At 40.8% G+C, this 72,089-nt stretch overlaps 2 protein-coding genes across 3 annotated transcripts; one reads left to right on the top strand and one right to left on the bottom strand.

Moving 5' to 3' along the window:
- Nucleotides 1-39,328: 39,328 nt before the first annotated feature.
- TYW3 (tRNA-yW synthesizing protein 3 homolog) lies at nt 39,329-50,032 on the bottom strand. Its single transcript, XM_065409654.1, has 6 exons — nt 49,794-50,032; nt 47,818-47,898; nt 42,333-42,431; nt 41,411-41,482; nt 41,031-41,164; nt 39,329-39,910 (listed from the first exon to the last, which is right to left on the bottom strand). The coding sequence occupies exons 1-6, from the start codon at nt 49,965-49,967 to the stop codon at nt 39,703-39,705; spliced, it is 768 nt and encodes a 255-aa protein (XP_065265726.1). The 5' UTR covers nt 49,968-50,032; the 3' UTR covers nt 39,329-39,702.
- A 121-nt stretch (nt 50,033-50,153) lies between these two features.
- On the top strand, nt 50,154-66,083 carry CRYZ (crystallin zeta). Of its 2 annotated transcripts, XM_065409189.1 has the most exons (10): nt 50,154-50,191; nt 52,408-52,646; nt 56,595-56,711; nt 57,046-57,198; nt 58,966-59,129; nt 60,247-60,298; nt 62,593-62,742; nt 65,279-65,380; nt 65,489-65,584; nt 65,894-66,083. In XM_065409189.1, exons 3-10 carry the CDS (start codon nt 56,601-56,603, stop codon nt 66,053-66,055), a joined length of 990 nt encoding a protein of 329 aa, XP_065265261.1. In that variant the 5' UTR covers nt 50,154-50,191; nt 52,408-52,646; nt 56,595-56,600; the 3' UTR covers nt 66,056-66,083. The 2 variants fall into 2 exon arrangements, with proteins under 2 accessions (XP_065265261.1, XP_065265260.1); XM_065409188.1 differs by lacking the exon at nt 52,408-52,646 and having other exon boundaries at nt 50,155-50,191.
- The last annotated feature ends 6,006 nt before the right edge of the window (nt 66,084-72,089 follow it).

Raw genomic sequence — 72,089 nt, 5'->3', positions numbered from 1 at the left:
GAAGCATATGCCATCTTGTTCCCCTTGCCCCAGCAATGGCTGAGAAATGTATATAACTTGGCTTGGAAGGATTAAATATTTATTGATAAATGTTGGTAAATGTCAATTTCACCCCCCCACACAAATGAAGAAAAAATGTTTCCATTGGTTAATAATTGAAATTTACAGAGAGGCAAAGTTCGAAATATGCTGCTTGAGAGCTTATTTGAGTTTGATTTAAGTATATTTCCATAGTGTATTTTGACATGTGCTATTGACAATTTGTATTTTATGGTTCCAAAGCTTTAACTTTTTGAATCTAAATGTCTACTCTCATGAAATAATTATTGTCTGGTCACCCCAACAGTTTTGTGCAACACTGAAAAATTAATTCAATAAAATGGAAAAAGTGCTTAAAAATAAACATTGATATTATCCATCAAAATTATAAAAAATAAAAATCAAATTCTGCGAAGCCTATATATATAACTAGGCTTTAAAGAAATACATCAAGAAAGCAGCCAGGAAAGCTCATACAGTGCACCATGTATTGGACCTGTTATGTTCAAGTAGCTGACTTCATTTATTCAGTGTGGCTCCTTATAGTAGTAAATTACCGATTCTTATGAGTGCAGAGGAACTGCACTGCTAGAATTACAGTTCTTGCTGCTTTCCCTGGCTGGCTATTTTACCTGGGGCTCTCATAGTAGAAATAACATGGCTGAAATAAATCGTGCTGTGGAGCTGCACAGGTTGTGAACCTGTTAACATGCCACTGCTACTCTCCTGATCTGCTCTTCAACCTGGCCTCTTGTAGCAGTGGTTCTCAACCAGGGGTACATATACCCCTGAGGGTACTCAGAGGTCTTCCAGGGGTTACATCAACTCATCTAGATATTTGCCTCGTTTTACAACGGGCTACATAAAAAGCATCAGCAAAGTCAGTACAAACTAAAATTTCATACAGACAAAATGAGAAAGTAAGCAATGTTTCAATGTGCTCTGACACTTCTGTATTTTTATGTCTGATTTTGTAAGCAAATAGTTTTTAAGTGAGGTGAAACTTGGGGTACACAAGACAAATCAGACTCCTGAAAGGGATACTGTAGTCTGGAAAGGTTGAGAACCACTGTCTTATAGAGACAGCTGCCCACGGAACACAACTCTGCATCACTCAGAAAACTGCACATTCCTTTCCAAACCCCTCCCTACCCCCACCACAATGGAACTGTGACATATCTGCTGTAATTTGGACCTACTCCATCTGCTGAGGGGCCAGGAAGATTTAACACTAAATGACTGATGGACCACAGAGAGATCTTGAGCTTTTCCAAGGAGAGGTTTCAATGGATCCATTCCAGTAAAGCAAATAATAAATCTGTAATGTTGACAGAACAAGTTACCTGACATTCCAGATCCTTACGAAACATTCATGTCATTTTGTAGTGCTGGGTCAGATCCAAGAGCTACATTCACTTTAAAGTCTTCAAAGTCACTTAGAGATGGGAACCCTAGAACAAACATAACTGATGCAGCTCTATCCAGTGTCTGGCACACACACACCATAGTGAAAAACACATACATCTTTTCTACAGAAAGGTAAAGTTATTCTGTGTCTCTTATCACAGAGTTGTGTGACTTTAGATCTTGATCATCTTATTTTCCTGTTGAATGTGTGTTATTGGTACTATGAACATGTATGTTCATAACTAATTCATAATACCTGTGGTTATTATCAAACGTAGGAAGAGTCTAAGAGGTATATCTAGTGCAAATATTGGTAATAGTACTTCCTGATTCAAAATAATGGAAAAAATCATAAATAAAATCCATTGATTTGTGTTGTTTATTGTGGGAGATGGGAACCCATAATCTATTACAAGACTGCTTTATTTTTATTTGGCTCTTTCATCCAACCTGCTTTCCACTGCATGTTCTTCTAGGTCCTATCGTATGCCAAAGAGGGGAGAGTAGTTTTGTGGCTTTAAGCTCATGCCTTCATGGACTGTAGATTTCCCCCCCCTAAATTCTCATCCAGCTTCCAGACACTGTTTTTGCCTGACAAGAAGCAGCACTATCAGCAAGAGCAGCCCGGCCCTCCTTGTGTGAGTCTTACATTATAGTGACTTTCTCTAGTCGAGCGAAAGTTATAATGGGCCTTGGGAAAACTGCCTTCTACTTGATAGCCTCACTTGGTTTGTACAATACAGAGGTCATGTACTAAATAAGGGACTTTGGCTGCTCCTATCTTACATTTTGATACTTTCACTGGGAGACCTGCCTCTGAGTTTTGTCAGCACAGGTCCCAAGTGGTTTTTATGATCTGAGCAAGCACAGGCACTGGCTTCCTCCGGGCTCCGGGGTGCTCAACCCCCCACTCTGTCGCTGGCCCTGCCCTCACTGACCCCTTCCCCCAAGTCCCCACCCTCTCCCCGCCCCCACTCCGCCCCAGGACCCACCCCACCCTGCCCTGCCCCCGCTCCAGCTCTTCCCTGCCTCTTCCTGCCCATTCCCACCCCCCCCCCCCAAGCGCGCCCCATCCCCACTCCTCCCCCTCTCTCCTAGTGCCTCCTGCATGCCACGGAACAGCTGATCGCGGTGGGCAGGAGGTGCTGGGAGGGAGGGGGAGGAGTTGATCAGTGGGGCTGCCGGTGGGGAGGCTTTTGTTCCGTGGGTGCTTCAGCCCTGGAGCACCCATGGAGTCAGCGCCTATGTGACCAAGAATGGCTAAATATTGCAATGTTGTCGATATAAGCCCATGCAAAGTCTTGCAAGCTAACACTTGATTAACAAACCTTTGAAAGGTGACTCTTGTATTAACCCAAAAGGTGACATTCTGAACTCAAAAAGTCCCAAATCAGTAATGAAGGTGGATTTTTTTCTGTGCTTCACAGTCTTAACAGGATTTGCCAATATGCCTTTATTATGTCCAGGGTAGTTAGGTATTTTACCTTGCCAAGAGTGTCCAACATATCGTCAATTCTGGGCGTAGGGTATGCATCAGGAACTATGACAGCATTAAGCTTTCTGCAATCAACATAAAGCCTTACGTTCCTATCCTTGGGAACCACAATAACTGGAAAGGCCCATGGACTGTTTGACCCTTTATTAATCTTAATTCCCAATATGCTTTTTATCTCCTTATGAATTTTTTCCTTCATTTTTCCGGTGGTCTGATATGCTCTGCTGGGGGTTGGTTGAGGCCCCACAGTGTTAATCTTATAGACTATTTTATGAGTCAAACCTGGCCTGCTGGAAAACATCTGCTGGTGATTCTGCAACACACTCCTAACCTCTGCCTTTTCAGCTGGGGTTAACTCTTCACCTACCTCAGTGCTCTCTAGTGAGGTCTCCCTTTGGCATTCAGACATCAGATCAATGAGAGCCGAAGTCTGAGACGCCTTCTCTGCACAGCGTACCATGTTTACAAGGGCTGCTTGATTGTGATGTGCTTTTAACCTGTCTACAGGCAGAGTTTGTGGAGCAACCTGGCTGCAGGGCCTTTGTACTGCGTAGGTAACCTCGTTTACCCTTTCCCCCACTTCAGAAGGCCTTTCCCATTAGTTCTGCATTGTGAACACTTTCACACAGAGTAACACCAGCACCAAATCCCCTACATCAAATGATCACTCACAGGCACTGTGGTCATACCACACTTTCCGTGCAGCGTCGCTTTCGGAGCGGTTTTGCTGAACTCTTTCCATAATCTTTACATTTTTCCTAAACCTTTGTACCTATTCAGCCATTGGTCGCCCCTACCCCGCCACCTCCCAGGAGTCCCTGAGGAGATCCAGGGGACCGCTGACCTTTCTCCATTATATGAGGTCAAATAGGGTGAATCCCGTGGATTTTTGGGGTACCTCCCAGTAAGAGAAAAAACAGCCAGGGTAACATTACATCGCAGTCGCATGCCCTCATGGTACGTACAGTCCCAGCATAGATTTGAGAGTCCCATTGAACCTTTCAGTTAAACCGTTTGTCTCTGGGTGATCTGGAGCAGATCACAACTGTTTTACCCCACACATCGTCCATAATTCACTAAATAACCGGGACATGAAATTTGACCCATGAGCTGATAAGATCTTCTTTGGAAAACCTACTCAGGTGAATCTAGTGAACTGTGCCATTGTTTCAGCCTCTGTATTAGAGCAACTGCTTTAGGGTATCTGGTGGCAAAGTTAGCTACTATCAATATAAATTTCTGTCCCTTTTGGGTTGGTCAGGGCATTGGCCCAACAATATCTATGGCCACCCTGAACAATGCTCCCATGATTACTAGTAATGGGCTCAAGGGAGACTTGCGGGGTCCTGCAGGCTTTTTTTGCTTCTGACATACATCACCAGTCTGCAGTAATCCTTTATCTCATTCTGAATGGTTGGCCAATACGACTTCTGCTTTAACCTTTCAGGTGCCCTATCTGTTCCCAAGTTCCCTGCAAAAGGGCAGTTGTGTGCTCATAACATTAACTCCACATGATGTTTAGTGGCACAATCACTTGTTTGTAAGTCTCCCCGGGACTTCTATTTTTTCCCCACTGGGGCTTCTCCGTACATCCTTCCCTCATCTGTAAAGAACCTCTCTCTGTTCTCTTTATCTGAGCCACTACTGAGGATGGCTGCTTTTATCGTTTCTAAAGTGGAGTCTGCCTCCTGCTCTGAAACAAAATCTGTTTGGCTTTTGCTTGCAAGAGAGTGGTCACAGGGAAGCAGACACCCTCCTCCTGCCTTAGAGATGCACTGTCTTTCTTTGCTGACAAGCCTGGCCTGTACATGTTACCTATTTTGGCAGCTGCTTTTGCTATTTGAATTTTCTCCAATACAGAGGTTCCCACATCCTCAGTGCAAACCTCAAAGAGCTGCTTCTGAACAATCAGATTTACCAACTTGTCATGGGGGTCTGCCCCTTTACTCTTTATCCATTTTCTCAAATAATGCACCATCTTATGCATGTAGTTTCTGTGACTTAAATTATCAACCTTTCGGAGGTTCCTGAATTTCAGGCAATATGCCTTTGGGGTAATTTGAAACCTTTTTTACAGAGATATTTTAAAACCATCTTATTTCATAGCCTCATTTACATCCATGTCATTAAACACCTGCAAAGCTTTACCCGTTAATTTGGAGAGCAAAACAGTCGTTCTCCAGTCCTCTGGGATGTTTTGTACACTGCAGATCCTTTTGAAGGTGCTTAAATATTCTTCAGTGCAATCAGTCTCTCTGTAACTAGGATGTAGTTTGTCCTAGGATCCTTGGAGAGGAGAAGTACCGGAACCTATCCTTGTTTTTCCAAGGATGCTTATGGCAGGCAGCCTCTCTTTCTCTTTTTCTTGGGCTCCTGCTTCTAGGGGCTTGTGCTTTTTATCTTCTAGATCCAGTGCTTACTGGTGGGCTGATACCTTGGCTTCCATTTCCAGCCTTTTGGTCCACTCAGCTATTTCTGGCCCTCCAGCTCAGCCAGTTTGACTTTGTAGCCACAGAAATGATGCTTGCTTATGTTACATAGAAATTTGCTGAAATGTAAGAGAATAGATTTTTGGGCCTAAATTTGGGTTTAATAATAATAAGGCCTAGTAAAATATGAGTGAAGTGAGACAATTTAGAGGCAAGTTAGAACGTAACCCCAGACCTTGTTGTAAACAGGGCCGGCTCCAGGCACCAGCGTAGGAAGCAGGTGCTTGGGGCGGCCAATGGAAAGGGGCGGCACGTCCGGGTCTTTGGCGGCAATTTGGCGGCGGTCCCTCACACCCTATCGGAGGGAAGGACCAGCCGCCGAATTGCTGCTGAAGAAAGAAGCGGCGCGGTAGAGCTGTCGCCAACATGCTGCCGATCGCGGTTTTATCTTTTCTTTCTCCCCCCCCCCCCCCCTTCGCCTCTTGGGGTGGCAAAAAAGCTGGAGCCAGTCCTGGTTGTAAACATGGTTTGATTTTAAGAAGTGTTTTAGATAACGTGGATGTTTTGGAAGAATGCTATCGATATTGATAGTTATTGGAATGATATTTACATAGATGTTAATTAAGATGATGTTTAATGTTAAATAGCCAATGAAAAAGTAGAAGATATTGAATTATGGTGGCAAAAACATAGGTATGGTAAAAGTTAGGCTTCATGCTAATTAAGATGTGTTGTTATAATTAATTATAAAAAGGGTAGTATGCTAATTTTACATTAGCACGCTCATCCACCATCAAGGCACCATTAGAGAAAGGCTTACGTACCCATTCTTCTCCTCCAGGGACAGATCACCCTTGGTGTACCATTTCATCTTGGAGTATCTGTGCAGTGTATGGTTATATTGTGATACCTGTTTGCGTTAACTACTTATTTTATTTTAAATAAAATCTTTGATTCCATCACTCGTGTCATTCACAGCCCTACACTACAATAAGTTATCTGTAACTGCCCCAGAGGCTCGAATCTTAAAGAGCTATTTGCTTCTGTTCTTATTTTTAAACTCTTATTTAGGAACACACAAATCAAGGTTAGAACTTGTGTGGCTGCGTCACTGAGAATTGTGTCATGTTGGTCTTCTAAGCCTGTGCCACCTTTGCCTTCAGTCCCTTTCGGTGGATCAGCCTGAACTCTTTGCTGTCTATCCTGTTTACTCATCTTATACTTTCCTTTGTTCTATTTCTCTCATCCCAAATTAACCTCCCCTCCCGCCCCCAAAAATAACAAACTGTAACTTTTTCTTTGTCTGCTCCCAACCTACTCATGTGTGAATCTCTTGGAATCTAGGTTATGAATGTTTGGAGCATGATCCTTAGCTAATCAGCAAACTGGGTGTAAGATCCTATTGACTCTGATGCTCCCCAGGGGTATCCCAGAGTTGTGACTCACCTCACCACCACCTCCCCTTAGCGTGAAGCAATCTTATCTGTGCCTGCTGCGGGTCAGCTCCCTGAAACCCCCAGCCTCTGGCAGCACAAGCACTGCCTTCCAGACTTCTGCAGGCCTCGCTTTCTCTGTACGTGTAGCAATAGGCACACACCAACACCTGAGTCCTTGGAGCATTCCCTGCAGCAGGGCCGGCTCTAGGATTTTTGCCGCCCAAGGCAAAAACAATTTTGGCCGCCCCCCCCCCTTTTTTAATTACCCCTACCCCTGGCCCGCCTCAACTCCGCCCCTTCCCCAAATCCCAGCCCTGCCTCCTCCCCCCAGGCTCTCAATAGCCGTTTCGCGCGCCGCGGCTGCTCGGGATCTCCCCCTCCCTCCCAGCTTTGAGAGCCTGGGAGGGAGGGGGAGACTCCGAGTGGCCGCGGCGCGGGCGCCTCTCAAGCCTGGGAGGGAGGGCGAGTAGCGGCGCGCGAGCGGCAGCAGCAGCAGCAGCGGAGGTGAGCTAGGGCGGCCAGGGCACATTTTTAGGGGCGGCATTCTGGCGCTGGCCATGCCACCCCTAAAAATGTGCTGCCCCAAGCACCAGCTTGTTTAGCTGGTGCCTAGAGCCGGCCCTGCCCTGCAGTGTCCAGCCCCTTATCCACAAAACACTCACAGAATTACCAGGCTTGCGGTCCCCAAAGGAACTCAACTCAGGACCAGCACTTTGCTTAATCCCACACAGCACTTAGATATATTGATAGTGAAAACAAGAATAAGTTTATTATAAAAACAAACAAATACAGATTCAAATGATAGTGAGTAAGAATATTGGAAACAAATGGATACATGTAAGATAAAATCAGAACATGCTTTCTAGAAACTAAACTCAACTAACTGGTTAACCTTCTGGTTATCTTTTACCCAAAGTTTTCTCCAGTGTTTTCATCTAAGCCTGGTTGAAGTTCCTTTTTCATAAAGCAAACTCACTGTCCATTTACTTCCTCACTGAAGGGTGATAGGGTGTCTTGTTTGCCCCCCAAATATTGTAGAGCAAACCTTTGATGTGCACCTCCAGATAACATTCTCTCCTCTCTGGTTGTTTTTCTTGTCCTATTAGTTTCTCCCTGAAGTTCTTACAAGCCTTCATTAGCATTACTTCAGACTGGTGAGACAAGACCCACTGTGAACTATACAATGCTTAATTTACATGTAAACAGCAAGCTAGATAAATATTTCTTGTCTGACAGAAAACCTGTTTTACATCTTTGCTGGTGACCAGTACCTAGACACAGACTTTAAGAACATACTTTTCAGTGCATATATGTAACTCCTTATACAAAATCTATACATGTGTTTTACAATGATATTGATGACCAGCGTGATGCTGGCTTTTATTTGAGACCTCACATGACACTTTCTGGAGAATTAGAATGTACATACCAGACTCTGGGGATTCCTGTATCCTTATGCTCCCTTTAGGCCCTCTGCAAGTTGGCATCAAGGGTGAACTGCCTGTCACTCACCCTGGGCAAGATTCAAAGGAGGAGCAAGCATTCAAAGGAGCGGATGGAGCTTTAGCTGCTCCAGGAACTGAGGTGCACACCTGATTTTCATCTAAGTGTCTTATAGCCACTGGGTCCTCTTGAATTCACAAGACGTTTCAATGGTCTGTATTTCTCCATCTATCGCTAGCCAGGACTCTGGAGATGGTGGCCATTCCTCTTGAATGAGACCCTTCCAATGGGCATCCATTCCCATCCCAGGCTTGACTATAGGAACGTGATCTACTTCCAGCTACACCTCGAATCCACGTGGAAGCTCCTGTCTGTAGTGAACACAGCTGCCCTCTTCTTGAGTGGCTTGAGCCAGTGGGAACTAATAACCCCTTTGCCCTGTTTGTTTGGGTTTAGAAGCAATTCAAGGTATTGGTCATGATCTATAAAGACCTGAATGGTCTGGGACCCTGGTTATCTAAGAGATCAACTCTCACCCTAAAATTCCTCCTGGTAGTTAAGACTGGCTGGGAAGTGCCTTCTTTTGGTACTGTACCAGGGCATGCCCAATGAATGCATTGGCTCTTTAAAGGAGACTGTGGGACAAGCATAGTTCAGTCCTGGTTCAGCATGGAACAAAGGAATTCTAGGGATGTAGTTCAGAGGGACTGATGAATGGTGTACTCCAGGATCATGTAACTAAGGAGATCATGTGATGGCAGGATTATATAATGCAAGCTGTGTGCTCAGTCTGAGAGAGATAAACCGTACTTAATTGAGATCCTGGACCTTGTGGATCCTCCCCTTAGGCTGGGGGAGGTCCTTTAGTAGTGGGTGGGCTCTGCCCACCCATCTCCAGGATCGCAACAGACTGAGAGAGATTAAGGTGGGGGCAAGATTTAGGGTCTTTGGTTTGTTTCCGTAATGGCCCAGAGAAGAGCAGCAGTTTTGTGGAAGAATGCTGAGAAGAGCTTGGGGATAAGGCCCAAAGACAGGGAATGAGAGCAGGAGGGCTTAGTAGAGGCCACCTGGGAAGGGGATGGGGATAAAGACAGATTTGTTTACTTTGGATTTTTTTGGTTGCCCTGGAAGAGGAAGACTTTATAGTTTGGCTGGAAGGGAAACTGAGTCATGGCCACACCCGATGCTGGTAAGGTACAAATCTGTTATAAGGATACATAATTTTGGTACCTGATGATGGGTCTTTCTCTCTCTGCAGTTTCTTGCGCTTGCCAGGTCATTGGAATTGGTGCATCTTGACCTTCATAGCATGATACAAGTGTTAATTTGTTTTGTCTAAAATTTGAACTACGTTTGTTCTTGGTTAGTATTTTAATTGCTGTTGCTGAACTTCCCTGTTGCCATGATGATAGTTTAGTTCAGTTGTGCTTTGTACTAGTTTTCATAGGGTACAGCCAAGTTAACAGCATGAAGGATGAGAGTCATAGACTCAAGGGAAAATGGGAGAACTCCAGTCTCTGCCTCTGTTTATTTTTTCAGTATGGAAGGCCCATACATCTCACTGTCACAATACTGCACTGCTGCCAGGTCCACTGATTTCCTTAACATCATTCTCATCCAAGATTGAGAATATCATGCTGCTTTGTTTAAAACTGTTTGCAGCAATCTTAATGTGCACTGGGACTTGGATCTCTGAATTACAATGTCAACAACTCCATTGTTTTAGTTTTGTTTAGCAAGCAGAGTTATCAGAACCCAGATGACTCTATCTGCTTCTGCCTTTGTTCTGTTTTCTCCAGTGAAGCCTTTCTTGCCTGTTTGTTCATGTTCTTTTGCTTCTTCCCATATTTATCTTGAGTCCATTTCTGAAGCTACCACAGATATGGTTCTGTAATGTCTTCTGCAGCTGCACTGACAGTGGCTTTGGTGGTGATGTCATTATGATTCTGTGATGTTGGTGGTTCAATCATAATACTTTATTTATTTATTTATTGTAAAGATCAGCTCAAATGACAGCTGTTGCTTGTTTCCACTACTTGCACTGATTCATCTGCTTCTCTTTGGTTTCTTTTTCACTTTTGACCATGGTATTTTGTTCTGTCACAGTTATGAATCTGCAGGTTGGAGCAGATTCCTCATTATTTTTCAGTGATAATACTAGTAGTTTGATGTCACTCCTGGGACATCGCTATGGCATTTGCTTTCTTGCTTTGATTTGCAGGTAGCATTCATCCTTCCTTGTGTGCCTTTAGATTGAATTATCTTAATTTGTTTGTAGATTTTATAAATGTGCTCCTCAGGCTACTTTCTAAGCATATGGAAAACAAGCATACTAAGCATCTGCATGAAAGACCCATTCCAGCCCACCCCCACGTTTAATTGCAATATCTTCCCTGCAATTGTTGCACTTTGGGAAAAGCCTCAGATAGTAGATGGGCCTTACTCGGTGCCCTTAAAGTCAACAGACTTGGGTTCCCATGGATCAATGGCAGGAGTTAATTTCAGAGTCGGGGGTCAGGAACTTCTTGCCACCATCCCAGGATGTTCAAATCTTTGGACAATAAACAATCGGATGGCACAGAAGTTCTTAGTCACAGTTGTGTCTGCACTGCATAAGAACCTAGAAAGATCCAGAGCTCTAGCCCCTTCCGTCTCTCTTCCCCATTAACTCTATCTATTTTTTCCCTTCCGCCATTTACCCCCTTCCTTGTGGTTTCTCCTCCACCCTCCAGGAAACTAGCAAACCCTAGAGTACAGCTCTTTATTGTGTGTGACAGATTTGGACCTGCTCTGTAATAACTGATGAATACAGTATGTTGTCCCGGTTATTGGGATGTTTGCTGAATGAGTATTTTGGATTAGCTCACTAAGGGGCTATCTGGAAAAACAGACAAGAAAAGAATATCTCAAGATAGCCCTTTCTCAGCAAACACCTGAGAGCTGTTGGGGACAATGCCAGAACCAGTGGCGCTGAGGATCCTGGCTCAGTTCCTGCTGAGCCTACAGGGCTGGCTTTGACCAGGATGGCCAAAGCTTGGGAACACAGATAAAACAAAAGGGCTATGGTAGGGTTTACAAAAGGCTGTCTCCCTTGAGAGGGGGGTAGTTGTTTGGGGGAACCAGAGTGGGTCAGAGGGACCCCACTGGGAACGTCTGAAGAAATTAGGGCTGGCCTATGTTACCATCAGGGAAGCTTTTAGGTAAGATAGACATGCATGTTTGTTGTATTAAAATCCTCCCCCTTTCCCCCCCAATGTTTTGTTCCTACTGTTAAATAGTACTTTTGTTATAAGAAGGCTTTTTTGTCACTGTTTACCACTGATGGCTGACTCCCGAAGGCAGGAACTACAGGGATCCAAATGCTGTCAGACTGCTCCTTAAGAATGGTGGAGATACAGGGTGGTATAGCCCAGGGCCCAGTCTGAGTGAGACAATGGTGTGATTTCAGGTAAAGGCACAAAGTCTGAGACTTGAGAGGATGCATTCAGATCCCAGAGAAGAGACAGCGGTGCAGCTAACTCTGTAACCATGACAGTGCCCCTTGCACTTCATCTCTCCCACTGACATCGCTGTTGCCAACGATGCTGGTTTTGCCCTGGCTCTTCAGGGCCTGCTTGTTCAGCTGCATTTAGGCCCTTCTACACCAGCAAATGAGAAGGGGGAGAAGGGGAGGGAATATAACTTTGCTTTCAGTCTTTACACTGAAGGGAGGGATAGCTCAGTGGTTTGAGCATTGGCTTGCTAAACCCAGGGTTGTGAGTTCAATCCTTGAGGGGGCCATTTAGGGAACTGGGGTAAAAATATGTCTGGGGATTGGTCCTGCTTTGAGCAGGGGGTTGGACTAGATGACCTCCTGAGGTCCCTTCCAATCCTGATATTCTATGATTCTATGGTAGTGGAAGTTCTGCTGGCTAGATTTGGCCCTAGCTGTTAGTGCATTCTGAAGCTATGGCAGGAAGAGTTGGGTTCTTCTGGTTGTTAATGTAGTACCTGTTGCACTGCCTATATAGAAGCTTCCTTGTTTGCCAAGGAGAGATCTTATTTTGCAGAGTTTGTATTTCCTGGCTTCCGCCATTTACAGCTGGAAGAATATTAACGACCAAATGGACAGTTTTACTTTTTCCTCTTTCACTCTATATGTATAACTTGGACAGGTGCATCAAATGTGTGGGTAGTTCTTTGGCAATTTGTGCTTGTTTGTGCAGTCGTGATTGTGCTGTGTCACACCCAGATCACTGCTCTGTAATCTCCCTTTTATTCAAGGGAAAACACCTTTTCCTTAAAAAGGAGTCAAAGAAAAATAAGAATTATATAAGTTTACATTAAATCATTCATTACTTATGATTAAGCTACTCAATGGGAGGTAGGCAGCTAGGCACTCTTGCAAAACCCAGTAGGGGCCTATTTCACCCTTAGGCACCCAAATGCCTTTAAAAACCGGCCCCTAGACACTCTTGAAAAATTGACTCTTGATGTTTTATTGATGCAGGATTCCTTAAGATATATAGAGATGGCTCATGAGGAAGGATGATCTCCAGTATTAGATGTTCTGATACTCATTCTTGGAAGGTGTCCCCAAAAATTACCATAGCTTCACATTCCCAGTTCACGTGCATAAACATCAGTGTACCTTTGACATCAAATGAGAGCGTGTTCATCCCACCAGAGCTTGGGATTCAAACCTGCAACAAGAGAGAGGGAAAATTGCAGCCATGAAGACGAAAGCATTCCTAAAAGGGTGAAGACTCTGTGGTAATTTATTGCAGACACTTTACAATTAGTCTAAAAGAGCCTGGATAAAGAGAGCCAATGCAATACGGATTCCTAACATCACAAGATAATAAGCTATAACAAGAAGTTAAAATGAAATTAAGTTTATTAAGCACAAATTAGAGAATGAAGCCTTGCTCTGTGTCAGCTGCCATCCATGCTTTGAGTGCAGGCTGATTACAAGATTGGGCCAAATTCTCTGCTGAGTTACTCTGGGGCAATCCCACTGGCTCCACTGGAGTGCACCAGTGTTACACAGGAAAATGTTTGCTCAGGTTTTCAGTCAAATCATGTAGTCGCCAGTGAGACAAAGCTCCCATTGAACCCAGCTATTGAAAATGGTGTGTCACAGAAATCACTGGCTGGAGGGGATTTGAATTCTTAGAGTTCTGCCTGAATGAGGACTTGCAGGCTTTGGTCCGTCACTTGCAAAGGAGGATCACACACCAAGGGAATCATCCAGAGCAGCTCTTCAGCATGTTAGAAGAGTATGTGTGACATTCATTAGTTAATGAATTAATTGGGCAGCATTAGCAAATCTAGTTTTCTGTCAGGTTTTAGTCCATACATTTGTTTTAAGTTTGCAAGATAAGATACCGGTAACTAGGATTTGTATTTATTTAAATTACATACACCATAGCAACTGCTGACTGATCAATTGTGACCCACCACCAAACAACTGTCGTGTGCTTTTGCAACTTAATTTGAAATACAATAGGATTAGGGTGAAACATGAGAAAAAGCTATTGGGAAGCTTTTGCATGTCAGCCTGCTTTAGGGAGCATATTACCTTGTCACAAAGCAGTGAAACTTCAGCAATTGATTTCTATGATACACCAGTGATTTCCCTTGATACCTTCAAGAAGTCTATTGAACACACTCGGGAGGGCTTACTTCCTATAACTTGTTCAATCTCCACCCTCTCATCACATAAGGCCTGTTGATTTTCAGTGAGGCTGTGTGCAGCTAAGGCTTGTAGGTTCAGCCCTTACATTATTTCTCAGGTCCACATATACAATTGTATCAACATGTCCAGGCAGGATGTGTGATATAAACATTCCAGCTGATGCTGTAAAGGTAGAATCTTCAGAATGACGCTAGATTGCCAAAACTGTATCAAAGAACGCTAAGCCCTACAATTGCTTACTCTACTCTTTATCTGGCCTTCGGAAGAACAGAAGCTAGCACAGATCTGCAGATTCATCCAGCATAAGCTGTAGAAGTCAACAACTGAGGTTAGAGAATGACTATCTAGAAGCAAGCCTCAAAGGTTAACGCAAATATTCAGTTCCATTTTTCCTCCATAGTATCCTGCTTGGTTGTTATACTTGGTATACCTTTCATATATCTGATATTCTGAACCTTCTCATTGAATCACTCTTTCCCTTTAACTTAGACTTGCAAGTTCTTGGGTTATTTTTCAAGCTAGCATTGTCCCCATCCGGTATTACCAAACCTTACTACATAGTGCTCCAGAAGTTTGCATGGCTCTGTAAGATATATAGGGTACCAGGTCCCTCCTCCAAGAGTATATTGAAGTCATCTCTTATCCAGAGTCACATTTTGTTAGATATGTTGCAAACCTTTGTATCAGCAGAGGTTGTGTATCTTGTTTGACAAGGACAGAGGATGCCAAAAAGAGAGACCCTTTGCACTGACTTGCTGGTCTACATTTGACCAGCTCTGTGCATTGCCAGAATAAACCCCATATTGGTACAACATTTAAAAAAAATAAACACAGAGAAGAAAGATACTTTAATAACCAATAATATATTAAATATGAAAAGATCTAAAGTTACAACTGCCCACTACAAACAAAGACATAAAGCATGGGTATAGTATGCCTAGTTATTAAAACAATTATTCTCTTAAAATCTGTACTGCATATTGTAATCTGCTGCAGTTGTATATGTTCTGCTTTAGGTTAATCCAAAACCAAGTCCTTGGGGCTCTGACTCATGCGAATGTATACTACATAGCCAAAGTCCCACATGTTAAAGGGAGAATATAATCTACCTTACAGCTTGTTTAAAATAGCACATAGTTTGACGGATGCTATCGGAACTAAACTCTCTATTGAATAAATTGCAATAATCATGTCCCTAAAACTTGTGTCCATACTTGCTTTGTGGGTCCAATCCTGTGCCATAGAAATGGATAAGAGTTTGATCGTTTAGCAGGACTGGACCTCTTGTCATGGAGTCGATCGTTGCTGCCTGAGTGCTCTCTCGCATTCCCAATGAGCATGTGATTGAGCTCCACCTCTGCCCCAGTCTTTTAAATTGGGTGCTCAAAGGTCTACAGTTTTCCTTTGCCTTTTGGTGCGATCATCAGTGTCCCCATTCCTGCCTGGCTATGTAAGGAGTATGTGCTGGACATTACACACACAACTGCGCTCCAGGGAAGGGGCCAGGTACAATCCCAGTTACACTCTAGAGGGACAGTGTTCAACTGGGGGGAGGAGGGGATGAAAGTAAAAAATGACTGTAGATCACCTTTATGCCTACTGATTCTGGGCTGGTTGAGGGGAAAACTGGGCCCTGGCTCAAGTTAGAGCAGCCACAGAGCTTCTCTAACCTGTGGTGACTAGAATGGTCCCCTAAGGGCAATGTCACCCGCTGGAGATCAGGTGAGTAGACTCCAGTCAAGCCTGCCCCTGCCATGCTCCCTCCCTGCCCTGTAACACCCCCACTTTGCTCTCAAATGTTGCTGACATGTCCCCTGTGCTAAGGGTAGAGAGATGCTAGGGGCACCCACTTGAGTTACCTACTTCAGAGGAATCTTCATCAGCCCCTTTGTCAGGTTTAAGGTGCCTTGACACTGGGCCAGGGTGGTGAGACTCACTAGAGTAGAGAAATAGGGCTGGTAGACACAGAGCGGGAGCAGGGAGAACCCAAAGGACCGGAAGACATCCCAAACCTCCCCATCTTCCATTAGGGAGAAGCCTGGAGGCCGGCCTGATGGAGATACCTCCTTCTCCAAATGAGAGAGAAAACAGGAGATGCCAGTGTAGGAAACAGATCTGCCGAGCTCCCTTGAAGATACTGGAAGGTGGCAGCAAGGTAGAAGGGACAAATCTCTGCTGGCCAGGATGCAGAATGGAGAAGCCATTGGGGTAGGACATGGGCAGGAAGTGGGAAAGCGATCATATGGCATAGAAAGGAGTGGGGGCAGCTTTTGGGGAAAGAAGCAAAGGCTGAGCCATGTGTCGGGGGAGGGGGAGAATGCCACATTTTTAAAAGGACAACATTTTTTAACATTTCAAATAAGCTTGAAGGGAGGGATTGGGGATTGCTGATACGTTCTGTGTGTGTTTGGGTGAATGGTGGGTTTTTTTCTTTTACACATTATGAAGACAATATCTTAAAAAATTGCCAGGATACACATGCATAACCCTGTGGCAACTGGGGGAGCTGTGGCTTTCTTGGAAAGCTGACCATGGCAAAACTTTTTGCAATGTTGACAACTGTGCTCAGTCAATATGTCTGCTGACATCACTGGGAGAAGTTTGCTGATATTAGGCTTTAAACTCAAATCCTGCAGTCCTATTGGAAGACTTCCCGGGTAGAGAGTACGGGAAACAAATGTTCTCTGACCTCAGTAAATGGGAATAAGCCAATCTGTCCATCTCATAGAATATATACATACCTGCATCTCTTGCAGTTCTCTTACATACTGGGTGGGCATATGGATATCTCTGCTGTACAATTTCTTTTCAGTGTTATGAATCTCCAGTGTCTGGTTTGAATTTTATTACTGTGTATCATTTCCAGATCCAGAATTCTAAGTTTTTTGGTAACTCTCATCTTCCATAAAGTTACAATTATCAAGTATGTATGGACTATATTAGATATTTTTTCCATGTGGGTTTCAAACTCTGGAAAGCTCTGCCATTGTTTAATATTCTCATTGTTCCATGGCACATTAATCACATTGTTACAAATTATTTATGGGTAAACATTTTTCAAAGTTAACGATCTCCAGTACAATACAACCTTCAGAGTTCACACTAACAATTGGGAGACCCACTGTAAATATTTGTGGTAAGTGCCTTTCCCATCAATTCCTCAAAGATAATTAAGACAAGTATTAGAAAGTAATTAGCAATAAACACAAGGAACAAACCAAGGCTAAGGGGTCACTATAGTACTCTGCTCACATACTTAGCAAGTGTGGCTGATTTTATTATTTGATATTCATGCTTGTGACAGGGTGCCATCAGCAGTACCCCGATCACTGACATTGCTACAGCCTGGAGAAGGCTGCAGGCCCAGCTGAGGGCAATTGTACACTTTCTGTTAGGGCAGTGATTCTCAAACTTTTGTACTGGTGACCCCTTTCACACAGCAAGCCTTATAAATTAAAAACACTTGTTTATATATTTAACACCATTATAAATACTGGAGGCAAAGCGGGGTTTGGGGTGGAGGCTGACAGCTCACAACTCCCCACATAATAACCTCATGACCCCCTGAGGGGTCCTGACCCCCAGTTTGAGAACCCCAGTGTTAGGGGATTGTGAGCACCTGGGTGACAATCATTGTGCTAACAAGGTAGTTGGGGAAAAATATAAGGGGAGAAAACAGGACATGATGGGCTTGCTTGGAAGGAAGCTGGGAGGGGGAGCCGGGGGGAAGTGAGGACTGCAGGGAAGCCTAACCTTGTTGAATGTCTGCATTGCAGGGTATTACTGTGTGAGAGAGGAATAAATGCACACCTTGGTAAAAGATAAACAGCCTGGTGTGTGTTTGTGACTGTGAAGCTACCTGAACTAGCCAGGAAGCAAGGTTCATTGGGTAGCGATGGAGGGAACCTTTGACAGTGCTGCACCATGTTCCTTGGTATATTCTATAAAATAAGAAAGTCTTCGGGTCCCCTGTGCAGTACTCCGCTATTAAATCTGTGCTGAGAAATGGTGAGCAAAGTGCAAACTCATGAAGCTCCACTGTCTGCTTCTAATAAGCTTGGGAGCAACTCCAAGGCTAGGGCAGATTGCTAGGATTTTATAGAGGTAGTTTGAGCGACTATTTGAAGCCCTAAAGTTTAAAGGAATGGGAGACCCCCAGAAGTGAAGCCCTTGTTTATTTATAGATCAAATAGAATAGATAATCCCGCCTCCCTGACCCTGATACCTCGTGTGTGTGTGTGTGTGTGTACACACACTAATTTCAGGACTGAGCCTTTAGCTACTCAATGGGATTTTTACATGTGTGCCTGCTGCAGGATCATGGCCTAGGTTTTTCCCTCCTACCAGGCATTTCAATGCTTTGTATTAAAAATGGTCGGGGACCAGAACTTTAATTCCATGGGAAATTCCAACAGTTCCAATTTTGTTTTTGCTCTAAATCAAAATGTTTTGACATGTAAGTAGACATGTTCCTGCAAAACACTTGTTTGAAAAAACTGCATTTTTCTGTGGAAAAACTATTCCGTCTAAAATTTTGTCAGCTAGCTCTACTGACCTTTGTCAGTGAAAAGATAGAAAGAGAGGATGATGGTGGATTTGGCAAACAGGATTGTTTTATGAATGTACTTAATTAAAAGGGCAAAAGGTAGTTCAATAAGAACTCTTTTTAATTGGGTTAGACAAAGAAAAAGTGTTGTCCTAAATAAGACCCCAGACGAGGGGTAAAGACAGTCAATGCTGAGACATTCTGCACTAACTCCCATTACCTAAATGCTCTGGTCACATAAAGGTATGTCTACACTGCACTAGTAGTGAGCCTCCCAGCCTGGGTAGACTGACTCGTGCTAGGAGGGCTCGAACCCAGTGTGCTAAAAGTAGCAGTGTGGATGTTGAGGCTTGGACTGCAACACAGGCTCTCAAGCTCTGTTACAGTGAGGTAAACTTAGAGTCATTCTGTTGACTCATTGGAGTCCTGCTGAGATAGAACTATTGTAAACGTCAATGGGACCAGGCCGCACTGTGCTTGGAGTGTCTCTGCAATACCTCATTCATTACGGGAGGGTCTGTGTTATGTGCCAAACTGTACAAGTATCTGCGTGATGTGAGTCATTCCACTAGAAATAGACCTCAAACTACCAAAAGCTCATTGTACTGTGTTAGGAATAAAAATTGGACAGGAAACAGAATCCTTGGCTTTAAGCATCTGAAGTGAACCCCTTGTGAGAAGAATTTGCAATTTCAAGTGGGATGAGTGGAGGGAGGGATGTACAAATAATGCCAGAAAACAGACTCACTCTTTTTGGCGCAAAGAGTAAGGAAGCCTTCTCAACTGATGATAGGGGATGTAGAAACAATGTGGTGGGGGTGGTCAAAATTTCAATAAATGGAGTTGCCTGCCTGTTCCGGTCAACAGGGTTTTCAAACAGATCTTGGATAGCCTGCAGTATTTTGCAAAATCCTTTTGCATGACTACAGCAAAACAAAAAGCAGAGTCTGAGTTTCTGTCAACCACCATATATTCATATTTCACTGGTGAAAACAAACAGAACTGCTAGGCTGCTTTTTGAACTTGGTTGTAGGTGTATACAATGAGATCATGTGGGTCCAGGTGCAGTCATTAAGGAAACATTCGATATTGCTCAAAAGTTCCTTGAACTTTGAATTTTGGTACTATTGAAAATGTTTTAGTTAATGAAAATATAAATACCAGGAATGGAAGGGAGCTGTTTTTATTGCTTCTGGAGGTCTCATATATTCCTAACAACGTGCTTGAACATGTAAAGGTTCCAGTATGTCTGTCTGTGACCCGCTCCTACTCTCATTGTTTCTCTCCGGCACAGCAGGGTCCCTCTCAGACTATCACAATGGCACATGGATAGATCTGGATCTTTCTAAGCATAGGCACCCGCCACATAAGCTAAAGGAGAATCTCTGTGAGTAACGCTGATTCCATCCCACACAAGGGCAATGGCATGCATGCACATTAACTCGTTCATTGCCATTTCATCCACTTGTCATACAAATGATGAATTTTAATCAGCCAAAGAGTGCAGAATTCGTCACATTATTTCTCTAGAATCTGCTGCTAACGAAGACTGTGCTGCTACTGCTCTCTTGTGACATCACCAAAACTGGCACCTTCTCTTCCTTTCTTCCCCCATTTACTACTTTAAACCCAAACCTTCTACTCTGATAAAAGTAAGGTTATCCATTCCCTTGTGAAACACCAATGCCTCCTTGGGGGGAGCCAGTCTTCTCTTTTCTCTCTCTCTCTCTCTCTCTCTCTCTCTCTGCGCTCTTCAATCTCCGTACCTTGATCTCTGAGCTTTCTTTTCAGAACCGATTTAGAAAAATGTTAAATACATTACATTTAACCTGCCAACCTTCTTGTCAGTTTTGGCTGACAGGTTTTCAGCACTGTTCTGGTTTGCAGCGGTCACAGATGCTATGGGTGGTCTCTGAGCCACATGGTGCGGAAGCTGACAACTGAATTCAGTGCTTGGGAGCAGTGAAGCAAGAGGAGGTTATATACATTGAGGCAAATTCTTCCCTCCAATCAGTGGAGCTGCACCAGGGATGAATTTGGTCCATTTTATTTCCCATGTTTCTAAATCCTGGGCACACAGGAGGGGTATAAAGTAAGGTGGGAAGGGGGACCCACTCTACTGACTAACAGGCAATAGGATTTAAAGAAGGGACAGGCCTGAGATGGTGGGGAAGAGGGAAGATTATTAATAACAACATTCATTTCTCTTGTAATGAAGAAAGGGCAGCCGCTTTGTTACCTATTTTTTCTCAGCAGTAATCTAGTTATTTTCTGAACTATGAGGACCCTTAAAATGGAGCAGCCTTTCTGCTCTCTTTTAAATGAAAGGATGGATAATATTCACTCTATTCTACGTTCAGTGCCTGTCACTGATGGGGAAGTTATCTTGGTTAGATCTTAACAAATAAAAAGAACTGGAATATTATTAAGCAGACTGCAAACATCCATTGATTTTGAAGCAGTAAGTCAGGAGTTGTTTTTTCTCCTTCAGTGTTTCAGTTCTCTCCCTTTTTAAATGGCTTCCAGTTCTTAACAGCCTCTTAACATTATGCCCTTTCCCCAGTAAAGAATCAAAGCAGTAAAAATGTTTGCCTTTACCACAGTATTAGATGTTCACTTGATCAGTGTATTCTAAAGGCAGTTATTGGGGGGCAGAGGTGGGAAATGAAAGGCCAAATATTTATCAACAAAATCTTAGTTTGAATTAAGCCATCCGCAGATATTTACACTGTGAAACTATGAGCACACAATCCCTGCAAGTCTAAATACTCCAGTATTCCCTTTTTTAACAATACTCTTCAGTTCTCAGGTCCTAATATCAAAGACAATCACTCAGAAATAACAGTAAGGTTCTTTCCCATTTGTATTGACAGGTTTAGATCCCAACATTTATCAGCCCATATCGCTTAAGTCTCTTTATAAAGAGCCAGAAATAAATTATCTTAGGTCAAGTTTTGTTTATACAGTGTACGATTCTTCCAGAATTACCTTCTTGACTTAATAGCTTCCTTTTGGGTGACATTTCTCCCAGAGAGAAGACAAATTGTCTAAGGTCAACCTGCAGATCAGCTCAGAGTGTAGGAGGAAATTGTAGGGGATCAGTTAAATTGCACCAGGTCTACCAACCAGCATTAGGCAGCACGCCACTAGTCAGAGGTGCACTGAAGGAATACAGCCTCCCTTCCAGGATGGCCTAACATGCAGCTAAGCATACGAAGGGCTCTTGAATTACACTTTGAAATAGAGTAGTACTTTAGTTTTCCCAGTTCAGGCTGTCCTTGAATCTGATGAACTAACCTAGCACAATGACAGAGAAATTATATCACCAAGGTGTCACACCAGCCTAATAGTGAAGTGTGCATTTTTTCTAGATTTCTCATATAAAACATAGCAATTACTTGCCTATATTTGAAGCAGTTAGATTCCTCTGAAGATGTTACACAGTGCAATTTTCTCTGCATCTTCTCTCCCATCACTTCTGCTGCTTTTTTGTGGGAACTGTTGTCTTGTGGATCAGACTGGAAGCAGAGATCTTGGGCCTGATTCGGACCCAAGTTAGTGGAACTGCAGTGACTTCAGTGGAGTTTCTCCTAACATATACCCAGGATAGGAGAAAAACCAAGAGCATGATCTGAAGTCCACTGTCCTTTATCTTTCTATGGGACGGGCACTGCTCCTGTGGAAGTCAATGACAATAAACATATGGGCTTGATTCTCCAGTTATTAGGTCAATCGAGTAATGCTGTTGAAGTCAGTAGTATAAAACTTGGGTTAAGAGAAGACAATCAGGACGGTCGATTTCAGTGTGAACAGTAAAAGACCGTGTGTATTTTGTAAATTTTCACATGGTTTCTATGTTTCTAGCATTAAATAAATTAGTATTAGCAGAACTAAGCTAAAACAAAATGCTGTGCCTATTTGGAAATATTTTAATCCTGTTAAATAAACAGCGACTTATCCACTTCTGGTACTGAAGGTATAGAAATAAACAATGCATTATATTCTAAATGGCACCCCAATATCCCATATATGAACTAACACAAATGAACAACTGCTCCATATTTATAAAATCATGAAGGGATTATAAGGATTTGCCAAGGGAAAAAGGTATTTTTCCTGCCTTCTAGAAAAACAAAAACAAAACCAAAACCCCACAAAAAAGTCCAAGTCTCTTTTTAATTAAGCTTTTTATCCTTTGAAGTTATTTCTGATTTTTTTTTCACATTGATGATGTAATTTATGTAAATAATCATCTATCTATGAAAGGAGTGTGTCTGTCAAAAGCTAAAATAAAAAACATCCGTCATTTTGAAGTGATTAACATTCTCCAGATGTTTAAATCATCAGATTTCAGGAGTTTCTCTTTGTTGTGATAATGATATAGTATCCAGAACAAGAATGTTTACTTTTTTGTATGGGTCAAACACAGATTTTTCACAATCCTATTAAAGCATGCAGTTCATTGTAATTGTATGTACAGATGAAAGCGTATGCAGTTATTATTATTCCCCTTAATTGTAAACTGCTGCTGGTAATTTTACTGTAAAGCTGAAACAAAAGGAGCATACTTGAAAGGACCACCACTGCCCACTTATGTAATCAATTTATAGATGTCAAGTTTGTACAAAGATGGTTATCCCTTTCTGTTACCAGACATGTGACATGCTACCTCCCTGCAGCACTGGGAAACATACACTTGGTCCATCTCTTTATTTCACTTTGCTTAAAAATACAGTAGATGTAGCTGATAATGTTAAATGACAGCTCAGAACTGTTATACCCAAGTGGGTTTGACCTTTGACTCAAAGGAGTCAACAAAACACATATTCCTCCATAAAGTGGTAGACTTAACTTTACAGGATGCGGGGTAGACTGAGAAAGCTTATCCCATTCTCTTACCGCCAGCTTGCTATGGTAATGAGATCTGCAGAAACTTTATTGAAAATTAGGTTTTTCCATTTGTGAAAAATGGCTATGCACATATAATATTGCTTTGCTCTCATTCCTTTCTGTAATCCATGCACAGTTGTATATTTTAATGTGTAGCTAAAGCTGTTCTAGCTACTTAAAAGGTGAATGCGCTTTTATTGTTTTTAATGATTAATTTCTAATTAAATGTACAATTTAATTTAAACTTGCTTGTGCTTGTGCTACATACAGTTAACTGGTTGAAATTATTTGAATTTAAATTTTTGATGTAACTTCTTCAGAACTGAATTTTGACCAACCCCCCCGCCAGAAAAAATGTCAACTTTTAATTTTTTTTCAGTTTTATGACCAGCTATAGAACTGATCCAAAAGTAATATATAATATAAATGGAGAATTTTTCCCTTTCCCCTACCATCTCTAAAATATGAATAAATTACCCCCTCTGGAGGTCTGATATGTGATAAAGGCAGACCAATTTATGTATATATTTATTTAGCATGAAAATTTGACCACCCCACCTGTCTTTGATCCATCAAAATATCTCTCCCAGGGTTTAGTCTAACATTCTGACTTCCCTCTCCCATTCAATAGCTTCAAAGAGAGACTATTAAAAATAAAAATCTTCAAGGGAAATATTTCTTCCACTTTCCTCCCAAAACATGGAATTTTTCCCCAAAATTGCACCTGCATGAAGTCCATGAGCGGAAAGGTTCAGCTCTGTGTCAATGACATATTTTCTATATTCCTTGTATAAAAATGTCATGGCTTTAAAGTCTATTCTCCCATGCCCCTCCTCGCCTTGAATTGGAGAAGGAGATTTCTTGTTTCCCAGTACGATCCAGCATTTCCTTGTCGCTGTGGATGGGCCTGAAATAACAGATATTGAAACTTCTATCTACCACAAAGTTATTGTAGATAATTTTTAGAAGTTTCTAAAAAAATTTTTTTAATCTGCCTCTTCAATTAATCTAATGTTAACTGATTGAGACAACATGGGGATACAGCTACTCCCAATACAACGTCTAAAAACTCTAACACATTCCTAAAGATGGTTTTCTGTAACATGTGACCTATAGAGTACATGACTATGTGGTTCAGCATAAAGGTTTTAACATGTTTGGAATGACTGGCATAGTTTACTCATGGTCTAAAAATTTGTGAGTAATACACCCAACCTCATTCTGATAAAACCCATAACACATACTATAGTATATTCCGGGGTATGGATGTAATGTCTGTTGGTATAGTGTGGTATAAACATATATACCATGTATTATAGGCAGAGCTGGTACTGTTGCCTATTAATAAAATTGCCGACACTTCCCATTATAGCATTCTGGCTTTAGTTGCTTATAACTTTGCCAAATTTAACTGTTCAAGTTGAAATTTTCCATACTGTCTGTCTGTCTCAGGGTGAATTTTTCTTTGGAAATTTTTAGCCCAAATGGGTCAGCTGTTTCTGAGAAAAAGGCTAGGGGAAAACACACTGATTTGTCCCTGTTAAAAAAAATTCTGACCGTTTCTTCGAACAGCTCTAGTTCCCTCATGCTTTGGAGCAGGGACTTGAAATTTGACGGATCGGTGGCCTTTGTCTCCGATGTGTCTTTTGCTGTCCCCATGCAAATCCACTCAAATTTGGCTGAACTGTAAGCCTTTGAAAAATCACCTTTCCCCACCTGTGTGAGGGAGAGATTCCACAGGCAACCTTAAACGTTAGGAAATGTTAGTTCCGAGTGCTCCAATTTGAACTTTAAACAAACATTATGTATTGAGTTTAACACACATGTACGTTCTGATTACTATTTAAAAACACACACTAGTAGTTTGTTAGTAGACTACTTGAGAGAGTCCTGATCCGAAGTGTTTCTTTTTATCGCTGGTGACTTCTCTGCCAACAGTGTTTTGATAGACCAGCTGTCTCAGTTGTTCCCAAGACAAGGTGGGTGAGGTAATATCTTTTATTGGACCAACTTCTGTTGGTCAGAGAGACAAGCTTTTGAGCTTATACAGAGCTCTTCTTCAGGTCTGGGAAACTTAGAGTGTCACAGCTAAATACCATGTGGAACAGATTGTTTAGACTAAGGAGTTAACACATATTTCAAGGGACCGTTCCAGGTGAAGTTGTTCCTGACAGCTAGGGTATAAGGCTGACACTTTTGTAGTCCATCAGATGTCCTTGCTCACCTCTTGTAAATGAGGCAAAAACAGTATTGCACTTATAAAATGATTCCTGTTGCACCCCAGATGTGTTTGGCACTGTATGACATGTAAAATGTGCCAAAGAAATAGCAGAGCAGCTGCCCTGAAGACGTTACAGCCTAAAGGGACATGCTGATACAATACAGAACAATGCAAAACAGTAAAACACAGGAAGCGGTGCAGCTTCTTCCCCTTGAGTGCTTCTCAGAACGGCTGGATTTTCAAGATTATTTTGGAGGAGAAGGAAGGGTAGCTGGTGAACACGAATTGGAAGACTGTTCCAAACATAAGCAGCAACCTGAAACAGGGTCTGGAGTCAGGAGTGAGCAAAGGAGAAAAAGGGAGACCGCAAGAGACAAGGGCAGAATGTATGGAGCAAATGGGAATGTAGAAGATTGGGAAAGATTTAGGTGAGACTAGAGCTGGACAGAGCCTTGAAAGTGAGCGTGAATAACTTGAACACCTTTCTCTCTCATCCCTACTGTGACAAACCATGTCCCATCCTAGTACTGAGCTCCATCTATCCCTTGTTAGATGGATGGCAGTACTGCCTTCCTCCTTACTTTTATTTGACAATGCCGCAATCACTTTCCTTTGCAGTAGTAGTGTATGAACATGCAATATCTTTCCTTGCTTCTTATGCAAAACACAATTGAGTCTTTTACTCCATAGGCCAAGTCCTACTTGCCTTACTCATGTGAGCATGACACCCAGCAGGACTACTCATGTGATTAAGGTGACCTGGATTTGGCTCAACATACTATATACTGTAAGTGTATCAACAGAATGATACTTCCTGACCACCTCTCTCTACTGCTATCCCAGGATTGCTGTCAGTAGAGCACGTAGGTTGGTGCTCTGAAAGAAAATGTCTCTGTGTTGTAGCTGTTAAGAAAGTGAATCTTGCTTATCATTCACCACATTTTTGGCTTTGCTGTGCTTGCCCTGTGTGTCTGCATAGTAACAACTTTTACAAGCTTGTCCCTGGATAATGCTGAAACAGATTCTTCACTCCTTTAAAGCAATTTCTTTTCATAAGTCTCCCATTACCTCATTCGAATAAGCTGCCTAACTGGGCAGAAATATGACCCAGTTGTGAGGTTAGCTCCCCACCCCCAATGGACTCTCAGAAATGACAGCTTTGGACAGTAAGTGTAAGCCAAAGGGAAAACGAACTACAAGCTGGAAAACTAAAAGATCCTTATTCCTGTTTTAGTTCATATTTAACTTACAGTATTAAATATTACCGTTCTAATATCGCATTACACTACATGGCACAACTTGGCTTGTGTATTAGAGTGGCGCCTGTCACACCATTATAATCAAGGTTTTGGTAGCATTTCAATTCTAAACTGCTAGCTTTAGGGGTTATGACTAGGCCATGAAAATTCATTTCAGGCTGCTCCTTGACTCCAAGTCTCTGCCTGTAAATTAACTTTTTTTTTTAAAATCAAATTTGAAGCAAAATGCATTCAGCCATTTCTAAGCAACAGGGATAGAAGAAAAAAGTAGGTATTTGTGGCTTCCAATGTATTTATACGCTTATATAACTCAAAAGCGGTTGTGGGTTTAGCTAAATTGGCTTCAGAGTTCATATGGGCCCTAACAAGAATAGATTATAATGTCATTGGTTGGGTCAGGTATGGGAGCATTTGTAATATGGGTTTACACTTACAATATGAAAGCTTCCAGATCACTGAAGAGTGAGTGCCTGCATACGCTTTGGGTCTGATTCTGCCGTTCTTAATCAAGCAAAGCTCTTGAGATCTTGATCCCACAAACACTTATGTGCATGGGTAACTTCACACACATGAGAAGTCCTATTCAACTCAACTGGACTACTCACATGTGTAAAGTGTTTGCAGGCTAAGGCCCTTTGTCCCTACTCCTGGTGTTGCAGGCCATTTATCCACAGCAATGTGAGTTTAGAGCTGGAATGTCAGCATTATATTTTACAAAGTCTTTAACCCAACCTTATTTAAACTTTACACTTGGAATTAAAGTCCACATTAAATATTTTCATGTTTTTTAAAAAAAAAGCAAACACAAAAAGCTGTTCTCTTAAAAATATATTCTGCTTGATGGAGGCTAAAAGGTGGCAGCTGTGCAAAAGTAGTGGACCCTAAATCGCAGAGCAAAAATGAGTGGGGAAAGCTCTGATTGCTCCTAGTACAGTAGTGAATATGCTCTCTCAACCACAAATCAAGAAAGCTTAAAAAAAAAAGACTCAATCAAGGCAATAATGGCCTCCACTTCACAATCAGACAAGTGCTTCTACTTCAGAAATCCTACCATTTATGGTTGATTGCTAACCCTGGCCTCATTTCTAATCTAAAGGGCGAGTAATAATTTGGAAAAGGAATTATAACAACTTCCCAACAATTTGGCAAATTGTTATTATTTTAAGGGGGTGGTTGTGAAGCAGTTGCTGTTTGTCAGATATTTTTTCCCTGGTGCTCTACCCTTTCCACCAGATTGATTACCATTGATGTCATACTAGAAGGAAAAGTAATGTTTGTTGAAAATATATAAAAAGACAATGAGCTTTAGCATGTTAAATGAGCTTCAGCATGTTAAAAGTTTCTAGGACGTCTCAGAAAGAGATCTGTTGCAAGAACTGAACATTCATACTGTTACGTATTAATTATTAGTGTTTGTTTATACTGTAGCAGCACCCAAAGACCCCAGATCAAGATTAGGGCCTCACTTTGCAAAGATATAGAAAACAGAGTTTCTACAACAGATCTTGCACGATTATTTGGTTTCTGGTAGCACCTATAGTGTGCTAGGAACTTTCCAAATAAAAAGTATGGTCTGTGCTCCAAGAAGCTTGTGCAAGAACAGTTCTTTCTTTTGAGTAAATATCCTCTAAAGTATTTAATTTTGGGATAAATTCTGCTCCTTTGAGTGAAAGTTTTTATACATCCTCTATATTCTGAAAATTGATATAGTTAGTTCTGGCTGTGGGTGGGGTTTCTGTAGTCAGATATCTGCCTAGCCTGCTTAAATATGATTGTGTTTTGACTTTATGACTTAGGCTGCCTGATAATTTCTTTACCTGGAATGATATTGACCATTTTACTGATAATGTGTCCCTATAGGAAATACGTTATGTATTTGTCTGTGTTTCTAATATCCTAATGATACCTGTTTGGGTCACAAATAAATATACTCAAGCCATATAACATACTCGGTAGATATTCAAAAATTCTCTGAAAATCATTTCCATTGTGATTTGTAGAGACGCTTTGTGTGTAGAAAACAGGCTCAAGACTATGAAAAAGAATGTCATCCAATCACTGAGCCGAGTGCTTCAGGGAGTATCACAGTCTCTCAGGATATCAGTGTACGATTTTTGCAATTTAGAATTCTGACTCCCAGTTGAAAATATTTTAAAACTCATGCAGTTGGTCACTGAACAAAGATCAGTTGTGACTTGTGGCAAATCTACCTGAGCTAGATAGTAATGTACAAAACATGTCAGTGTTTTGGTAATAGCAGGCATTTCTGCTCAAAACACCACTTATTTTGGTGATCCGAGGACAAAATGAGAGTACATAATTTCCCATGGATAAATAAGAATTCCACAATAAAACAATGATGGAATATGCTTCACAGAAAGAAAGAGCAGAGAGTACATTTTGGAGGATGGCAAAATTCCAGTGACTCATGAGATAAACATGGAAGCTTTAATATGACCTTAAATAACTTACCTTTACAACACAAACCAGAGACATAGGATGTAAACCTGACTACTTATCTGCAAACAATAAATACAATTTGGAAAGAGCTTCCCGTTATATTTAATTGGGTGATTGAATATATGAATTAGCTTATGCAAGACAGAAAAATAACACTCAAATCAAAATAACTACTTGGAATGTGTTTTATTAAATAAAGAGTTAATCTAATATTACCATAGAGTACTATGGGTTTTGAAAGCACATTCTTGAATTTGAACATTCATATCCAGATAACAAGGAATAATGAAATGAAAATAGCCATGTATAACTGTGAATGTATTAGGTTGGGCCACACTATGATTCCATATGCCGTTAACCATAACATGTATGAACATACATTGCAGAAGTGTTAATACACTCAAATTCTGGTCTACTATTCCTGTCACTAACTTGGCTAATATGAGTACAGGAAACATGTGCAAAAACTATCATTGTACAAGAAATTCTACATCACATTATTGTCTCACCAGTGCTAGCATGTAACACCCTTCTATAAGATTAGAATTTTTGCAGTAGTGAAGAGCAAAATACATTTCAATCTCTATGAAAGAGAAGAAAATTTGGTCCAAAATATGCAACTGAGAGACTTTGTGCTACAGAGGGTAATAATCAGATATACAAAACTCTGGCATCACTTCATTTGTAAATGTCCCTTGATTTTTGTCAGTGCCGTTATGCAAGAAATATTTAAATCAGCAGATTAAAATACAAGTAATACTCTGTGATCAATTCGATATCTGAGTGTTATAAAAGACAGAAAAACTTTGTATAAAGTAATGGGATCCATTTACAGCTCTATTAGTGGAAAATTAGTGGTCAGGTCAGTTTTTCCAGTACAGCTGTTTTCTAGGAAATGTTGTATTCTCTTAATGTTTAGTATTTCACAGCATGACTACAAGCTTAAATGACCCCTAGTGTCAGAAAACAGCATGCTTAAGACAAATCACAAGAACTGTTTTTCTCTTTTGAACATAGTAGTGTGAGTAAAAATTACTCTGAACCACATTAACAGTCAGGAATAAGAGTAACCTGCTAACTGCTTCACCGGTTTTTTTTTAACGAAAAAATGGAAAGAGAAAAAAACCTCTCTTTGGTTATAATAATGAAAGAAAACAGTCATCCATTTGTCTTTCTTGAGACATCACAACCTCCTGTGGGTAAAAGGTGCCCTTTCTCTAAATTATCTTAAATATGTAATTGCTTCACAAATCCATATGGTACACATACATTTTGCAGCAAGATGAGACAAGGGATATCATATTATCAGAATTGCCAAGGTTGGGAGCTCTGTAAGGGATAGTAGGAAACTGAAAACTATCTCATGGTAAACCCGCTTAGAGAATTAAAGTAATTCTAGTGTAAGGTACCAAATGAGTAAAAATTCCTGTTGGTGAGCTGCAAATTCTAAAAGGCTCAATTTAAAGTTTATGGAATGAAATAATTATGTAAGAGATTTGGGTTTTATATTTTTTGTATTAAAATTACATGGAAAATAAATATCTTTTTAGTTTTCTTAACTGGACATGTATTTGTGTATTTTACCCAAAGAACTCTGAGACGGAGAAACAGTTCATAGTGAAATAAAATGAATGGCCTAGATTGTAATGTGCAAGCTGCAGGCTAGAACACATCCTTCAGCAGAATAACCCATAGAGTGGATAAAACTACTTCAAAAACTCAGAGCTCACACTTCGTCAAGTTTCTGAGGAATTGTGCTAGTGAGACATCAGGGTTTTTTTCCCCTTGGAAAGGAAGCAGTGGTCTTGACCTAAAGAAATTATTGAATATATAGCAAAAGTGTAGAACATTCCCAAGAAAACCACTTCTTGTGGGAAAAGTCCCATGAAATTTAATAGCAAACAATAACCTTTCTATAGGTATTTGACTATTAAAAATACGTTTTTTTCTAGATATCAATTGTGGAAAGACTAAAATAAATAGGACAGTTGAGTCCCTCTCAGTACTGATTAGAGCAGTCTTCTGGGTTCCTTACTGCATGCCCAGCTACCTATGGTCCTGTGGGACTTGCACTAGTTTGTGAACCCCAAGGAGACAGGACCACCTCATCCACACGCCCTCCTACTCCAGAATGCCCAACAATACCCTGTCTTGTGGTTGTTTTGTGGTCACATTGTACTGGCATAGCTGCCACAAAGTTGCCACAAGGTAGCCATGAATTGGGCCCTTGGAAAGGGTATAAGACTTTTTAGAGAAATTTCTATCTAACACTATAGGATTGAAATTCTATAGGATTTTTTCATAAGGGAGAGGGTGGGGGGAGAAGGGAATGACTGTGAGTCTATTGACCTCACACAGGTGTAGAACAGAGAAGGAGGCTGCTTACAATATTGGGGTACATAGGGTACACAGAGTCAACATTAAGTCACATATGTATTTGTAGCATATTTTTTGTTTCCTTTTGGAGATGCTGCTGCATAGAATGGCTGTCTTTCAATTCCAGTCCCTAGCCTGACACCGTCCCAAAGCCTATGGAGCCCTGACCAGTTAGTTTCTGGGGACAGGTTCCTGTGGGTAGAGATAGGAAAAGGACAAAACCTTTTAGTCTTTTCTTCCATCCTTATGTGCGTAGAGGACCATTTTAGGTTGTCTCTGTGCACCTTTCATCCCCTCACTGTTGTATTGCAGGTGTAAAGGGTGTAATTTTTAGTGGGTCATAACTCAGTCAAATAAAAAAAACCATTTTCGCTCAAAGGCACTTTTCAATGGAGAGTTATTTCCAGGACAAATTTTCAACTCTATCCAAAGCCATTTCAGTACTGAAAGGTCATAATTTTATAAAATGGGGAAAGTGTATTTTTGTCATTCACCTCCTACTCAAAATAGAGCGGAACCATTTTTGGTCAAACTTTCCAAAAATTTGCCTTTGAGGGGAGACGAAGGCCCTTATGCACTTTCTTAACTTTGTATCCATGAATAATCCTGAATTTCCGCTTGAAAGGTGAAATTTTGTAAAGTTGTGACTAAAATAAATTAGAATAAAAACAGTAATCCAGCCTTCCTTATACTGGTCACTGCAGCTCCCATATAACTTATTAAAAAGTAGACTTTGGATTTCTATTTGAATGCCATGTATGTAAAGAATAAAAAAGCCTATTCTCATTATATGCTTATAGGGATGGATCCTCATTGGTGTAAATTGTCACAGCTCCATTGACTTCAATCGAAGGATCTGTAGTGGAAAAGTACATTATGTATTGATGATCTTATACCAGTATTGGATCACAGCTTCTTTCATTTAAATCTTTCAGATATTTTTCCATTCTTCAACTGGCACATTTGTATGTTCGTGTGATGAAGTGCTGGAACTGGAATGTCTGCCAATGATACAAAGTGATATTAACAGTTAAACTGTCCTAATTTTTAGTCTTCAGGACTCTTAGTAAAAAAAAGCATAATTATAACAGTTATAAAAATACAATTACTGTCACTTTTTGATGAAAAGATCTATGTTCATGTCAGAAGAAACTCAATCAGCTGTCAGGAAAATACACTTTTCCCCCCCATTGGATGACGCAGAAACTAACAGCAAAGCAAGTATTTACAGTATAAAATAGTGTCAGAAGTAGCATATTTTGTATATCTGTCCCAATCAGTTACAATAAGTAAACTGCACCAGAATGAAATTATGCATCTGATTTTATTCTGCATATTGGCATTTGCTTTTCTTCGCTCTGCTTTGAAAACAGAATATAATATCACGTTGACTTACAGGAATTTGTGTGTTGATATCCCACTACAGTTAGTGCAGTTGAGACAGTAATTCCTATAGGTTTATTTAAAAAAAATGTATTTAAACAGATGGAATGGATATCTGGGAGAATTTTTCACCATTCTGCAAGCCAAAAATTGTTCACTTTCCTGCCCGAGTCTGACTTTTTATTTTTGTAATTGAATACCCTCTCAATCAATACCCTTTAAAAGTGTACAAGAAGCTGCCCTGGAATTATTTTCAGCTCATGGAAGACAAAACAAAAGTTAGACTCATCTTCTTTAATATCAAGTTATATAAAACTAAATTTTGCATTACATCAGTGATTGTATATTTCCAGCAGCAAACCCTGCTGAAGACCTTCCAAAAATATAATATCTGATATATTTAATAGCAGCAAATAATTTTTATAATCAAGACTAAATTTTAAATGATTGTCACGGTGTTAAGAAATACATAAATCCTAACAGAAACCCAAGCCAAAAATGCTTAATGCTTTAGTAGGAGTGAAAATTGAGAACTGCTAAGATATCCTGTAATTATTAGTATTTTAACCTCATTTTAAAATATTGATTTCACTTTAAATTAATTGCAATTACCTTTTCAATTTCAGTAAACTGATTTACTTTTATTATTAAGACTAAAGTAGTAGAGGGTAGGGGAAACTGTCTTCCTTATGTAAGGCAAACATTTGCACATGTTTATTCACATGAAAAGTTCCTTTAGGGTTTATAACATTAATGAAGTTACTTGCATATGTAAGTATTTGCAGGATTGGGCTCATATCAGGCAATGTATTTTCAGGCAGAACTTGCAAGTGCTTTGGTTCTGACTGAAAATTGATGGCATGATGTGACTTTTGGCATGTAGGCTAAAAAGTTGCAGGCAACAGGCAGAAAATAAACTAGAGGAGGGGATAAATATGTCAACTCCCCTAAAACATATGTAAGTCATAAAGCAAATGCAACACTCATAGAAAACATTTATTTATTTTAACTAATCAAATATGCAAACTGGAAAGTACAAGATATTAAGCTGAAATTGTCCTTTGACTAAAAACTAGCTGTACGTTTTAAAAAATTATTAAAATGTACCAATGTTTAGGACTCTCTAGTTGCACATAAGGACTTCCCTTCCTCCCCAGGGAACCTCAGAGGATTTTCCTCCATAATCTATACCATTGCCTCAAACTACTTGTAAGTCTGTTCACAGGTGTGTATACTCAAAAGCTGGACAAACTGTGCAGTCTAAATACAGCAGAAATTACTATACAAGTTGTAAATAAAATACAGCTCATTAAACCTCAATCTGAATATTAGTAGAACTCCACTGAGGTTTGGGGTAACAGAATCCATTCCCCAATATACAGGCAAACTATAGGCCTATAGTGCAGCCTCCCAAATAGTGACCTCCGCCCCTCTATGTCCCCTACGTGATGGCTTTGAATCTGTGAAGGCAGAGCTCCCAATAATCCCTCCTGTAGCTTGCCTCCATTCAAGTCTTCTGTGTTGGTGGTGGGGGTTGCACAAACCCCCTGACTAGATGCTCCATATGCATAACCTTATCTGGACTATACATCATTCGGAGGGGTTTTTACAGGCCCTGTAACATGGGGTAAATGTCACCTCAAGAGAATTTGTAATGACAAAAGAGCTTTGTAAAAATAGTGCAAGATTTTGGACAATGGCTAACATACCAACACAAATCCTGCTCCTATTCACAACCCTGCACCCTGCTTTAAACTATCAGTCTCTCTAGGGTCTTCTTATAGGATATTTCCAACAGACTTGAATAATTGGGTTCCAGGAGTGTACACTTGACAGTGTAAAATATGGCTACACCTCACCAAGCTCCGGGCAGTGATATAGAATAGATTTTTAGTATAGCTTATTTGAGAGGAACGCAGATCGTACCACAGTGATTTCTGAACACCAATAGCTTATGGTAAAAGCGTTCAAAACACCGTACTAACTACACTAAAGTGTAGAGGTTTGGGCTGTTACTGTAGTGACTATACTATTTAAAAATGAAAGTAATGAAAACAGTATTTTTCTCAGCACTAAAATAGTTGTGTGGAATACTCCATTACTCTAAAAGCATTTACCTTCCTCATCTCAACATATATACACATGCTGAAGTACTTTTAATGTACAATATATAACATGAAAACCCTTTTAAGTGTATTTTTCTAATACAAACACACTACATGACTGTGCAGTTATGAGCAAACACTTGTAACTCACAAGATAGCCTCCCCGGGATTCTCAGGTGTATAAAAATCTTTGGACTAGCGATTAAACTCTGATATAGGTTAGTTGTACCCCATTTTTTGCAGTTCTTTATTTTGTCTTTGAAATAGTACTGCAAGAAGGAGATATTTGTTCAAAATGTCTGTTTTAAAGCATGTGGAAACTCTGCATGTTCACTGGCTGGATACATACCCAAACTGACTAGATGGCATTTTAGGTTTTTCATTTTAGAAACTGCATTTAATTCAGAAAGTGGTCATGGTTTTCACAACATTCTGATAAACCGAGTGCAAGGCCATTTTCCAAAGACCTTTAAAAAAAAAAGGAAAAAAACATGTTTAGGCACAAATTAGCCACATAAGCAAATAAAACTTCATCTAAGTCCTAAAGCTGAAACACTGTTCACTGTGTTGACTGTGTGTAGCACCCTACCACCTAGTGGCCTGTTGTATAAATCTAAACATGTAATGATATGCAGTTTACCTAATCTCTCTACTGCAGATTTCTCTTCAGTCACCAGCTATGTGAATTCATGAACATATCCCATCTTGTTGAAGCAGCTGTTTCTGCTAGTTGCTAGAACATGCTGGACTGCATTTACCTCACTTCAAAGAAGAAATGCAGTTGTGCTGCAGCATGGAAACAAAGATTTGTATAAATATTAGCATGTTGAATGGCTGAGGCAGAAGACAATTGATGCATAACTACTATATTGATGGAAGTGGCTTATCTAGCAAAAGAGTACACTGTCCCCAGCACAGAGGAGGCTGTAGGGGTGCTGTCCTACCCTTTCTCTGTGGAGCTGTCAACCCCCCAGCTGCAGTGATCTCTTGGGCTTTTGCCACCATTTCCACTCACACACAATATCCAGTGTGGGGCTCCTGCTGCTCTTTTTCAGTGCAGTGGGATTTGTGGGGCTGCCATTCTTCTCCACATCCCTTCCCGATGCACTGTGGATGCCACTGCCCCTACCTCACGAGCAGCCTGGTAGGGCTGCTCCCCATCCCCACTTCCTCTAGCTTTCTGCGGATCGGCGGGTAGCAATCGATCTATTGGGGATCGACTTATCGCGTCTAGTGATCCCCGATGGCTCTGCCGTCGACTCCGGAAATCCACCGCGGCAAGAGGCGGAAACGGAGTCGATGGCGGCGCGGCAGCGGTCGACTCGCCGCCGTCCTCACAGCCAGGTAAGTCAACCTAAAATACGCAACTTCAGCTACGCTATAGTAGCTGAAGTTGCGTATCTTAGGTCGACCCCCCCCCCCCCCCGTAGTGTAGACCTAGCCTAAGACGTACACTGCCCCACCCCCCTGCCACAATTGGCTCATGGAGCTGCTAGTACACACATCCATTCCCATCCAGGTAAAGTTTGAGGTGAACTGGAGCTGCCTGCTGAAGTCTGTACAGCTTAGGGTGACCAGATGCCCCGATTTTACAGCTACTGATGAATGAATATCAGTCTGGGTATACTTCTGTGAACGTCAGTCTCTGGTGCTATTGTTCTGGGAACATACATAATTATGCAATGCCTTAAAGCAGTGGTTTTCAAACTGGGGTACGTGAGCTCTTGTCAGGAGGTAGGCAAGAAAAATCCTGTAATGGTAGACAACTCATTTTATTTAGTAAGACTTGGAAATCTACTCATATGTATATTATGACCCTAGCTCAGATGGAGGTATGCGGTAGACTACATTATTTGGCAAGGGGTACGCAGCCTAAAAAGTTTGACAAGCATTGCCTTAAAGTAAAGAAATAATAAAAGCGATGCTCCGGGTCCTGTCAAATCTGAGATATCAAATCCTACCCACTTAGTTTTCCCCCCAAAGGGGATGAAAACAGCAAAAAAGCTATAGACCTTGCCAAAAAGGAGGTGCTATTTCAGCATGCAATGAAATTCTAAGGACAGCACACTAAGCCAATTGACATCTCATCTGGTAGCGCCAAAGAATTATTAATGGCAGACATAGAATATCAAGGTTGAAAGGGACCATCTAGTCCAACCCCCTGCTCAAAGCAGGACCAATCCCCAACTAAATTATCCCAGCCAGGGCTTTGTCAAGCCTGACCTTAGAGGTTTTTAAGGAAGGAGATTCCACCACCTCCCTAAGTAACCCATTCCAGTGCTTCACCACCCTCCTAGTGAAAAAGTTTTTCCTAATATCCAACCTAAGCCTCCCCCACTGCAACTTGAGACCATTACTCCTTATTCTGTCATCTGCTACCACTGAGAACAGTCTAGATCCGTCCTCTTTGGAACCCCCTTTCAGGTAGTTGAAAGCAGCTATCAAATCCCCCCCTCATTCTTCTCTTCTGCAGACTAAATAATCCCAGTTCCCTCAGCCTCTCCTCATAAGTCATGTGCTCCAGCCCACTAATCATTTTTGTTGCCCACCGCTGGACTTTCCAATTTTTCCACATCCTTCTTGTAGTGTGGGGCCCAAAACTGGACACACTACTCCAGATGAGGCCTCACCAATGCCGAATAGAGGGGAATGATCATGTCCCTCCATCTGCTGGCAATGCTCCTACTTATATAGCCCAAAATGCTGTTAGCCTTCTTGGTAACAAGGGCACACTGTTGACTCATATCCAGCTTCTCGTCCACTGTAACCCCTAGGTCCTTTTCTGCAGAACTGCTGCCTAGCCACTCAGTCCCTAGTCTGTAGCAGTGCATGGGATTCTTCCGTCCTAAGTGCAGGACTCTGCACTTGTCCTTGTTGAACCTCATCAGATTTCTTTTGGCCCAATCCTCCAATTTGTCTAGGTCCCTCTGTATCCTATCCCTATCCTCCAGCGTATCTACCACTACTCCCAGTTTAGTGTCAACTGCAAACTTTCTAAGGATGCAATCTACGCCATCCACCAGATCATTAATGAAGATATTGAACAAAACTGGCCTCAGCACCGACCCTTGGGGCACTCCGCTTGATACCGGCTGCCAACTAGACATGGAGCCATTGATCACTACCCGTTGAGCCCGATGATCTAGCCAGCTTTCTATCCACCTTACAGTCCCCTTACAAGAAGGCTGGTAACTGGCTGGTTCCTCTTTTCCCCACTCCAGAAGCAGGTGGTGGGCCAGCATTATTTTTAGTGACTGGGCATTGGGTTTATATAATGCACAGCTGTGGAGCTGAGTAAAGTTTAGAGGAGCACAAACAAACATACACAGGCCCATATCTATTTTTCTTGGCATTCCTGATACTGGAAACTCACCCCCAACAGACTTATTTTAAAATCTATTAAAAGATCCCCCACATTTTCCCCCTAGACTGATACCTCATATGACATATTTCAGCTAGAAGCACACTTTTCCAGTAGAATTAAAATCTGCTGAAGACCCAGGGTTATGTAACGGAAACAATGAGAGCTCCTTAACTACAATGACCTCAGAGCAGTACTATCCCCCAAATAAACCATTTCCTTAGCACAGCTCTCCTGACATGGTGGTTAGAAACCACTGAATAAGTTTCATAACAGAAGTGATAATTGAAGAAACAATGAATTCTGAGTTATCAACTAATTCACTATAGCTTCATGAAAAACAAACCACCACTTTTCCCCCCATGGTCAAACGTATGAGCATGTGAATTGTAGTAGCCTAAGAATCTCTCTTTTTTTATTTAAACATTAAATATATGTTAATAGCCTAAATATAACTCAGAAAGTTCATTATTGTCTATTACAGCACCCCCCAGGTTGCTTTAACTTGTGCCAAGGCAAAGGCAGATCAGGAACTACAAGATTCCCTAATAGCATCCTGCTTTGCTGCATCCAGCACTAAATCTGCTCCAATGAATTAAATTAATCTCTGGTGCTACTGGATTGATTTCAATAATATACAAAAGCTTTTGCTCCAAGAAGAAGCCTTCGGGAGAGTACTTGTATCAATAGGAAGTGAAGACGGAAGTACAAAAAACGAACACTTTAGTAGAGGTAGTGTTTTCATATGCACAGACTTAGTCTTGTGTTTGATATTTTAAATAAGGAAAATACATACAGTAAATCAATCTTTTATTATAGAGATGTATCAAACACGGTTTGAGGTATACCTATGTACACATTAAAGCTGTTAGCTGTTCTGTTCACTGTTAATAAATATTTCATAATTTTTAAGAAGTCCATGTAATTCTGTTCTCCATGCTTCTGTGGTGTTTTTATGCAAATCAAAGGGTATTTCATAATTCTGTTACACTGAATTGCTTGGTTATGTGAACACTGTCTTCAGCATAAACTTTCATGACAGTATAACTTGCTAGAGCACAGCAGTATAAAAGCTCTTATAAAGAGCAGTACAAAAGAAGTATCATTAAAGCTAGCAATCTGTGTTAACATAACTACACCTATATTAGAAAATAGGCATCCTGTATCAATAGATTTCAGAAAAAAATATTGAGATTGGCTTCTGGGTCATCTTCGGTTTCTGACTCTTCCTTATTCTCTGAAGAGGTGCACACGCCAGGCTCTTTATCTGGTTTTCTTTTTCTTCTGTGAGTGTATACAGAATGAGTCTTCTGTATCATCTCACGAGGTGAGTTACTCATGCTGAGTTCAGTTTTCAAAGCTAACTGTAGGCAGTTGTAAAACCTAGAAAGGAACAAGAACGTATTTATTATGTTTGCTTATGTTCTGCAAACAGAACATTAACACTTTGGCAACACAAAATGTCGTGTATAACGTTTCATATAATTCTAACTAAAATCCAAAGGCAGACCTGATCAGTAATGTGAGGGGGACTCAGGGATACCAGCACATATGTTCTGTGCATGCTCTGTCAGTTGTCTAATCTCTGACCTTCTAGGAATCTAATTGACAGTTATGCCCTATGTATAATGAAAGTCCCATTCATATTGCTGAAAATTACACAACAGATGATCTCAAACACTTTTATGGTTTGCATCACATCTTAATAGCGTCTAATGGTCAATCCTATTCATAATCAGATGCACCATCATCACTCCCATTTGCAATTACTTTAACATCCCTGTGGCAACTACAGCAATTAATTCAGAAAAATATTTTAAAAATATCTAAATATGTTTAACTGTCCTTGGTGCAATTAAGTGTTTTGTCCTGTATCCTTTTGCTCTGTATTTCTTCTGCCCACCCTCTTTTGTTTTTCACAACTGGAAATGAGTAGAAAAGCCAGTACTGTGTAACTAGTCACCAGCAAGTGTTCCACAGACCACAGTTTGGGAACCTTAGACTAAAATTTGTACAGCAACGTTAATGGGTGCATTCTAATCTGAATAATTAGGAAATTATGTGTAAATTCCTGTAGATTAAAATGAGATATTCCTGGCTTCATCAAAAGGTGAATCTCCTGTCCTTAAACATTGTAAAAATCTAATCAAACACAAACTCCACATGAAGATGCAGCTGTGGAAGTTAATACTCTGAGACTAGAACTCAATGTGCTATTCATGCCATATATCTGGAGCAACAATGGGAAGTCCTGTATGGACTTTTTAAAAAGCTCTGTAACAAATCTTCTCTCCACTACCTGATACTGTTGCTTATATATGATTAAACGATCCTCTAGGGTCATCCATAATTTAAAAATACCAAAATCCTCTGAGATCAGATTTTCAATCTGTTTTACTATTATTTTTTGTGGCTAATCTTCCTGGTCTACTGGTTAGCAGACAAATGTTACACTTCTCTGGATTTAGATGTAGTGACACAGGATGCACATAATCTAACAAACCTGTCAATTCTCTTCATGTTTTCTTCCATCTTCCGATTAGCTATCTGTACCAGAAAGTCAACATATTCTTCAGTGACCATCAATTTCCCCATGTGACTTAATGGAACTTCTAAGCAATGAGTACTCCGGACAGCCTAGAGGCACACAGATGTATTCATTTGAATTACATTAGGAGATAATAGCTCTAAAAAGTAGGTGCATTCATTACAGGAAAACCACCTGAAAAGATCTGGTTGTATTTCTTTGTGAGGAGAGTGATATGCCATGTCAGGAAAGTGTCATTTTTAAATTATTATTCAAATCTCCCACATACTTAAAAATGTGCTCATGTTAATAAATAATTGCTAAATTCTATAGCGAAGTAGAAAAATAGTGCATACCATCATAATTTTACCTCTTCTGCCAACTGTAATACCAGAGTTCCTGAATCCAGAATCTATAGCCACCGAGTGCTGTGAAACAAAAACATTTTAAACAGCAGTTCATGCATATTTTGTCAGACTGAAAGCTTACTGTGGATTATATTGCAAGTTAAGGTCCCAATTTTGCAAAAGCTTTAAAGGGCATAGTCCCAACTGACTGCATTAAGAGCCACAATCACTAGTAAGTGTTTACAGGATCAGATGCTAATACTGTAACAAAATACTTTTAAATTAAATTTCAGTGACAAAGACAGATGGTAGTTTCAGTCTTGACCCATTCCATCAAGACAAAGGGGGAAGTTCATACCTCTTTTGGCACTACATTGTTCCAGTTTAAATAGCGGCTAGTCGAAGCCAATTGTGGGATGGATATGTTCTTAGATGTAGATTCTGCAGAACTCAGCAAAGTTTGTAGAAAGATTTTCTTCCCTATATTAACCAAGGCAGGGTGAAGATGAGGAACAGAATGATCCTGTGCAGGCCTACAAAGCCCCATTTGAAAGGCAGAAGGCCCAGCATTATCCACTTAGCTGAGGTCTGGGAGCAAATGGTCCCAGTCAGTAGTGAACTAATTTCTAAAGAACACTGCCATGGGCCAGGGAAAGCAACACAGATAATTCAGGCTCTCTCTAGCCAGTCTGCCTCAGCTAGAAGACTGAAGTGCATTTAAGTGGTTTTATTTTCTAGAAAGCACAGCAAAATCTGCAGAAAGAATCTTAATCCTTATTTTCTCCATCAACATACTTTTACTACCCCAGTTATTAAACATACATTGCTCCTGAGTCTATTTCTAAGTGTTAAAATATTGAGGTGCCAACATTTTTACTTATGCAGCAACAAATGTAAACAAAACAATACAACATTGTTGATCTAATTTTACCAGAAGCTGTGCATCCTGCAACTCTTGACACTGCACATGAAGAATGAATGGTTCAAATTTGAATACAGTGTCACCAGTGGCTTTCTGCAACGCTGTCATCTGGAAAATGCAATGAACATTAATATATTAATACTACAAGGGTGAACTGTTACTATTAACATTTCATAATAAAATAGCTAGTTTGTGAAATGTTTAAAAACACCAGGAATGATTTGGCTCAAACAATCATGTTTGTTATTATTTAATTGCTTTTAACTTCCCATTGCTCATAATGCTGAGGATCTCTGCTGATTTTTAAGTATTAAACTGATTCTCTTGCCATGAATTTCTACTGGATCTCGACTTTAAAAAAAAAAAAAATTATTTGCTTCCCTGTTTGATTATTTTGGACATAAGAAAAACCAATGATGTCAGCACAGCATAGAGAGTATTGTTTTACTACAGTCAGCAGAGGAACCTTGAGAGCACAAAATATTACTACTACTCAGTTATAGTTTGTTTTTGATTTCTTACATTATTGGAAATGATCATGGACATGTTGATTCTGAAGCACATTCCTCTTAAAAAGGTACAATAGGTTAAACTTGTGGCCTGAACTACTTGACCTTATTTTAATCCAGGTTTCAAAAATGACTCATTATACTACTTCTATGATAATGTTAAAATAAGATAAAATAAAAGGATTTATAAACTGAAATTAAACTCATAAGGCACACCAAGGGGAAAAAATAGATAAACAGTTACATAGCTTTAATACTCTAAAGGATGAATTTCACCCTAAGGTCCCAGTTTTGACTTAGGGCTCTAACTGGAAAATCTTCCTGCAACATTTTTCATGTAGATCACTTGAACTTAGGCAAATATGAACACAGAGCAATTAAAGAGAATTCTGCATAATATACAGTTATAATTTATTATTGTATGCTATGTTTATGTAAAATAAATTTAAGGATTGAGATTATTGGTTTTAGTTTATAAAGGCTGCATTGAAACAGTTACATTATTCATTGCAGTTTACACCACAGTCTACTACTATATAATGTTCTAACCCTTTTGTTCTTATCTAGTGTTCTTATATCTAATTGACTTGCCTCCCCCACATCCCGTGAGCATCTTTAAAGAAAATACTAGTAGCTACCAATTTGCTATACTTATATTTAGGGAAAAAAATTGAATTGCTGCACCATGCTTAATTCTTTTTTGGCTAGCATCCTTTCCCAATGCTTCCTTTAAACTGAAAATATTTCTTTAATCCTTTTTTAAAATTGAGAACTGTGAAAAATTCAACTATTATCTGAAAACATCCACTCAATGTGCAGCGGCAGTCAAAAAAGTGAACAGAATGCTGGGAATAATTAAGAAAGGGATAGATAATAGGACAGAAAATATCATGTTGCCACTATATAAATCCATGGTACGCCCACATCTTGAATACTGTGTGCAGATGTGGTCACCCCATTTCAAAAAAGATATATTGGAATTGGAAAAGGTTCAGAAAAGGGCATCAAAAATGATTAGGGGTATGGAACGGCTTCCGTATGAGGAGAGATTAATAAGACTGGGACTTTTCAGCTTGGAAAAGAGACGGCTAAGGGGAGATATGACTGAGGTCTATAAAATCATGACTGGTGTAGAGAAAGTAGATAAGGAAGTGTTGTTTACTACTTCTCATAACACAAGAACTAGGGGGTCACCAAATTAAATTAATAGGCAGCAGGTTTAAAACAAATAAAAGGAAATATTTCTTCACACAGCGCACAGTCAACCTGTGGAACTACTTGCCAGAGGATGTTGTGAAGGCCAAGACCATAACAGGGTTCAAAAAAGAACTAGATAAATTCATGGAAGATAGGTCCATCAATGGCTATTTGCCAGGATGGGCAGGAATGGCGTCCCTAGCCTCTGTTTGCCAGAAGCTGGGAATGAGCGACAGGGGATGGATCACTTGATGATTACCTGTTCTGTTCATTCCCTCTGGGGCACCTGGCACTGGCCACTGTCGGAAGACAGGATACTGGGCTAGATGGACCTTTGGTCTGACCCAGCAGGGCCATTCTTATGTTCTTATTAGTTTAAGATACCAGTAATAGTGGTGTAAAATAAAACTGCTGAGGAGCCTATCTTCCCCTGTAGACTATTGTACAAGATTTAGATGTTCTTGTGTAGCATTCTCTTTCTGTAACTATCCTTGTTATTAAGGTATCAATCTTACAAATGTAGGTGCTTAAAGTTAGGCCCCTAAATAAATGGCCTCCTTTTTAGATGTGCTAAGCACCCACTGCTACTAGTGGAGCCAATGGGAACAGGAGATACTCAACAATTCTTAAAAACCAGATGCCATAGGCCCTGATCCTGCATTACGCAGCATACAGGTTACCTGCTGTGCCTGCATGAGCCCCACTGGCTTCCACAGGGCTTCAAATGGGCACAGCAGTCTGCCCATGCACTGGGCTTAAGTATGGATTTTTCAGTGTCTGAAAATTTTTAAGTATTATAACAGAATTTAATATTGACTGTGATCAGACTAAGTGATGTTGGTGGGTGTACTTTTTTAAAGGGTTTCTGTTTCACTGACAAGGCTAAGTAATTTAGCAGACACTCTAGGGACAGTTTTTTCAGTGACAGTAAATGGGCAAGAAAGTCATACTGACTGAAATGGTCTGTGTATGTTAGTATGCCCCAAGGCCGCAGTGACTTACATTGCCTGTTGCACCGAAATGCTTACTAAATGAAATAATTGTGACCAAAGGATTTTACCTTATTGCTTCTAGACCACCAATTTCCTGTAAAAGGCTCAGAATTTAATAAGAAAATACTGAAAGTAATTTCCTATTAAGCCTACAAAGTCTGAGGCCCAGCCCTGTCCCCAATGGAGTCAATGGCAAAACCCCCAGTGGGAGCTGGATCGGACCCTTAGTCAGTAAACAGCGAAAGCATAACTGCTGTAACTAATTAGTAAAAAATGACTATCACTGATAAGATATGCGAGTGACAAAGAAAGAAGTTCCCTTATTTCAAATACACTAATGTTTAATAAAGAATTATATAGAAAAGTTTTGCCACGTGTTGATTTAATGACCATGGACAGCGTGCTCAGTCTCATGGAACACTACGCAGTCCCTGCTACAAGAAACTTGCATTCTAAGGCTCTGAACCTACAGATGCTTGTGGGTGGATCCTTTTGTGTGCACAGATATCCATGGACTCTAACGGGAATCTGTGAGGGTGCAAGAGTCTTCCTATGAAGATTTTACAGTAGTCAAACAGCAGTCCTATAAATGAGGAATATAACTACTAATATTCCTCTGTATATTCTTCAAAGAATAGGGTTGACAAATCAATGTAGGCTGACTTTCACAGTCCATTAGGAAAAACTGTACACCACTTTGACATTGTTATATAATACGTTGCGCAATTTTAAAATATTACTTTTTAATGGTTTTCTTCTTGTTGAATAAGACCCAGAAATCTTTTGTGAAGGGATGTTTTATAAACAAAAACAACCCTACACCTTTCCTCAAAGGATCTTAAAGATAGCTATAAAAATTAATTACTCCTCAAATTTCCTATTCCCATTTAAAAGTGGTAGATACACATCGAGGCACAATGGGGTTAAGTAGCTTGCCTGCTGAAAACTCAACACAAAATTCAGGAGTTCTGACTTCCAGTCCAATTTTCCATACTTTGTTTGTATTCTATGAAAATATAACAATTTTAAAAGTAGTCCGGTAAAGATTTCTCACACCTTTAATGGATGCATGAACATTTTTACCGTATCTACCAACTAGAAGTCAATACAAAAATTGAGACGGTTCCCATTAGCAAGAGCCAATGGCAATACCCTAGTAAGCTCAGACCCCACTCCTACTAGATGGCAAATCAGAGGCTGCTGAGATTTATATGAAGGTGATATCAAGTAAACTAAGAAAAAATAAGATAGAGGGGCTTTTTTAAGTTTAAATGTATGTATATTATTGTTATGCAGTCTTTACAGTTTTTTTTTTTTAACAGAATAACTAGTTTCATTGTATGGAGTACAATGTAAAGAGGAGCATTTAGAGACAAAAGGCAGTTTTGGAAGCACAAAGTAGTTCGTAAATATTCAAACTGTTCAACAGTGTCTTAAACTGATTTGATTTTAGGTTTCAAAACATTTTTTAGGATATAATTTTAATTTAAAAAACTGCATAAGAAAGTCATTGTCTTTTTGCATTTGTTCAGATTTGTAGTTGTAAACTATGGCTGTTTCAATCTTAAAATGAAAGTTGTTAAAATTAAATCATAATGGAGTTTCTGCTGCATACAAAATAACAAATATGCTTTTTCGGAAAGCATGTCTGTCTTTTAATGAAGAGGACAGAGGTCCATTTGTGTTTGCTTCCTTATCTGCTCCCCCGGATAATTAATCATGCATGACAGAATATCCACAGCTCAGAATATTTAACTCTTGCAAGGATTAGCAAGGGTAACAAGATTATTATATGGATAACATGAATATCTAGTTACCATAAATAATGATAAATTGTAAGGGACATTAAACTTCATGCTTCAGACAATCTCTGACTATTAGAAAGTAGGATAAAACCTAATGCAGGAGGCAGATTATCCTGCATCTGCATACCTTCCTCTGTCGCATCTGATGCTGGCCACTATCTGAGATAGGATACTGACTAGACATACCTTAGTTATGATTCAGTCTGGCAATTCCTCTGTTCCTATTAGAGGGAAGTTTTGTTTCATTGCTACCATTAATTCAATTTAAACTGCTAGTGACAAAGTCATTACCATCTGAAGACTGTCTGGTCTATGGAAAGTGAGTTTATGGTGTCAGACTAGTTCCTACTGGAGGTGTCTACATCAGTCACTCTACAGCTGACATCTATGTTGCTTGCCTCAGTGGAGACAGCCAGAATTAAATGAATGGTCATGGATGCAAAAATACATTCTTACCACAGAAGTGATCCTTCAATACAGAATTGAGACACACTTGCCAGAAACTTGACTGTACTTATTCTATGGATAAGGAAAGGGCTTCACAAGCACTAAATTAATATTTTTAGGAGGAAAAAAGCTGATGCAGAATCAGCACAAAATGCTGGTCTTGTGCAAACCATGCAAAATGTCTAACTAAAAACAACTGAAAGTGGTGGATTTTATAACCTGCTGACATTGTACTCTAGTTCATTATTTTAAGAAGGAGACAAAATTTTGACACTAGCCCTGTTTATATTGACCAAGGGAGCCATATTACCGACTTAAACCATGCTCTTGCTAGAAAGGTGCTAACAATGTTGCCAGCTAACGTAGGCAGAATTTTATCCTAATAACAAAACAGTGCTCTTAAATGAACATAATCATTCTACTAATATGAAGAAAAAATGTAAATTCTTTTCTAGTTTCTATTTGAAATTGTGTTTTTTCGATGGTTGGGATGAGGAGAGGGTAAGTACTTATGCATAAACGTTGTACATTATTCACATCTTACCACATCCTCTTTTGCACAGAGTTGATGCGTTACCATGAGCCAAGAACAGTTTTTCTTCTGTACCTCATAGCCATTGAAACCCTAATGAAAAACAAATTATTAAAATAGCACTACAGTTATAAAAACAAATGTCCTTTGCATTCTTGGCTTGGGACACAAGGAAGTACAGAAATATTCTCTGATCAATAACCATAACTATATCAACAATCTTAATGTTATTTATTTATATAACTTTCATGTGATTTTTTTTTTAAACTATCAAATCTAGGTAGGTATTTACACCACCTAGATAACAGTAGCTAAGCAGGTAGTTTAATTTAATCCTGAATATTAATGGAAAAGTGTTCTGATTTCACCCACATTCAGCTGTAGCAATGTGATCTAGTATTTGCAGAAAAAAACCACAAAGATGCTAATTCAAGATCTTTGAAAGAACTTTTGTGGTGTCGCACTGATTAATATGAAAAATTCAATTAGATGTATCTAAACATGAACCTCATGATGGGAAGCAACAAAATACAATCATATATGCTTTCCCCATACCACCTTACACTGGGAATGTTCTCTATTAAAATTTATTTACCGTACATTTTGGAGTTTGAGTTATGCACACAACTAATCTAAGGACCTGTTTATAGTGGGAATATTTGTACTGATGTAGCTGCACCACTGCAAAACTGCAGATGTGCTGTACTGGTGTATTATGGGATCTTAAAATTCTACATCTCTAACATTTAAATAAGGAACTAGCATGTTCTTCTGTGTAATCTAATCTGCACTTTGCATATAAAACTTGTGGTTTTGATAAATTTGTGGAGAGTGCATGATGAAAATTAAGTCCACGAAAAATCATGTAGTATAATTTGTTAAAGGAGATTGGTTGTAATTATCATTACTACAAATCAGTGTGTCAAGACTTAACAATCAGTTGCTTTGGAATGGCTAAAGAATATTAGGATCTGGATAGAACTGCCAATTTAAAACTTTGTCCTCTGGGAGAAACACTCTGACTACACTATATTTTTGGTGTTGCTCAGATCCCAAAATGATAGTTGGTTGCCAGATTAAAACCCTAGACAGATAATGTGATTCAAATGTCAGATGCTGGTGCTGTGTCAATTCTACTTTTATTTTGGTATACTTTAGTGTTCTGTGCTCTTAGTTTACATCACATAGACAACAACAATGAAAATGAGATCATCATATGAAACTGAGCAAGGACTGATGCCAAGTCTTCCTACGGCATAAGGTAGAGGGAGAAATGAACCACATGCTTTCAGTAAACTTCTCTTCTACTCTAGTGCTGCTATAAACACCATGGTGAATTTGCTATAAACACCAAAAACGTTAACTGTAATATTCCAAAAACTATTCATAAGCTGGATAAGAGACAAAGGTGGGGTGGGACAGGATATAACATCTCCATGTAGCTGCAGGACAGAAAAGACTACAGCATGCACGTAACTAGGGATAACCTGGGCCAGGACTTGTGGGTTGTAAGGGCCATGCCTCCTGCACGGGGGCAGTTGAGCTTGGGGTGTGTGTGTGTGGGGGGTTATTATGGGGTGGGTTTCTGGCCCTGTGACCTCACGGGAGCCCCAGCTCGAGAACAGTGGGCGCCAGAAGGGAATCCCAGCGCTGCACAGGTGACGGAGGGTCCCCAGGAAGCGCAGCGCGGAGCCTGCTGGGCAGCGCTGACAGCGTGGGCGCTTGTGTCTCCGGAGCGAAGCCGCGCTCGGCGCTGTCTCCGCACCATGATTCATAGATTCTAGGACTGGAAGGGACCTCGAGAGGTCATCGAGTCCAGTCCCCTGCCCGCATGACACCCCCCCTTTCCTCAGACCACTGCCAGCGCTGCCGGGGAGCCACTCGCCCCACGCGGGCTTGAGGGGGAGGCGGCCCCGGGGGTGTGGTGGGGTCTGTGGTACGGCCCCTGGCCCGAGGGAGGGGGCCGGAAGACGGGCAGCCGGACTCACTCGGGCGGGGGCCTGCGCGAGCAGGAGGCGGCCGGCGCAGGAGCTGGTGGTGCAGAATCGCTCCTGCCCGTTGAGGAGCTGCACTAGCTCCGCGATGGCCTCGTCCACGCTGCCCTTCCTGCTCTCGTCCGCCTGGGCCAGGCGCTGCTCCTTCCAGCGCCGGAAGGCGGCCATGGGTTCGCGGGGACGGAGAGCCGGGACCGGCAAGCGGGCGAGCCCCAGGCTGCACAGCCGCCCTATTGGCTGATGGTGGCCGGGTTGGGCCAAACCTGCCGGCCCGGCTGCAAAGCGCGCCGGGCACTTCCGGGCTGGGGGGGGGGGCTCTGTGTGCCGTATCGGCGAGTAGAAGCCGGAAGAGGCGGGGCTGGATGCTACCTGAGGAGGTCGGACCGCGGGAGGTGAGGCGGCCTCGCGGCCGGGGGGTTACGCCGTTAGCTGCGGGAGCAGGGGGTAGTCGCAGGGCGGCTAAAGGGCCCGGAACTGAGGGGGGCCTGAGGGCAGGGCCGGTTCCGAGCGGGAGGGCGCGGAGACCCGCCGTCTCTGGGGAGCCCCAGGGAGACCCCTGCTCCTGCGCCCCCGGGGCCTCGCTCCCTGTGTCCCGTGTCCGGGCCGAGGCCGCTTGGCTGGAAACGGGCTAACCCGCTCCTCGGTAGCGGGCAGATCCCGGGCAGCGCCTCATGGCGCTGCCACCAGCCCGGGGCACGGGCCAGCGGGCTGGGGCCACGGCTCAGGCACGGGGGGGCTCCCCTCGCTCTTCCCTCTCTGGGCGCGTCCTGTCCGCACACCCCTGGCTGTCGGGGGCGGCGGCCCGACGCGGAGCTCAGAGCCGGGATCCCCGGGACGGCCATTCCGGTGTTCGGGCTGGTGTTCGAAACGGCGACAGCCTCCTGAGTCCTGCGTTGGAGCAATGGCAGGAAACCTTGGGGGGAAACAGCTGTGTAACGTGGGCCGGGGGGTTGAGCAGACCAAGTCATCGGATCTAGCGCTTTGGGCTCTAGTATCGGCTCCATGGGCAAATCCCTTAGATAGAATTTGAGTGCTTAAAATTAGGCACTGGAATGTGGGTATAGACACCAAAATGAAATTATGAAAAGGCTTTGAAACTAACCCACCACTCCAATATGAGATAGGAATTGATACCATTTTACAGCTGGAGAAACTGAGGCACGAAGGTGTTAGGGTCAGAACCTTCTAATGTGAGCACTTACTTTGCTGCCTGAAGGAGTGGCATTTAAATTCACTGTAACTCCTTACTTTTATAGTCTTTAAAATGACTATCATTTAAAATCTATTTTGCTGGACCTGCCTCAGGGAGGCCAACTGTACAATTCGAGAACCAATTTTCTAGAAGGACTTAATATCTTAATACGAGGATCCAATCCTTCTGAAAACCCTATAGGTGGTTTTAGGGACAACAGCTTATATGTTATCAGGTGTTACTGGAGACAGTCTTGATTCTCTTAATTGGGAGACAGTACTTTAGCAGATTTAGAAAACCTACAAATATTTTATGGAATATGAAATGCCCATGATTTTGCAATTGGGATGTTTGGATCTGAAACAATAAGCCAGTTTGGAATGATGCTTAATAATATACAGGGGCACCATTTAGTTGTTTGAGTGTGGTGTTTCTGAAGCCAAACCTAGTTTCCAATGTAGGACTGAAAATTAGACAGGAGTAATTCTGAACCTTGCACCTGGAAGTGAACTTTGGTTTGAAAGTATAACAAATACACTTTGAACAGGGTATAAATAAATCTGTGTACAGTCTTGGAGCCCTATATTTCCATCTCCCTTATGTGGAGACCCCTGTTATTCAATTGGAACTTTTAGGCCCTAGGCTGCAAGTGAAATTGCAGTTATGGTTAAGAGTATATGTGTAAAATTTCTACACAGAAAATATAAAATGTGTAGTGTTCTCACACTGTGCGGAAGAGACATTTAATGAGCACACAAGTCATATTTTAAGAACTCTGTGACGTCTGCTAGGGAACTCACTGCAGTTTTAATTTATCTGGGAAAAGTGTAAATAGGCACTATAGAAAAACCTTACATTTGGGTTTGTCTACATATGAAAATTATTCCAGATTAAGGTAGGCTGTGAATTTAAAGCCCAATAACTGTTCCTGAATAATATTATGTTTTGATGTGGCTTAATCCAGTTCCAAAGAGGATTAAACTAATTTGGAAAAAGGCATTCTTATTCTGGAATAACTACTGCATGTATAGATAAACCCTGAGATGAGAGAGCGCTAATGAGAATTAGAAGTTCTCAGAGGGGTAGCCGTGTTAGTCTGGATCTGTAAAAAGCAACAGAGAGTCCTGTGGCACCTTAAAGACTAACAGATGTATTGGAGCATAAGCTTACGTGGGTGAATGCCCACTTCGTCAGACGCATGTCACCCACGAAAGCTTATACTCCAATACGTCTGTTAGTCTTTAAGGTGCCACAGGACTCTTTGTTGCTTTTTAGACGTTCTCAGACTCCCAAACTGATAAATGCATTTTGCAGTGCCTATGGAAGCAAAACAGGGTCTCCAATGTCCTGGACTATGCTTTCAAATAAAAAATAAAATAACTTGCAAATGTATTTTATTCATGTTCATTCTTTTAGGTTTAGAGGATTAAAAGGCATAAAGAGGAGCTTGTGATTCAAGAAAATATAGTAGAACCTCAGAGTTATGAACACCAGAGTTACGAGCTGACAGGTCAATCATGTACATACCTCATGTGGAACTGGAAGTACCCAGTCAGGCAGCAGAGACAAAACAAACAAATACTTGTACAGTATAGTACTGTGTTAAACATAATATTCTAAAAAAAGGGAAAATTAAAAAAAAAAAGTTTGACAAGGTGAGGAAACTGTTTCTGTGCTTATTTCATTTAAATTAAGATACAGTAGTTAAAAGCAGCATTTTTCTTATGCACTGTAAAGTTTCAATGCTGTATTAAGTCAATGTTCAGTTGTAAAGTTATTTTGAAAGAACAACCATAATGTTTTGGTCAGAGTTATGAACAACCTTCATTCCCGAGGTGTTTGTAACTGAGGTTCTAGTGCGGGGATTGGCAACGTTTGGCACGCCGCCTGCCAGGGTAAGTCCCCTGGCTGGCTGGGCCGGTTTGTTTACCTGCCGCGTCTGCAGGTTCGGCTGATCGCAGCTCCCACTAGCTGTGGTTCGCTGCTCCAGGCCAATGGGGGCTGCGGGAAGCAGCGGCCAGCACTTCCCTGGGCCCACACGGCTTCCTGCAGCCCCCATTGGCCTGGAGAGGCGAACTGCGGCCAGTGGGAGCTGCGATCGGCCGAACCTGCGGACGCGGCAGGTAAACAAACTGGCCCGGCCCGCCAGGGGGCTTATCCTGGCGGGCCGTGGGCTAAAGGTTGCCGATCCCTGCTCTAGTGTATCTGTCTTGAACTACTACATTTAGCTTCTGTTTTATCACCAGAGTTTGTGTGTGTGACCCCCCTGCCCTAACTGCCCCCCACCCCCGGGATCCCATCCCCTGTCCAACTCCCCCCTGCTCCCTGTCCCCTGACTGCCCCAAGCCCTATCCACACCCTGCCCTTTGACAGCCCCCTCGGGACTCCAACGCCTATCCAACTGATCCCTGTCCCCTGACTGCCCCCCAGAACCTCCTGCCCCTTATTCAACTCCGCTCCCCACCCCCTTACCATTGCCGCTCAGAGCACCAGGACTGGCAGCCGTAAGTAGTACACGGTAAGTAGCACATTCCTACGGGGAGCAATTTAATACACTACACCTCACTTAACGTTGTAGTTATGTTCCTGAAAAATGCAACTTTAAGTGAAACGATGTTAAACTAATCCAATTTTCCCATAAGATTTAATGTAAATGCGGGGGGGTTACGTTCCAAGGAAATTTTTTTGGGCAGACAAAAGGCATTATATAGTGTACAGTACTGTACCGTGGTGGGGAGGTGCCCCTGGCTTACCCCACATAGGCACAGCCCACTGCAGACAATGAGGCAGGCAAGGATGCTAGGAAGCACCTTGCGCAGCAGCAGCTTCCCACCAGAAGAACAGGTGCTGACTTTTCTGGGGGATGCTCCAGGCCTGCCTCTTTCCATCCCCGCTCCACTCCAGGCCCGGCTCTTCCCACCCCCACGCCACCTCCTCCCCGGAACACGCCGTGTCCCCGCTCCTCCCCCTTCTTCCTGCTTCTCTCCAGCCTGCTTTGAAGGGGAATGTGCCACTTCTCTCTGGACGCAGGCTGCGCTGCTGCCCCTGCCCCTCCTGAGTCCTCTGGCCCGTGCTCGCAGGGCCGCATTCCAAAAGGGGCTTTAGAGCTGCAGGCCGGGGCCCCCTTAGCCCAGGGCCCTGTAGCCTCTAAAGCCCCTGCGTTCTGGGTGGCCCTGCCTGCTAGGGAGTGGGGGGGTGGCAGCTTCCCCACTTGCTCCCTCCCTCCCAGAAAGTCCTAAGCGCTGCCAAACAGCTGTTTGGCGGCAGGGGAAGTGCTGGGAGGGAGGAAGGGAGGGGGAGGAGGCAGAGAAGAGGAACTTGTGCAATGCTCCCTTGTAAAGTCAGCCAGACGACATTATAAGGGAGCATTGCACAGCTTTAAACGAGCATATTCCCTAATGGAGCAGCGACATAACTTCGAAACAACGTTAAGTGGGAGGACGTTAAGTGAGGAGTTAGTGTATGTATATATATATCTTCTTACTATATGTTCCATTCTGTGCATCTGATGAAGTGGGCTGAAGCCCACGAAAGCTTATGCTCAAATAAATTTGTTAGTCTCTAAGGTGCCACAAGTACTCCTGTACTTTTTTTTAAGATTATTTTTTTATACAATTTTTTTTCTGTTCCCGTACTCATAACTTCAAAAGTACCTGTGCTTTGAGAATATCATGGTGCAGTATATATTAAAGCAGTTGCGTCTTTATTATAGTGGAAATTTTAATGTTAACCAATATGATGAGACATGGATTGGAAAAGATCACTGCTTCAGAGAGAAATTTTAATTTCATGTTTTCTATGCTGTGTGATATGGTTGGGAGCCTTTTGAGATGAGAAGTCAGAACAGTAATGAAACTGAGACAGCTCCAGTAAAATAGCATATATTTGGTAAATGTTATTTCTTACATACAAATATTATAATAGGATTGCTTAGGTAGTATCTTATATAATAACTAAAGCTGGCCAAATTTCTTTGGCAGAGTTGTTTTCAGTCAGTAGTACAGTATGGTCTAAACCAAGACATTTAGCAGGAATATGTCGATATTTGTCAACTTGTGATGTGGAAAATGTCAGTTTCACTTCTATAATGTTGAAATGTTTTGTATAGTCTTCATTATTTTAAAACATTAATATAAACATTACATAATATTTATGTATCTTCAATATAAGCTAAAAAAAAAGTTGACTATTTGAACCAATTTTTTTTATTTTGGCATTTCCCACAGAACAGAAATTGCCGTTTGCAGCCAGCTCTGAACCATGCCTGTCTACTGGGCTGGGCTCAGTACAGAGCTAGCACTTCTAGCTTAGGCCCTGATTCTGCAATCAGATTCCAGCAGATGGATGGTGGGCCTGTAAGAGTTTGCCACTGTAGCTCCAGTTACAAAATTGGGGCCTTAGTTCTTATGTTTTATGGCTTAACTTGTCCTTTCTGATTAGTGTTAAAAACAGGGCATTTAGGCATGGCTGTATTTTATACATTTGTATAGAAAACCAAATATATGGTGGTGTAAATTACCCTTTGGTAAATTGATGTAATTTATATGTTGAGGAGGAGGGCGTGGGAAAGTGTAAGATTGAATAGCCCTGTAAGACTTGGACCTTTGTCATGATCCAAAGGAAGAATTATCTTAGCTCCTTATCTGTCTGACTAATGTACCTTTGCCCTGTTTTTCCCACGTTCCTGTCAGTGTATGCCTTTCTTGATGTTCTTAAAAACATGCATAGTCAAGCTAGCTTTTAGAAACATTAACTGTACTCCTCACGATACATATGTATTCAATTTTTCTGGTTTCCTCCAATATATTTTAATTCCCCATTGTATCTTTTATTTTTGAGGGCTGATGAGCAAGGAGCTTTTTGTTGTCTTAAATAGCAAGCAGGAAGAGAAGCTGGAAATCTACAGTTTAGACCCTGGCTGAATACGCACTATATGACATCTTTTTTTTTTTTTTTTATCAGTGAAGTTGGAAATTCATTTTGTAAAATGCAACCATGGGCCCCAAAGTACAATGCATTTCCCTCAAGATCAGGGTTTCTCAAACAGGGGTCACCGCTTGTGTAGGGAAAGCCCGGGCGGACCGGGCCGGTTTGTTTACCTGCCCTGTCTGCGGGTCCGTCCGATCCGTCCGGCCAGTAAGTCCCTCGGCCCGCGCCGCTTCCAGCAGCTCCCATTGGCCCAGAGCAGTGAACCGCGGCCAGTGGGAGCCGCGATCGGCCGGACCTGCGGACGGGGCAGGTAAACAAACCGGCCTGGCCCGCCAGGGGCTTTCCCTACACAAGCGGTGACCCCTTTTTGAGAAACCCTGCTCAAGATGTTATGGCATGATATCTAATACAGGAACTACTTCACTCATATTTTTAATGTAGTTATTTACATGTTTGATTCACTTTAAAGCCCACACATTCCCATGGGAGATGGTGATAACGCTCTTCGTTTGCAAGATTTGTAAGATGAAAGACCATCTTTTCTATGAAAATAAATCAGTAGTGAGCCCCTGATTTAAACTGTTGTCTAAATGTAGGGAGTTTGATCCCTTCCCTCTGAAGTGAAAACTGGATTGTGAAGTTAATGCAATATTTTCTCATCTTCTGAAATTCAGATCACTATGGCAACTGGAAGAAATGTGATGAGAGCTGTCAGAGTTTCTGAATTTGGTGGACCTGAAGTGCTTAAGCTCCTGTCAGATGTCTTATTGCCGAATCCGAAAGAAAATCAGGTGGAAATGATAGCTGTAAACTAAGATAATTGCACTGAATGGTAATGACTTGAGTATGAATTGAGTGAGTGTCCAAAGCAGAACCATCTTAATTCTGAATATGAGTAGGTTGAGCAGCATATACATAAATAAAGTCACAGGCATCAGATTTAACTAATTAGTTTTGTTATTCTAACGCAGTCTACATATTGAATACAAAAGACTTTCCAAAATTGTTTCACATCCATACTAAGGGCTCTTTAATAGTCAAGTCAATTGCTTTAATAATACTAAGCTGTTGATGCAAAATTATGGTGATTGTAATGATATGTAACAAATAACATTTTCTCTTCAGGTCTTAATCAAAGTCCATGCATGTGGTGTAAACCCAGTGGAGACATATATTCGTTCTGGTGTTCATGCTAGAAAACCAGCTTTACCTTACACTCCTGGCACAGATGTTGCTGGAGTAATTGAAGCTGTTGGGGAGCATGTAACTGTATTCAAGGTATTATATTCTGTTCCTTTTTTAATTGATTGCTTATGCTTTCCCTACATTATTGTTGCAGTACTTACTGCTATCTCTATAATTTATGGCCTGTCAGAATTTCCTCTGGGTTTTGGGGACCTCTAATTGGCCATGAAATGCATGCATCCGGGTCAAATTAGTGGCCCTATTCCTACAAGCGGCTCTGCAGGGCTGTCCCTTACACCCATACAGAGCCCCATAGAGATCTGTGGAGTTCAGCGCCGGTGCAGGAGCCTGACTGCATGGTGCTGCTTGCAGGATTGGGGTTTTGTTTACACAGTCTTGGTCCAGAAACGTTTTTGAAGCATTGTAGGTGCATTATAAATGTCAAGATTGCTGTGATTATTGTCATCATCGTCCTGGACTGACAGGAAGGACCCTGAGATTATTTTGCTGATATTTTTAATATTCAGACTTAAAATGAAGGGGAAAAAAATGAAAGGTGTATCTACTGATAACAATGTTTAAATACTCAGCTGCTGTCTCATGGTAATATTTCACCTGCTGCCCTTTGGTTAAACCATATCTTGGCGAGGGGGAAAAAGTGGGCTGTTAAAAGATAAATGTATGTGGGGTTTTTTAATTGGCCTTCTCTTTTATTTCCTTACAGGTGAGTAAGATTCTTGACCAAAGACTAACAGTAGAATATGTATTGTTTAAAAACTGTATTGGGGTAGAGAGTTGGGATTCTCCTATTCTGAAGTCATATATGACCGTTATTGAGGAGACAAGAGCCGTGCTGGCCTGGAGATGGAAAATAAGGCAGAGGTGTTAACTTTAAAAATAAACAAAACACTTTTTGTTTCAGCAGATTGACAGCTCCATTTTCTTTGCTTTTAGTTTTTCATGTAAATTTTGTCATTTTCTGCTTAAACTGAAGGGAAAGAAGATGAGAGCAATAGTTGCAGACAAACAGCTTGAAAGGGCTGAATAGAGGAGCCAATCAGAATAGAGAGATTTGCATATTGATGGTGTGTAAGAAATAGCCACATAGCAATTATGCAGATCTTGGCACTCTGGCTAATAATAGGTGTCAGCAAATCAAAGCGCAGGGATTTACATGCTATGCAGGTACTAAGATAATCATAGTGATTTTGAAAGTCAGACACCCACAAGTGGTCAGAATGTACGGAACTGAGGAAAAATTGTACAAAACATGAAATTACCATGTTCTAAGAACTGGGATGTGCTATATGCAGCTCACAACCAGTACCAAAGTAGTTGATACTCGGTAGCTGGCAGGGCTGGAAATAAGTGTTAAAACACCCTGTGTGTTGGGATGTGTATTATTCCCTGTTTCTCACACAGCCCACTTGGTGATTTGTGTGGAGGTTGTGATTTTATCCTGTTGAAGGACTCCCAACAATAACTATTACCAATAACTATTCCTGTTAAGAATGTATACTTCTCAGGCTTCAAAAACTGCTTAAGTGCTTTTCATAAGCTTGTAAAATGTTTGACATTTTCCTTGTGGAGTCCAGCTGGATGAATTCAGGTTCATTAAGGATCACCTTAATCATGCAGTAGCTTTGTGTGTGATATAGAACATAGGATGTAATCTGCACACACACCTTTTGAAATCTGGATATACAAAATTGTGTTGCAGAGATTTCACTTCCTTGATTTTTATAAAATCCTTTCGGGAAGATAATTATATATAAAACTTTTACAGAAGTGTTACGTAACAAACTTTGACTAAAGTACTTGGAACTTGTGTCTAAACCTTTTTTATTTTTTTCCTGCCAGAAAGGTGACAGGGTTTTTACTAATGGTACCATCTCTGGTGGCTATGCAGATTATACAGTTGCTGCAGCTGACACAGTCTTCCCCTTGTCAGATAAATTAGACTTCAAGCAAGGTGCTGCCATTGGAATCCCATATTTCACTGCTTACCGTGCACTCTTCCAAAAGTAAGATGCTATGCTCTGTTTGTATCTTCTGCTTTTGAAGACGTAAAATACAAACTATAGAGTAGACACGCCATCCATAATAGCCAGTTACATGGTTTACCTTTTCAGGGCACACTGCAAGGCCTATTTTATCTCTCTCTTTCATAAAGAGATGGGAGACTTCTTAGGTAGGGTAGTGATGGGAGGAGGACTTTGGTGGGGATTCCGTTGGAGGGTTAAATTAAATGTGTTGCCTACATTAGTGTCAGAGGGTTGTGATCTGGAGGTAATTGACCGTCTTTTTATTTTTAAGAATGTATTTTTAAGAGTGCATCTGGGGCACCCAGAACTGGGATGGGCACGCTATATAATAAAAAAGTGTATACACTGAAAGAAATGAGTTAATTGTTTTCCTCCTTCTACCCCTCTTTACCACACCACTGTCCTTAAGAAGGACTAGATAGGACTTGTTTCAGTCATAATTTCTGCTTCTTGATTGAACCGAGGGGTTGCAGTTGCGTAACCTATCTTTCCATCACCTCTGTCTTCAGGAGCTGTTGGCAGAACTCCTACTAGCTCATCTATCTAAGTATTTAACCCTGCCAATCGCCATGGTATTGATTCATAAATCTGTACTATAGTGATAGACAAGAGTGCCTTGTCAGCTAGGGGGATAAGAGATCAGGACTGGGAATCCAGTCTAGATAAATGCATAGAACAAAGCATTGGGCAATCTAGTTTATCCTTTGAAAAAGTATGGGTAGATTATTTTAAAACCTGGAAGACTAAAGTTGAAGAAAATGTTGTTTTGAATATTAGGCTGGTGTTAATACACACCTATACCAACCATGAAACTGGTACTCCCATTGTTGTAGCTTATATCTATATTTACATTCAGGAATGAGAGCTTTTAGAATTATTAAGAGATAAGAACCGATTCTCTTCTCTAATCCCAGAATGAATCAGGACTAACTCAGTGTAAAACTAAAGAGAGGAAAATTAGGCGCATTGAATGTGATCTAAAAAGATTTATATTTAATTCATATAACCCAACTACATCTTATGGCTAGACAATGCATAGGATCTGCTCAAGTTATAATGTATTAAATAGTTCAATATCTGTCATTTTGTCTTCTAGAGGGCATGCCAAACCAGGGGAAACTGTGCTAGTCCATGGGGCAAGTGGAGGAGTAAGTATTTTGAAAAGACTTAAGTTAGCAAGTATTTTGTGTATCTATTTTTGTGATTGGTTCTAAGGCAAATGGTTCTCTGTCATGAAGGCTCTTTACACTTAAAGTTAAATCCTATCATCCAAAATATAGCAGCCTGAAACTGCACAAATTACCACATATGGCCCCAAATGCTGATGTCATATGAACTTAATTAGATCATATGTAGGGCATCCCATGGTGAAATCACAAAGTGGAAAACGGTCAGAAGCTGGGTCAGGAGCCATACAGCTAGTCTGCCTCAGAGAAAAGTTAAAGGAAAAGTTGTGTTTTGAAAAATTAGGCAAACTGTCCTTAGTTGTGCAAGAAATGCTCACTGGCTGGATGGGGACTTTCTGTGCTGTTTCTCACCCATTAACTGTAACCTAGCTAGAAAATGGGAGATGTTGGAGGAGATAATCTCATACCTGAATGGACTTTGTTTTCCCAACTAGCTTCTGTATTTCCAAAAGGGCTAACCTTTGGCTCTGCTGAATAAACAAGAAGGCTGAGGTAGAGTAAGAGGGAATAGTTAAACTTTAAGTGGCCTCTATTTCCCCTTTCCAGTGGCTGGAAAAACTGTTGCGAGCTGGCCAAGTTTTGTTGAGGTACTCGGTTGGCTGCAAAAGGCTGATTATGAAAGTCTCACATGAGAGAAAACTCAGATCTCTTGTAATATACTAGACTAGAAGGATGTTCAGCAATATGTTTTTTCTTTATTTTCATAAATTGAGTTTTGATTTTCTGTTTCCACTTCTTTTATATGCTTCTGGGAACACACACATGTTTTTGCTTTACAATGACATGGTCCACAAATAAGATTATCATCTATAGATTTGCAGACTGTTACAAAAACATTTGCAAGTGCAGTGAGAAGAGAGTAGGCAAAGAGACACATACTATAGTGATAAGCGTGGATGTTTGTGGTACGTCTTTCATTGACATGCGCTTCTACAATGATCCTTAAATCTTGCATTCTTTTCAGGTTGTTCATTGAACAACTTTTGGATGTTGAGATAATCTAGTCATGCCGTGTGTTAGTTTGAAATGTAAATGTCAAAGGTGACTTCGGTTTTTCAAATAGGTCAGTTGATAAGCCCCTGGCAAGAGTGATGGTCATGAGGATTTCTTATGGGGAAGGCAGTTTGTTTACTTTACATAACACTCCTGGGTGCAAGTTTCATTAGCAGAGCCATAAATGGCAGCAGATGGAATTCTGTTGGTAACAGAAATGGAATGAGGCTGTTTGCTACCAATAGAAGAGAATAACAGCACTTAAATTAGCCGAGGAAGTGTCTGTCTCCAGGGCTGGTCAGGATAGGTTGCAGAACCTGCCTTTGCAGGAGGAACCAGGTTGAGAGTAACCCCAAAAGAGAGGCAGAGTTTTGTGCATGCTTGTTCTTCGTTTCTGTTTTGCATTCTGCACACCATGTAAGCAGTCAGTGTGAGCCAGCTGAGACTGTGACGTGCCTCATGGACTTGAAGCCTGCTTGTCCTCCGGCACTAAGAAGACTTTACATCTGCTTGGCACTAATAAAACACCTCTCACCACCAACTGAAATATAAAGCAGGGATGAGAGGATGTGGTGGTAGGGAATGCAGATGTTTATTTGGCAGGATCAGTGTCTGACCAGGCTTCCAGTGGTTTTACTTGCTGCCTAAGAATGGAGGCTCATGTGCTTACTTCCCCCTCCAAAATCTGCTACCCTCTGACGCTTCCCTGCTTGGGAGTTTTCTCTGGGGTCCTCACAATATCTGGCAACTACGCTTTGCAGGGCTTCCTTTGGCTTTCTGAAACTAGAGTGTGGTTTCTCAGGACTCAGCAGAAGGGGCAGTGAGACTAGGGAGTCTCGTCTGTTTGTGGTAATGTTGGGAGTCTGGGGAATGAGATGCTAAATGGACCTATTCTGCAGTTAAGAGTCAAGGTTGTGATACATTATCTGTGGTATATGGTGATCATGTTAGTAGTGTCTGTCTGTGGGAAGTAAAGATCATATATACTGTTACATGGCTTAACTTTTCACTTCCTTGGTTTTGTGTCAGGTATGTTGTGTGTGCAGCACCTTTACTAGTACACAATGTGTTGTGTGTGTGTGTGTGTGTGTGTGTGTGTGAATGTAAATCAAAATACTGTTTCAGTTATGCTAGTGATTTGTTATGCATAAAAACATATTTTAAGTTAATTTGACATGTAAAGTACTGAGTCACTGATAGGTGATATTTATATTAAGAGTGGGAAAATAAATGGTAAAGGGAAATGTAATTCATTTTTCCAGGTTGGAATAGCAGCATGCCAGATTGCCAGAGCTTATGGTTTAAAGGTTTTAGGCACAGCTGGAACTGAAGAAGGAATGAACATAGTTTTGAGAAATGGAGCCCACAAAATGTTTAATCATAGAGAAGCTGATTACGTTGATAAGATTAAGGTAATTTACTACCAGATTGAAAGTTTCATAGATCTTTCACCCTCTTTCTCCTTCCATTAAAATATTCAAAATCCATTTTGGTTTCTATTAATTATCTTCCTTTTAATTGACTAGAAAATGTACTATAGATGGCAATCCTGTGATGGCAGCCAGATGAACTAGATAGATATTTTCTATTTGTAACTTTTATGAAATGAAACATTCGGTAAACAGCTCTTTATATTTTTCTTTTGAAACTAGATTAGGGTTCTGTAGGGATCTGCCATTTGAGCAAAATCTACACAACCTTTTAATTTCTGCTCAAAGGAGAATTGTTAATTTTAAAGATATGGATACCAAGAATATTAAATCATAACTAAGGCTGCGATTCTTTCACGGAGGTCATGGATTCTGTGACTTTCTGCGACCTCCGTGACTTCCCACTGCTCGGGCGCCCAGTGTCCAGCCGCACCAGCTGCTGCTGGAGCGACCTGGGGCCAGCTCTCCGGCGGTCCTGCGGACCGTCCGAGCAACAGTCTTGAGGGAGGCCCCAGAGAGCAACCGAGCAGTGGTCCCGGGGGTTGCCCCGAAGCCAGCCACACTGGCCTCTGCTCGGGCGGCCCAGACAGCTGACTATGGGGACCGTCGGAACAACAGCCGGTGTGGTTGGCTCCAGGGACCGCCCAAGTAGTGGTCCTGGGGGTGCCCTGGGGACTGCCCGAGCAGCGGTCCCGGGGTGGCAGTCAACCCCCAGCACTGGAGCAGGCTGCTCCCTCCCCCCCAGCAGGGGCCCCCAGACCAGTGGGGCCCCAGAAGTAGAGTTTTAGTCAGGGGTATTTTTGGTAAAAGTCATGGACAGGTCACGGGCAATAAATAAAAATTCACAGCCTGTCCATGACTTTTACCAAAAATACCCATGACTAAATCTTAGCTTTAATCATAACTAGGGCTGTCAATTAATTGCAGTTAGCTCATGCAATTAACTCAAAAAAATTAATCGCGATTAACCGCACTGTTAAACAATAGAATACCAATTGAAATTTATTAAATATTTTTGGATGTTTTCTACATTTTCAAATATATTGCTTTCAATGACAACACAGAATACAAAGTATATAGTACTCACTTTATATTTGTTTTTGATTACAAATATTTGCACTGAAATAGAAACAAAAGAAATAGTATTTTTCAATTCACCTAAGTACTGTAGTGCAATTTCTTTATCATGAAAGTTGAACTTACAAATGTAGAATTATGTACCAAGAAAAAACTGCATTCAAAAATAAAACAATGTAAAACTTTAGAGCCTACAAGTCCACTCAATCCTCCTACTTGTTCAGCCAATCGCTCAGACAAACAAGTTTGGTTAAAATTTGCAGGAGATAATGCTGCCCGCTTCTTGTTTACAATGTCACCTGAAAGTGAGAACAGGCGTCACATGGCACTTTTGTAGTTCTGTCAGATATGCTAAACATTCGTATGCCCCTTCATTCTTCCGCTACCATGCCAGAGGACATGCTTCCATGCTGCTGATGCTCTGTTAAAAAAAAAAAAAAAAGTATTAATTACATTTGTGACTGAACTCCTTGGGGGAGAATTGTATGTCTCCTATTGTTTTACCTGCATTCTGCCATATATTTCACGTCATAGCAGTCTCGGATGATGACCCAGCACATGTTTGTTTTAAGAACACTTTCATAGCAGATTTGACAAAGCGCAAAGAAGGTACCAATGTGAGATTTCTAAAAATAGCTACAACACTCAACCCAAAGGTTTAAGAATCTGAAGTGCCTTCTAAAATCTGAGGGGGATGAGGTGTGGAGCATGCTTTCAGAAGACTTAAAAGAGCAGCACTCAGATACAGAAACTACAGAACCCGAACCACCAAAAAAGAAAAATCAACCTTCTACTGGTGGCATCTGACTCAGATGATGAAAATGAACATGCGTTGGTCCGCTCTGCTTTGGATCATTATCGAGCAGAACCCATCATCAGCATGGACGCATGTCCTCTGAAATGGTGGTTAAAGCATGAAGGGACATATGAATCTTTAGCGCATCTGGTACGTAAATATCTTGCGGCGCTGGCTACAACAGTGCCATGTGAATGCCTGTTCTCACTTTCAGGTGACGTAAACCAGAAGTGGGCAGCATTATCTCCTGCAAATTATAACCAAACTTGTTTGAGCGATTGGCTGAAGTAGGACTGAGTGGACTTGCAGGTTCTAAAATTTTACATTGTTTAATTTTTGAAAGCAGCTTTTTTTTGGTACATAATTCTACATTTGTAAGTTCAACTTACATGATAAAGAGATTGTACTATAGTACTTGTATTAGCTGTGTTTCCTATTTGCTTTACTATCTCATGAAGGGAGGGAGCATTTAGAAACTCAGATCCCAGCAAGTCACAATATGATGAAGATAGACTTTCAGAATTGCATTAGATATGTCAGACTTAACATGTAGAAACCCCAGGTTACCTACAGCCTGTGAAATATACACAGACACCCAAATGTGAATTTTTCTCAGTTGGTTATCTCTTTTTATATTCTGTGTAGGAATTCAGTGATGTGCGGGGAGTTGATGTGATAATAGAAATGCTAGCTAATGTTAATCTCGCCACTGACTTACAACTACTGTCACCTGGAGGAAGGGTGATGGTAAGTATTTTCGCTGTCATTGCCTTCAAATTAAGTTTATAATTCGTTGAAAAATGTTTGGATTAAATGTCTTTATTTTTTTTATTTTAAAACTTTTTTTTGTATCAGATCGTGGGGAGTAGAGGTCCAATTGAAATAAACCCCAGGGACACTATGATGAAAGAATCCAGCATAATAGGAGTTAGTCTATTTTGTGCAACTAAGGTAAGGCATTTTTAGTTCAAAGAATTTACTTAGAGGAGATATTCTAATAACTTATAAACTTTTAGTTTAAGCAAATTAAATGTTTAGCAAAATAGCATAGTTGGGTTTGATTTGAGGTGTAAGGGTACAATTTTATTAGATTATATAAATTTTATTTTTCTAAATGAACACGTAGAAGAATTATGATAAATCTCAGAAATGTAATAAAATGCATTTTAATTGTGAAATTTGGATTAAAACTTTGTATAAACATCTAATATACTTTAAAAGTGCACATGACTTACAGTAAATACTATCTTCACTATACAGAAGTTGATGCATGAATGTGAAACCGCGCTTCTTGCTGGTATAGAAGCTGGCTGGCTTAAACCTGTAGTTGGCCCTGAATATCCATTGGAAAAAGTTGCTAAGGCTCATGAACACCTCATTAACAGCAGTGGTGCTTTGGGAAAGATGGTACTCCTTATATGATAAGTCATGTAATAAAGTTTCTTTCCACTTATATTGTGGCTGTTCTAATTACACCCTTGCTTATATGGTTCATTTAGTATGTTTTACAAAACATAGAGTTGATCACAGATATTCTATAGTAATAGCAAGTCTAATTTAGACAGGGAGGATGCCTTAAATGAAAATGCTTTATTATGTAATGAAAAGCAGAGAGTCAGATTTAAGCTTCTAAGTACTCTTTCCCCTCCTTCCCCCCCGCCCCAACTCCCCCATTTGGCTGACCTGGAAATTGCATCTTTTTCCTTTCTGCATTGGTCTTGTCACTGATATCTGTTCTGTCCTATCCAGGTTGGAATATTGTACAATGCTGTACTTATTGCTTCCCTTGAATACTACAGGGAAGCTTTAGCTAGTGCAGAATGTGGCTTTCAGCCTGTCTTTTAAAGTGGAGCGACATATATGTGTAAGTAGGGCTCTGTGTGTTCTGTAGCCACAAAATATGTTGCTATTCACCATCTGCCACAGAAGTGTGCTTTAGAATCCAAACTTTGATTTTAAAATCATTAACTTTCTGGCCCTAATGGTTGCTAAGAGCCTCCCTGATGTGAATTGAATGTAAACAGGTGCAGCGTTGTGTTCCTGAATCTGCCTCAAACAATATCCTGAGAGGTGTAATTGCCCAAATTATCCCAATGGGAGGATGACTCTGAAGCCCAGTGTCATCATTCATTATTTTACTACTGATCTCATTTTAGCAGAAATAGCCAGATAATGTGCTGATTCCTCGCTATTGAAAGGGAGGGCAATGAGGAGTTCAATCCCCTCCCTCTTTCTTTTGAATTTAAAGTCAGTTCCCTCATAATGGGAGGGAAAGAGGACTCGCCTCCCTCCTGGGTGCCAAGAATTCAAACTGTCTTTTGCTAATCATCAGTCCCCTTCATGAATACAAAAATATTCAGCATATTGAAAATGTGACCACTCTGTAAAACAAATGAATGTTCTATGAAATGAGGACCTCTGTACTGATTGTATTACTCTTCATATCTAATACAATAGAAATCTCAATTTTTCAATTTGTTAATCTGCAGCAGAAATTTGCGTTTGCCATACCAGAATACTATAGAAACCAGGGGATCTTGCAGCAGAATCCAGGTCTAGATTGCCTCCATTTTGTAGTCCTATTTGAAGGTCATTTCATGAATAATTTCTCTACCTTGTGGCCCAGGACAAGTACTAATAATCAAATATAGCTATTTTGGTTTAACTACTAGTCAGTGTTCTTGGTTGGCAATATCAATAAACAGTAAACAAACTGTTATACAAGTGTGGATTTGTTTTTGCTCGCTTACATTTTTGTTGTTTTCTTTTACCACATTCTGTATTTTATTAAACTAGTGAACAGAGCAAAGAGCGGTCCTCCCCATTCCTCCAGGACATGCCAACGATAATTTAATCATGATACGAGCACATGTTTTGGATCAATATACTCCTATCCTGGGGCTGGTCCACTAATGAAGTTGGTAGTACCATGTTGTCCATACTCTCACTTTACATGCAAATATGAAATATTTTGGTCATTGGTTCTAAATAACAACAGATCTTGACATGGATTAAAACTGTATTATCTAGTTCTTGATATGCCGGAAGAGTCTTACTCTAAAAATCTGCACTATTTTCTAACATTTGGTGTGTAATCTGTTTTGAATTCCATAGGGGTAAATGTAGCAACATTAGTTTTATTTATGTAATACAATTATCATTCAAGAGACAGGAAAAACATTTGTTACAGTGATTAAACTGGAACATTACCAGTTGAAAACTGTCACTGAGATGCTATCATGGCTCACCAAAGGCCTTTCTTAGTTCTGAGGAGCCTACAGTAAGTACAGTTAGCTGACATCAATCGTTTATACCTGTTGTTTGGTTCAGTGCTCTTCCTTTTTTAAATGGATTCCCTGCCAGTGTATCTGTATAGGTTCCCCAGGCATCCTACTGTGAAACAAATAAATTTCATATCCAAAAGCTACCATTTATATTTGTAACTTTGAATCAATGAAAGGGCCTCTGATTATTAAAACATTGTTCATCGAACAGTTTTATTGAAGACACAAGCAAATAACAAACTACTCCACATCACTTCTTTTGTTCTCACTATCCTTTTAACTGTTTATAGGCTGGTGAAGTCATTCAGCAAAAACCTACTGGGTTAATCATTTGATAACCTGTGTGTGTCTGGGCAAATTTCATGTTTTGGGCAATACACAACCATTTAAAACATCAGATTGTAACGGTGTTTCCCAGGTCATGGAAATCAGGATTGTGGCCCTGAATTAATCGTACTGCCTTCTAAGTAGCCTCTCCCACCTAGTCCTGTTCGTAAGCCTGGTTAATTCATTTGCCATGGACAAAGAAGTGCCTCTGCACCCTTTCACAGTGCTCAATACAACTTTCTGGCCTTCTTATTAATCTCAGCTAAATACAGAATAGATTACACTACTAATATAATTAAGGCTGTTTAAGATATAATCCAAGTAATATAAAACACAATGTGTTTGTGATACATGGACGTTCACAGCTTAGACTTTAAAGTACTGTTTGATATTACAGGAGCTTCCCTTAATGAGATGATTTCCCAATGAACATCAGATACTATTTGGCCTATATCAGAACATTTCTACCCAGGTTAAGGAAGAGTTCTCATAATTGTAGTCTGCTAGTCTGTACAGTGGTGAGTATTGAAAGGTCTCCAATAGAAAGGAATTTGTAGCAATTCCACTGTAAAAAATTCATCTATGTTAAATATATAGCCTGAATTTGTCTGGTTCAGCCCATCTTGACTTAAAATCCCCCTATATCCTTCAAACAGATGCACAATTTTCTCTGAAAGCCTTAAAGGATAGTGGTTCCATTACACTTCTGTTTTCTACTCTTTGCTTTCTTTGAATAGCCACTTATTCCTACTGACATTTATCTTATTCTAAAGTAATATAGAAAAACCAGTGAAACTGAATCTTCTAAAACTTGTAAATCTCTCCTGCTTTTGGGAGTACTCATTAAATTGTTTTGTTGGCTTGTCCTCGCAGCTCACTAAAATACCATATGTTTTATAAACCTATAATTCATGTTCCTTTTCAACATCTTGATCTGTAGTGCTTAAATTAATGCACCACAGTTATCTCAGGGTATGCAATTGGGGAAAAATAACCCACTGACTCATTAAGTCTCCTGGTCATGGAATTATTTAGCTGTCTTACCTATGTGTCATGAAGGAACAGTTGCCCTCATTTCAGAAAGTCAGGCATCATTAGTATTGAGCTGTTTGACTTTTTAATATCTCTCATTGAACTGCTGAGGACACCTGTTTTAAAAAAAAAAAAAAAAAATCTGTGCTCACCAGATGTTTTTGCAGTCTTGCTATAAGTAATTGGAACCAAGTTTTATTTGCTAAGCTGCAGCGGTAGCAGTGGTTCAGAAGAATACAGGATATGTAAGCACACAAGTCATTTGAGCACTTGGCCCTTGTGTAATCAAGAAGAGTGATATGAATGATAACAAATGTCAATCATCAGACTCCTCTGCCCTCTCCTCTACTCAAATGAAATTTGAAACAGCTTGGTCATTGGGATGGACTACACTGAGAGTGCCACCTCAGGGCAGACTGCAAGAAACAGGGCAGAAAATCCCCACAAACTGGTGGTTTATTCTATAATTAGATTCACCAAACTGGTAGCAAAAGAGCTTCTGTAGCACCACACTGGTTAACAAGAAGCCTAACACAGTCCCTTTTATGCATTCTGGTCCTGGGCTCCTATCCAGACAAACAGGTCTAATGTAGTGAGAGGTTACTGAAAACCGAATTCACCATATGTGAGGGTCTACTCATCTCAAAGGATCAGATGCTTACCTGCCATGTCAATATGTATCTCAGATCTTACCCAAATATCACACTGTCAGGCAATCCGTAGTAAACTAACTGAAGATTTATTAAGAAAAGAATAGTTATAAATGGTTAATAGATAATATACATAAAAATGATTGCAAAGTCCTTATCATGTTTGTAGCAGTGATGGAATAGACTGCTGGCTTCCAAAAGTCTCTTTGGTAACTTCCAAAAGATTGGATGGTCCTCAGTCCATTGTTCAAAATACTCATTTTAGGTGTAAATCTAAGTCCAGAGAATTGGTACAGGAATGAGGCAAAAATGGAGATGTTTCAGGTGTCTTTTATATCCTCTGCCATGTACATGGAAATTCACTGTCCCAAACAAAGCCCACAGCCCCTTTGTATGGAAAATTACTGACAAAGATTGAGTCTGAGGTCACATGTCCACATCACATGATCTTACATCTTTTGCTGAATCACAGGGGTGGCCCTTGGCTCCTTGCTGGCTGAGGCAGCTGCAGGAAGACTCATTGAAGAGCTGATCTCCCTGAATGGTTCATCGACATTGGGCTGGCTAGACAGGATGTAAAACTACCTTGTGGGTGTCACCCCAGAACAAAACACATGTTTGAGATACAAATAGCAAATAGTCATTACTTCAGATACAAAGATGAAACATGCATATAAGTAGGATTAACATACTTAGCAGATTACAACTTTTCCATTGATATCTTACATGACCTACTTTTATATAAGATTTTTTGCAATTGTATAACACTGGTAGCAACAATGCTATAAATGGTCATCATCAATCATACAGCATCACAGGGCTGGGGGGGGCGGGGCTAACTATTTACCGTATTTTAAACCTCCCTTTCAGAAAGTATACTAGACTCCTGTGGCTTAATTTCTCCACTGCCTAATCACTCATCTCTCTGCAAAGGGAGCTGTAGAATGCTGTCAGATCAGACTGTGTAAGGCAGTGAAGAATCTGGCTGCCTACTCATTTTCCAAGTGTAGAGAGGGGCCTTATTGTAGTGGTGAAGTCTATTAGTAGGCCTGATTATCTGTTGCATTGCACCTTGTATAGTCATTTACACCAATATAAAGTGCTGCCGAATCAGAATGACAGCATTTTTTGTGCCCTTTCTGCAGTGGTATTAATGACTGCAGTAGGTGAAGGGCAACACACAATTGGTTCCTGTGGCTTTAACAATAAATATTGTGGGAGAGCACAGCAATACCTTGCTAGCCATAAGAGTATTTTAAAAAAACATTTTTTTTAAAATGAGATGATCTGATTTTTTCCTTGTAGACAGAGGCCCAAGTTCAGAATCAGTGCAAGTGAGTATGACTCCATTGATTTAATCACTGCTCCCATTTACACCAGGAATGAATTTGGCCCAGTGCTTGTAACAGACTGAGCTAGACAGTGCTAGCTAATTTAGTCAGAACATAAGTTAAAGTACAATAAGCCCTCTGAACCAGTAAAACTGTAACTAATAGCGGGTTTCCTTGTAACAGATGGAACGTCATCTGTCAAGATTTCATATTTGATACAGGATAGAAATTATTGGCAAAATAGAATTATTGGAAAGTCTGGGTCATGTCTCATTAAATTTTGGGTCCAGAGAGGATGTGATAAATTACTTCAGGCACAGTCCAAAATCAACTCAATGGAAAGCAAATTGACATCCAAAAGGACGTCAGTCAGGAAAGACAGTTCATACTTGTCTAGATTAACTTTCCCCAACTTTGGGCTAGAAATGTTTTCATATGGTTGATTCTATGTTCATCTAAATTTCTCTTTTTTCCTAACAAACCTCATTTACTTAAAATCATTGTGCTCTTGGTTTCTTTATGATAGATTGACACACAGCCATCCTGGAGAGGGAACCAAACCTTTAGATTCTGAGGAGGTGTAATACAGAAGACTTACATTTGAGGGTTTGTGGGATTTGGATCACTGACGTGTGTATGTGTTTGCCATTTTGTGGAGAACAGATCTGAAAAGATGGAGAGGACGGGAGCTTGTCGGAAACACAGCTGGTGGTGTTGGCATGGGACGGCACCCAGCTCCAGGACTTCGGAAGTGCTATTATAAGGGGTTGTAAAGCTGGTTTCACAGTCCCTCGCTTCGCCTGCCCCAGAACTGAGCCCTGTATGTTTGGGG

This window comes from Emys orbicularis, chromosome 8, assembly GCF_028017835.1.
Source record: "Emys orbicularis isolate rEmyOrb1 chromosome 8, rEmyOrb1.hap1, whole genome shotgun sequence".
Classification (NCBI taxonomy): Eukaryota; Metazoa; Chordata; order Testudines; family Emydidae; genus Emys; species Emys orbicularis.
The sequence above is the reverse complement of the archived record's forward strand: the minus strand, read 5'-3'. Positions and strand labels throughout refer to the sequence as shown.

What these genes read in the sequence shown, in the direction of transcription:
- TYW3 (XM_065409654.1), bottom strand. Translation starts at nt 49,967, where the DNA reads ATGGCCGCCTTCCGGCGCTGGAAGGAGCAGCGCCTGGCCCAGGCGGAC. An exon ending in TCTGTGCAAAAGAGGATGTG is followed by an intron (nt 42,432 to 47,817) that starts GTAAGATGTGAA and finishes TGCATTTTCCAG; the next exon opens with ATGACAGCGTTGCAGAAAGC. An exon ending in TGCAGGATGCACAGCTTCTG is followed by an intron (nt 41,483 to 42,332) that starts GTAAAATTAGAT and finishes TTTGTTTCACAG; the next exon opens with CACTCGGTGGCTATAGATTC.
- CRYZ (XM_065409188.1), top strand. Translation starts at nt 50,162, where the DNA reads ATGCTACCTGAGGAGGTCGGACCGCGGGAG. An exon ending in CGAATCCGAAAGAAAATCAG is followed by an intron (nt 56,712 to 57,045) that starts GTGGAAATGATA and finishes TTTTCTCTTCAG; the next exon opens with GTCTTAATCAAAGTCCATGC. An exon ending in ATTACGTTGATAAGATTAAG is followed by an intron (nt 62,743 to 65,278) that starts GTAATTTACTAC and finishes TATTCTGTGTAG; the next exon opens with GAATTCAGTGATGTGCGGGG.